This window comes from Panicum virgatum, chromosome 4N (assembly GCF_016808335.1).
Source record: "Panicum virgatum strain AP13 chromosome 4N, P.virgatum_v5, whole genome shotgun sequence".
NCBI classification, from domain to species: Eukaryota; Viridiplantae; Streptophyta; class Magnoliopsida; order Poales; family Poaceae; genus Panicum; species Panicum virgatum.
Window position 1 is genome coordinate 48370961 of NC_053148.1, and position 67260 is coordinate 48438220.

The window sequence follows — 67260 nt, forward strand, 5'->3', positions numbered from 1 at the left end:
CATAAATGAGAAGAATCGTCATTATTGTATCCCCCAAAAGAAAAAAATAAGAATATGTTCCAAATCATGCTTGTAGGAAGGCAACAAGGAGTGTTTATTTTAGTATACTTCGAGGACTCATAACTTTATATTTTTGACCAACACTAATTTCTCCCATGCAAGTTCTTGGTTATTGTTATTGCGTATAGCAGGGGCAACTAGGGGAGCATTCGTGGCCTGAGAAGAAAATGCCTGACCACTCGGTGCTCAATCCTTAACCAGTGGATTGGTCGTGGATTGGTGACTTTGTGCTGCAGAGTCACGCCCGTTCGCGTAAGCAAACTAGCAAAGTCCCCACGGTTGATTTTGCAGGCATAATCAGCCAATGCGCATCATTACTGATCCCCCGCGTCTTCTTGTCCTTCTTCTACCTGCCATCGACATCTCTTCAACGTACGAGACACCGGCCGGCACAAGTCAAGGTCGTATCTGCAGGCGAGAGAGGGCATAGGCAATTGTCCTGACGTGACTCGTCTTGTCTCAGACAGACCCGGTCTTCTCCGGTCGTCGCTACCATAGTCACCGAAATTACCGGAACGACCCTCCTCCTCCGACGTCTATAAGGCTTCCCCCACTGATCGAGCTCAGCTGTGAGCTATTGGAGTGGAGAGTGATCTCGATCAGTAGTGGCGGTTCAGTGCCATGGAGTTCACCAAGGAGGTTGTCGTTCCCGCGGCGCTGTCCGAGGTCCTCAGCCGCATCTTCTCCTTCCTGTTTGACGCCTTCGGCTGGCCGGCGCCCGGCGCCCCGGACGCGCACCGGCGCCGCCTGGAGCAGCTGCTGAGCAACATCGGCAGCATGGTCGAGGAGGCCGAGGGCCGCCACATCACCAACCAGCAGCTGCTCGCCCACCTCAAGGCGCTCACCGTGGGCATGTACCGCGGCCGCTTCGCGCTCGAGGTGGCCGACCTCGACGACGTCACCAACGCCGACGGCGAGGGCGACGACGATGACGACGCTACTGATGGCGCCGCCGCCGCCGCGGGCAAGCGATCGTTCGCGCTGCGCTCGTCGTTCAACAAGGCGAAGCGTTCCCGCGTCACGAGGTTGATCTTGGGCGGCGGCGCTGGTGACGACGGCGCGGAGAGGCTGGCCGCCGTCGTCGAGGATCTGGAGGGCCTGACGCGCGACTACATGCGGGAGTTCATCATGCTGGTGCAGGGCTACCCCCGGAAGGTGGACCGGCCGGTGCGGACGACGCTGTACATGGACCGGTGCGTGTTCGGCCGCCACGTCGAGACGGAGCGCATCGTCGACTTCCTGCTGCAGCGCGCGCCCAGCGGCCGCGCGCCGTACCTGAGCGTGCTCGCCGTCGTGGGCGCCAAGAAGGTCGGTAAGACCACGCTCGTGAAGCACGCCTGCGACGACGAGCGCGTGCGCGGCCACTTCGCGCGCGTCGAGTGGTTCGAGACGCCCGACGTCGTGCGCCGGGGCGGCCGCCCGGACCAGACCATGTGGGAGAGCGACGGGCCGGAGTACCTCGCCGGCGTGCGCCGCATCCTCGGCGAGCCCCGGTTCGCGGCGGGGCTGTCGCTGCTCGTGTTCGAGGACGCCTGGCCCATGGACGAGTCGGCGTGGAGCGCGCTGGCGGCGTCCCCGAGCGCGCTCCCCGACGGCAGCAAGCTCCTCCTGACGTGCCGCGACGCCGACCTCGCCCGGCTGGGCACGGTGGAGCCGGTGGTGCTCCACGCCCTGCGGCAGGAGGAGTACTGGTACTACTTCAAGGCGTTCGCGTTCGGCGGCGCCGACCCGCGGGAGCACCCGCGGATCGCGGCGGTGGCGCGGGAGATCTCCGGGCACCTGGAGCGCACGTTCCTGGACGCGCGGGTGCTGGGCACGCTGCTGAGGGCCAACTTCGACGCCCGGTTCTGGCGGAGGGTGCTCGCCGCCATCGTCCGGTGCGAGCGCCGGCCGATGCACGTCGGCGTGCTGCTGGAGCTCCTGCCCGTGCGCGGCAGGCTGCAGTCGTACGGGTACTGCCGGAGCCCGCCCAAGTTCACAGTGCAGGACGTGCTCAGCGCGCGAGCGGGCGGCGGCGGCGACGCGGAGGACGGCTTCACCATCCACCTCTGCAGGGAGACCCTGTACATGGATCACTGGTACAGCATCACCTTCAAGAACGACGGGGCGCCGCCGCCGCCCGTGCTGACGACCTAGCTTGGATAGCTGCGGCGAGTTTGTAGCTGCCTTGCATTATTGTTAACGTAGCAGACACATCAGACGAGTAACGTAGAAGGAACAATACTATAGACTATAGTGGTGGATCATCCATGGATGCAAGTCGTCAAACATTAAGGTTTCTTCCATATGAAGATTACGAACAAATTCGATGCCTGAAAGCTCAAACTATTTATGTTGGGCTTTGCAATTGAACTTCAATTTGATCCATGGGCGGCGCAAGCCGTTGTCAGGAGCCCAGGAATATCCAACTATTTATTGGGCCGGGAAAATGTGGGCCGCAACATCGAAACTTTTGTACTAGCTTCTTCATCATATGTTTCTAAAAAAAAAATTCTTCATCATATGTTAACAGTTTAATCCCTGCGGTGGGGCGCTACTCGGGTCACTATGTGATCCTGAGTGGATCCATCAGACAAAGCTACGATGGGCTGCTTTTTTTTAAGGAGAAAACTCTGCTTTCTAGCGAATAGGAGTTCAGAACTAGCAATCCGATTACAAAGAAAAGGTAAAACTAGAGCTCAAAAATATCTATAACAATAGTGTTGCTTGGAGCAAAGGCGTGTGCTCAGGCCTTCAGACGTTCAACCACCTCCCGCATCTTGTCTTATCAGTAGCCTTCAGAAGCTGGCACCACTTCTGCACAAAACTGATGCCATGGTGAAACACTTGTAACGGAGATCTTGAAGTAATATGTTCAATAGCCATCTTGTTACGAGTGTTCCATAAAGCCCAGGTGATTCCTGCAAATAGAAGCATACTGAACCTAATGGGCATGTTGTGCTTTCTATGGATCCAGCGCCCTCGCCAGTCCTCCCAAGAGAAAGAAAAATCCGATCGGACCAAGGCATCCCTGATGCCACACCAAAGGAAACAAGCTAGAGAACAACCAAAGAAGATGTGATTGGAGTCTTCTGTATTTCCGCACAGACAACAGAGGGAGCTCCCCTTCCAGCCCCTCTGTCTGAGGGAAAGGGCTGTCGGTAGTCTGTTATTATCAATCGGCCACAAGAACACCTTGATCTTGAGCGGCACTTTCACATTCCACATAGAATCAAAACTTCTAATCCTAACACCTCGATCAGTTAGGCAGGAGTATAGAGATTTAGTCGAATAAGATTTGTTTCTCTCCAAGGCCCAATCGATGGCGTCGTCCAGGGGAGTCAAGTGGCAAGATTGTAGCAAGGACAGAAAAGCCAAGAGATCATCATATTATATTGGCGTCAGGCTTCTTCTAAACTCCACCGGCCACTCATCTTCCATCCAGTTATCAGCCACCAAGGCATTAGTGAATCTGCTCATGCTGTACAGATTAGGAAATTGTGTTTTCAGGAGAGTATCATTGAGCCAGATATCAGACCAGATAAAAGTGTTTAGGCCATTTCCCACCTTGTGAATTGCCCCCCATTTGAAGAGGTGTTTAACTTTATATAGGCCCTGCCAAAATTGGGAAGAGCCTCTAACTTTAGAGCAGAAAAAATTCCCACTAGGCATATATTTTGCCTTCAAGAGTTTATACCAGGTTGTATTGGGAGCTTTCAGGATTTTCCAAATCCATTTTACCAGAAGGCTATCACTCATGTGCTTGGTATTAATCATGCCCAACCCCCCTTGATTTTTAGTCCTACAGATTGTGTCCATTTTTGCCATGTGGTATTTAAAGTCATCACTGGCTCCTTTCCAGAAAAAATTCCCTCTAATCTGGTCCAAATTCTTATGAGTGGATTTTGGGAGGAGGTAAAAGCCCATGGTAAAATTGGGCAAATTCGAGAGACACGAGTTGGTTAGGATCAATCTCCCCCCCCCCCCCCCCCGAGGATAGGCTTTTGCCCTTCCATGGGTCTAGCTTGTTCCTCATCTTGTCAACAATTCCACTGAAAGCTTGTATGCCTAGTCTGTTGGTAGAGATAGGTATACCTAAATATTTCATTGGCCACTCCCCTAATCTGCAATTCAGTATGTTGGCTAAGGTTTCTTGTGAACTCTGATCAATCCCAAACACAAAAACATAACTTTTATGAAAGTTGATCTTGAGGCCAGATAACCACTCAAGACAATAGAGAATCAGTTTAAGTTTCAAGACTGACTTTCTGAGCAATCAATCATAATAACAGTGTTGTCAGCATATTGGATGTGTGATATCCCCCTCGAGATCAGATCCGCCAAAACCCCCATAATTAGACCTTTGTTCACAGCTTTATCTAGAAGGGAGCTAAGAGCATCGGCCACCAGATTGAAAAGGAGGGGGGAGAGTGGCCCCCCCTACCACAGGCCCTGAAAGGTTCTGAAATAGTCAATTCTATGACCATTAACATTTACACACACTCTACTCCCATGTACAGTGTGCATAACCTAGTTTATCCAGGTGTCAGGGAAGCCTTTTCCAGTAATAACTTCTTCCAAAAAGGCCCATCTCACCTTGTCGTAGGCCTTTTCAAAGTCAATCTTCAGAATAATCTCTTTTTTCCTAGAGCTTTTTAGCTCACGCACCACTTCATGAAGGATAACCACTCCCTCCAAAATATTTCTTCCTTTCATGAACCTAGTCTGGTTATCTCCAATTACCTTGTGTGCCAGAGGGGAGAATCTATTAGTAAGAACCTTAGTAATGTCTTTGTAGTCCACGTTTAAGAGACATATAGGTCTGTATTATTTGATAGTGTTGGCATTCTGCACTGTTGGAACTAGAGTGATTACCCTATAGTTAAGTCTTCTAACATCTAACACCCTTTTATGAAGGTCTTCAAACAAAGTCATGTAATCCCCCTTGATTATTGGCCAGAAAGATTTGAAGAATTGTACTCCAAAACCATTGGGGCCAGGAGCTGAAGCACTCTTCATTTCAAAGAGAGCAGATTTCACTTCCTCCTCCTCGAAAGGTTTGATAAGATTATCACAATCCTTAGCAGAAAGTAGTTTTCTGTCTGCCTAGAAGGTTGGAGAGAGGCTGAGCCCTCCATGTGCTCTATCTCCAAAAAGTTCTTTGTAGAAATCAATAATATGCTCATCTAGTCCAGCCTGATTAGAAATTTCCCCACTTGCCCCTTCTAAGGACCTGATAATATTTTTTCTCCTTCTTCCATTAGCAAACAAATGGAAGAAACTTGTGTTTGAGTCTCCTTTAAGTAACCAGGAGAGATCCCCTCTCTGTTGCCAATACAGTTCCTCCCTTTGATATATCTGTTCAAGCTCTTCTTCAACTTCTTCAATTAAGTATCTGCAATTCCATTCCTCAGGAGAAAGATCTCTTAGTGCAGAGTGCTTATCTAAATTCTCAAATTGTAAGAGTAGAGCTTCCTTCTCTTTTTTCTCCTCACCACTCATCCTGATGTTCCATCCTTTTAGGTACCGTCTGAGGAAGCATAGGCTGCCATGCCAAGCATCCAGAGAAGAACTGGAACTGGGCCTTCTCAAGGAAGATTCAGCCCATTTTTGTGAAATTAGAGAATGAAAATCAGGGTGTAAAATCCACTTGTTTTCGAAGAAAAAGTGTCTTGGCCTGGGAGCTCCTTGCTCCCCAGAATCCAGAATAATAGGGCAGTGGTCAGAACCAACTCTAGTCAAGCTCCATGCTGAACAGAGAGGAAACTGATTTTCCCAAGAGCAAGTCATAAGAAATCTGTCCAAGGTCACCTGTATAGGGCAGTCTTGCTTATTGGTCCAGGTGAACTTCATACCACTTCTTTTCACCTTTCTAAGGTGATGTCTGCCAGTAAAATTGTTGAACTCAGCCACCAAAGTATGATTGAAATTATCAGAGTTATTTTCCTCCATATTCCTTATAAGGTTGAAGTCTCCACCAATGACTAAAGGCAAAAGATTTGAGTTGCAGAAAGATTGTGATGTGTAGGGCCATAAACCACTACAAAGGCCCACCTAAAATTGGAGATTCTATTTCTGATAGTCACTCTATGCTGAAATCTCTGATTGTACAATCCTCTAATTCCAACAAATCAACCTTAACCCCAAAGAGAATCCCCCCAGATTTTCCTTGACAGGGAGCCAGTTCCAAATAAAGTTTTGATCACCAGCTAGTCTAGCCAAATCCTTCCTAGAGAAATCTATTTTAGTAGTTTCTTGTAAGCCTACAATGTCAATCCTCTCCTTGAGGATATAGTCTCTGAGTTGACCTCTCCTGGCAGGCTTGCCAAGGCCCCTAACATTCCAAATGAAAATTCTCATTGATTACAATTGGAGTGGGTCGACCTCCCTCCATCAGGGGAAGTAAGACCAAGGACAGGGTCAATATCTCTTGCTTTATTATCAAAAACTTCCATAGACAAATCCCTAATTTCCTCATGTCCTTGAGGGGAATTCTCGCTACTTCTTTTATCTATATAGATTTTGTAATTAGCGCGGGCCAAATCTGCCCGAACTAATTCCTCAGCTTTGAAAGTAGAAATTTGAAGATCTAAATTATTAGAGATAATGCCTAATTGGTCAAGCGAAGTCTTTAATTCATGACCAGGAGCATTGTTAAGAATAGTAAAGGGGTTAGTGTTCTTACCTGCTATCGGCTCATCCCTTTCCTTCGCCCTCTTGATTGCCTTCTTCGCGATCGGCACACCATCCCTTGGAATTCTGGTACTTGCTTTGGAAGCAATCCCTATCTTTTTTTTGTTTATCTGACTTGGGCCTCTTCTTCCTTGCAGGAGGCTCCTCCCAAACAGGCTCCTGGGATAGAGAAGAAAGAAGTTCCTGGGAATCATTCTCTTTTTCAGCTGGTAGTTCCAAATTGGGCCATTTGTTTGCATCCATCAGATAAGGGCCTTCCCTATCATGGACCAGAATTTGTGTCACTGATTTCATAACAGAACTCTCCTGTTGTTTTGCAAAAATTTCCTCTTCTTCCTGGGAGATAATCAGAGATTGTTGACTGTTCACCTCTAATTCTTGGGAACCCTCATTAGTTGGGACAGATTCTTGCAGGGTTTGAAGCTTTTTGGTGTTGGAGTTCAGCTGAACCAAGCCAATCATGGGGTGAAAAGCAGCAAGTGGAGTATGTTGTTGAGTAACTTCCCTGTCCTCAGAAGAACTATCTCTTATCAGGTCTTCTTTCATGTTGTCATCTTGTGAATCTCCTTGGCTATTATCTTGATCTTTCCCCATCTGGTATATGTTGTTACTATTTTTGTCATTTTTCGGCTACTATTGCCATTACCATCGCCCTAGTCATTGTCCTTCCTATCTTGCTTGTCATCATATTTTCCATGGCCAGGGGGACCTCCTCTCCCAATTGAGCTGCTGCCCTGAGCATTCTCTGCCAAGAACTTGATGTTATAGCCAACCCCATTGAAGAAAATCTCAACAATCCCTTTCAATTTAGCTGGATCTCTACAATTGACACGAACTCTCACCGGCTCGTCTCTTAGGAGGCTGAAAGAGTCCACCTTAATGGTTTCTGCAACTAATCCAGTGATTTCTTTGATAATATCTTCTTTTCTGGCAAAGCTTGGCACTCCAAAGATCTTGATCCAAGTTGGGAGAAGGATGGCTGAAGCAGAAGGATCAATTGATGACTTAGAAATCTTGACCTTCAGACCATATAAAGCCAATTCTACCCTTGTGAACTTAGAAAAAGTATCCAAGGAATTTTGATCAGGGAAAGACACTCCAAACTCTTGACTAGATAATTCTTTGATTTGGAAGTCCCATTTTGGATTCACCAAGTTTTTTAGTTCCTTGTCCAGTTTGTCTTCTGAAGCTTCTCCATCCAACATAGTGATTAGCCCCCCAAATTTATTCACCTTCTCAGCATCTGGAATGTCAATCGAGTAGAAGCCCAAATCGGGAACTCCAAAACCGTACATCTTAAGCTTCCTGCTGAGCAAGGTAGAGCACTCAACGGCCATGTGTCCAGGTTGTTTGCATTTGTAACAAATTGGATCATTGGTACAGTCCAGTTGATGGTGGCCCATCTCTGTGCATCGAAAACAACGGGCAAGTTCAGGTGGTTTTTGATTACCTTTTGGCTTGTCGTTCTTCAGCTTCTGGGCATCCTTGCGTCCATCTAGCTGTTGTTTCCTATCATCATCGTGACCCCTCTCCCCTCGATCGTGTCCCCCCTTGGGATCACTCTGAGGTCGAGGCTGGTACACGTATCTGGGTCCTCCTTGGCCTCGAGCAGGGGCATGATGAGCAGAAGGTGGATGAGGAGGGCGGTGCTCATCATACCTGCCTGAGGGGGAATAGCGTGAGCGATCCGAGGGGTAGTATTGGCGATCTCACTCCTGAATCCTGGGATTCCCGCCCTCACGCGCTCCCTTCTGCAGTTTGAATCTCAGGTCAGCGGGTTACATCTCTGGCCCCAGTAGGTCGTCTTCCTCCATCCAGTCTTCATCTGCCCTGCGCTTGCTGAACCTCTGTTGGAGAGGCACCCTTGCCATGGATTCCCCTCTCAGTGCTGCCGTGAAGGATTTGGTTAAGGGAGGCGGTGTGACACCCTAGGTGTCTGCACATTAGTGTTGCATACCTTTTATACATCATGTGCTTGTATTGCTTGAAAAAGGACCTTTTTGTAATTATAAAAGGTTATATGTGTAATATTGATTTTATGCAAGGTCCTTTCTGCAGTTATAATTGAGTTGGGTGTGCAATTATAGCTTTTGGGGAGGGTGTTTTTGCAAAATATGGTGTAATCATTACATGGCAGGAAACTTTTCAAATCAGCCCAAGTTTGAAATGAAATTTCATTGAAAAAGTCAAGTTCCTTTGAATTCAAATTCCTTTCTTTGTTTTCAAAATTAGCTCTCTATCCTTTGATCAAATAAATTTTTGCACAACATCAAAGTTGTAGATCTTGAAAAGTTGAACAACTTTCATGTTGGGCACTTTTTCATTTGAGCTTTAGTTTAAAAGTTATCCTTATTTTACATTCTGGTCCCTAGAATTTTTGGAAATTGCAAAACAACCCTTTTCTTCCACCTCCAGCTCCTTTTCTCTGTTTTCTCTGCCGCCGCCGCTGTGCAGTGTCGCCGGCGCCGTGGAGAGCCCGCCCGGCCGCGTTTTGCTTCGCGCTGGCGCCCACGCGTCGCCCCGGAGCCTCTCCACCGCCCTTGCCATCGCGCTGTGCCCCTCCCTGCCGTGCCACGCGCCCCCGCCGAGCTCAGAGCTGCCCCCGCGGCCGCCACCGCGACGCCGCCGTGGAGCGCCCACTGCAGAGCCCGCCGCCCCCGCCTAGCGCGCGCCCGAGCACTACAAATACCCCAGAAACCGAACCCCCTCGCTCTTTTGCTCTCTCCTCGCTCCCACGCCACAGAACGCCGCCGCCGTCACCCACAGAACCCCGGCGAGCTCACCCCCACCGCGGAGCCTCCATTCCAGAGCAGCTCCACCCCTACAGCCCCCACCAATAGCTTTGCCTCATCCTAGCGCCGCTCCTCGACCGCTTCTCCTTGCCCAAACCCCACGGGAACCACCCCGCCGCCGTGCTCCGAGCACCGCAAGCCGCCGCTCACCGTCGACACCCCATCTTCGACCACCCTAGCCTCGATTCCAAGCACCAAGAGGTGCGCATCGACCTCTACTCCGTTTCCCCCAACCCATCCCTCGTCGCCGGTGAGCCTAGGAGCCGGTAACATCCGATCAAACCCCGCCTTCCCCTCTGACCCGGCCAAGGACGTCGGTGTTTGAATTTGAAAAACCCCAGGGGGCTATCTGCGTTGTCAGTGACTCAGTGGAATAGTGCTATAGGGACTTCTTTGCTATGATTTGCTGTGAACTTTGAAATTCAATATCAATTCGTAGAAAATTCGTAAAATATTAAATCTGGATGTTTTGAAATCCTCTTGAAGATATCTATGCAGTAGAATCATAATATGTTAGGCATTAGTTGAAATTTTTTGCTGTAGAATTTGATTTGTGTTACTAGTGCATAAATATTGGTTGATTTTATCTTTTTCTTAACTACTGTTTGAAGACATGTCTTGTAGTGAAACTTTTATGGTACTTTGCTCTTATAACACTAGTATTTCTATAAAAATTTCATGATCAGTTCTTTGGTGTAGCTATTTATTTGATTTAATCCTTGTTTAGTAGACTTTATTTATGGTAAATGGTTTCTGTTCGTAATAAATAATGAAAATATTTCTGCATGTTCTTATTGAGTATCTTAGCTTTTCTAGGAAGTTTGAGTTTCAGTTCATGACTAGAACAAGAGCTAAAAATGAATCTTGCTAATCTGATGTCTGTATTGTTTATTTTCTCAGAATTAATTATGTGTAGATAAAATCATGAAAATTTTACAGTAGCTAGTTCTTTTCTGTGTCAACCTTCTGTTAAATTTGAGCTTCTTCTTTGCTCTAGTTTGACCTGTATAATTCAAGCTTGTTCTAGGTGTTGTCTGACTGAATGAATTATTGTGATTAAATGGCTACATGTATTGGCATGATTTTTACAGGGTAGCTTAATATGTTTATTTTATATTTAGGGTAATTTTTTTAAAATTTATTTCTGTTTGTGCTTTGAGTTGTTTATTTATTAGCAAACCATGACTTATTTGTTATAGGAAATCACCCCCGCTTGTTTATGAAGTTAGTAAACTTCATTTGTGCTGTTGATCATGATGCCTTGTGTAGTTAGATTTGTTATTTAACTACTCTATAAATGATTGCCCATGTGTGTTTATAATGTTGTTCTTGTATTACATATAGATACGACTACTTTGTCGGACGGGATGTACGAGCTGATCCCGGAGTCTGACGGAGGTGATCTCGAAGCTCAAGTGAACACTGCGGTACTAACTGAAACCCCGGACCAAAGTTCGGAAGAGCCTAGGGCTGAAATAGTTAGTGACTACCGAGAAGGCAAGCCCCGGACATAACCTATATTTCAAATCATTATCATTTACTGTTATTATTTACTTGTGCATTTACAGTTCTTAGGATTTGAATTGAAACCCTAGGTGCATGATCCTAGGAACCTATGTACTGAACACTAGACTTGAGTTCGATTACTTGCTAAGCTTATAGGACCGGTAAAAGTCGAGTGATTGCCTGTCACTCGCGAGTTCTATAGGAATTGATCGTTTACCTTTCTGTTATCAATATAAGGACGACAGACGGGGTTGTATTCGATATCAAGACCTTATGTGAGACCCCGTCTGTGTTGATGAACTTGCTAAGGTTGCGGTGTGTGGTAGCAGTGGTTAAGTTTTTGAAAGTACTAGCCACATGCCGTAAATATGGTACGCGGCAAGCCTAGTAGCCAATTGGACCGGGGAGTGGATATACCTCCCACTCTCTCTTAGGGATAGGTTTTATTTTTATGTTGCGCAACACTACGACTTCGAGGGACAAGGTTCGGCCTTGGAGCCCTGTAGTCGGGGAGAGTGGCACCACAAGCCGGAAAGAAAGGTCAACGGTTGTTTGGGAACGACCCGACGGTGTTCCAGACGTGTGTGTTAGGTTTGCCTGGCCAGGTTAAGAAATTCAATTCGAATCGTCTGCTTCTCACAGTTTGGGACTGCTTGATCCCTTTGCCACACAGAGTAATAAGAGCAATAATATTATTTATCAATCTTGATGTTTGCTTAGTTTTCTACCATGATTGGATAGTAGTTGCTTACATAGAATGGTTAATCAACTAGAATCTTGAAAACTAAAACTTGAAAGTAAGGACCTACTCTTTATTGCTTTTCAGCAAAAAGGAAAAACCAGAGCCTCACAAACCTTGCATAGTCTAGCTATAGTGGGCTACTTATACCCGTTGACGGTTAAGTCTTGCTGAGTATTAGAATACTAGCCTTGCTGTTGAAAACCTTTTCAGGTATGAGTTTTGAGGAGCAAATCGCTAGCTTGACCTATCCTTGCTCGTTGCCTCCTGGCTGGTCCGTAGAGTGGGATACGTCTTCGGCCGGCAATGACTATGACGAGTGATACCATGCTTGGGCTAGCCTGGTATCCTTTTGCGACGTGTTGTAGCCGTCGTGTTTTATCTTCCGCAGTCTAAACTCTGAACTTATAGTTATGGCTTGTATAACTGCTTTACTTAAGTTGGTTTTGTAATAATGGTTTGAACTGGTTTGTAATCACTAATGAACTTGCCTGTGTTATAAAATTTGTGGTTGTAATATCTCTGGACTCGCCTTCGTGCGGGGTATGCTTGTTCGATCCGAGAACCGGTAGTTGTATCGGGACGTTACCCGACAGACCAAGAATTGTTCCGTTTGAAGTGCGTTTGAGCTGTTGTTGCCTTTATGGTGATGACCTGCGCACTTGAGCCGGGATAATTCAGGTGGTTCTGGCACAGGCGGCACTCCCAGTCGACGAACTCGTCGAGCAGAATGGCCAAATCTGAGGACCTCCTTAGGCCGGGCTGGATATCCAACCCCATCGAGAGCACTGGATTTAGAGATCCAAACCCATTGTGGGCTCACAGGGAGCCACGAGTGGTCATGGATCTCAGCATGGGACGACCCAGTACTGTTGCGTGGCAGCCTGTTGTCAACCTCTAGAAGCAGGGTCCCCAATCCCCCACCCAGCGCACCTCCATGGCCGTCACCTGGAGGGGTTGGTTTCCTAGAACTTGGGATTCTCTCCAACGCTTCCTCGAGTTGTAGAGCAACTGATTCTAAATCAACCAGGTCCCTAGGAGTCGAATATCTAAATAGATGGAATTTGATGTCCCGCGCCAGAGCTTCGCGCTCCATGTGCCGATCCCAAGCCGAGGGCGCGCGGGGGGGAGCAGAGTTCCTCTCAATCCCCGTATGATTCCCCACCAGGCCATCCCTCTCCTTGAAGGGGCGGTTGGGAACGCTGCAGTAGGGCAGCGGAGGAAATTCATCAGCGCGATCGATGCCTCTCGTACTTGGAGCCGAGAGCTCACGTCAAACTCTGCCTCGTAGATTGTCCGTCCAAATTTCTGGAGTTACCTCCCCCTTGGAAGAAGCAGCTCTAGCCGAGGGAGTTCCCGTCGTCGTCGGCACCGTCCCCCCTACTGCTTGGGAGTCCATGGATCCCCCCTCAGCCCCCCTCTAATTTTTAGGCTCCATGGATGAACAATGGAGGTCTGCTGGAGGTAGAAAAAGACCCTGTTCGTGACGTGGGCCAAGCGAACATCCAAGTATAGCAGCAAGTTTGCTTAACGGCCCAAATACCACCCCCAAGCCTATTCAGGCTACCTACAATCCAAAAGAGCCCAAGTCCAGTTCCCAATCGGCAGAGCAAACAAAATCCCTAGCAGGCGTCCTCGCGAGCGGACAGGCGTACGGCGCACGACGGTCCACGAGCGGGCGGGCGTACGGCGCACGGCGGCGGTGGCCGGTGACAGAGCTGCGGCCGGGGGCTGCACCGCAGCAGCCGGCAGGGGCTCGGACGCGTACCGCGCATGGCGCATCTGCGCCCTGCCCGGGCCGCCGCCCGGACCCGCGGTTCCGGTCGTCCACGGAGGAGGCGGCGTGGCAGCGAGGCCATGCGTGCAGCGGGCCGGCGTGGCCGCAGGCTGCCGAGCGCGCCGGAGTCCGCCCTTCTCGCGCCGCCCAGACCCACGGTCCGGCAAAAGTGTATTGTGATCAGCCCCCTCTATATTTTTTCCTGGATCCGCCCCTGCATCTCACATTCACGATGGGCTGCTTCAGATGGATCGTAAATAAGAAATTAGATTAGCCTAATATATCAGTTCACGATAAATTTTAAAAAGTTTGAAATATTGTCTTGAACCTAAAACAATTTGATAGAATAATTGTTCTAACAACAAGAAATTGTTCCGGCACAAAAATGATTGTTCCGCCATATATGATAATTTGATTGCCAGTCAGACTCGTAATATTTGCCCTACACGGTAACCAAACAGTGGGCGCTGCATGTTTCACTACACCTACCACCAGTGTGCACGGGATTATTGCGGCGGCATGAGATTAGATGACCTCGCAATTACCGGGTCCACTCGGTTGCCTTGCCGTCCATTTGCAATGAGAAATAACTAGAGTCCGTTGCCCGCCACAACCACAAGCGCGCAGCAGTCAGCAGCAGTCAGCAAAGAGATATGATGGCCCCCCCGGTGGGTGAATGGCGACGGTAGACCTGGGCATCCACTGGGCCGGGTCGGGTTCGGGTCGGGCCAAAAAAAGCCCGGTGTTTTTTCTAGCGGCCCGTGCCCGACCCGACCCGGTGGCCGGGCCGTAAAATTGAGCCCGCACCCGACCCGACAGCCAGTCGGGTCGGGTCGGGTTCGGGTCGGGCCGGGCCGGGCCTATGTAAAATGTCGGGTTCTTTCGGGTTTTTCGGGTTTCGGGTCAAAATTTTTAGCCCGTGCCCGGCCCGTCAGTCATACCGGGTCAAAAAATTTGACCCGAGCCCGCCCATCAAACTCTTCGGGTCGGGTCGGGTCGGGCTATTTTCGGGCGGGTTGGGTCGGGTCCGTCGGGTCGGGCAGCCCATGCCCAGGTCTAGGCGACGGACGGGGACCTCCGCCTGGGCCGTGTTTGGTTGCAGGCTGTAAAAATTTTGAAAAAGCATCTTTTTATATTTGAAGTACTAAATATAGACTAATCACAAAAATAATTACAGAACTCGTTTGTAAATCACGAGACGAATCTAATGAATTTAATTAATCTGTCATTAGAGGTTATTTACTGTAGCATTAATGTAGCAATTTGGCATCTAATTACAGCCTAATTAGGTTCATTAGATTCGTCTCGCCATTTACAGACAGCAGTCGCAATGCTTTTTTTATTTCGTCTAGATTTAAGTCTCCATGCAGGTGCCGGAAATTTTTTTTGGAATTTGGAATTTGGGAACCAAACACGGCCCTGATCTCATGGGTCGCACGAGGCTACGCGTGCACGCACGCCCTATAAGATTCAGAGAATCCAGTAGGCCAGCATGCTTCCGCTATGCTGGCATGAGGTGTGTTTAGTTGCGCTCTGTAAAATTTTTGAAAAGACATATTTCTACATTGGAAGTATTAAATATGGACTAATCACAAAAATAATTACAGAACTCGTCTGTAAATCGCGAGACGAATCTAATGAGCCTAATTAATTTGTCATTAAAGGTTGTTTACTGTAACATTACTGTAGCAATTTAGCGTCTGATTACATCCTACTTATATTCATTAGATTCGTCTCGCCATTTACAGACAGCAGTTGCAATGCGTGTTTTATTTCGTCTAGATTTAAGTCTCCATGCAAGGGTTCATGGAACAAAAATCAGGCCTGCAGGGAGGTGGGTTGGGGTTGGGCAGGAGGCACGTGTCGCCGCGGCGGCTAGGGGCCGGGCGAGAGGAACCGAGGAAGTGGATCGCGGAGAAGAAAAAGGTGCGGAACCTGCGTGCAGCTTGGCCGCTGCGGAAAGGAAGCGGCCGAGACCCGCACATGCCCCACGCCTGGCCGTGGGCTGCGCGGGTGGTGGAAGAAGCCTGCGCCAGCCAGCCCCACCACGCACGCCACGCATCGATGCGGCCCGGCCGTCACCCACCCCCAGGCGGCGCTCCGTCAGGCCGGTGCCGGTGGTGCCGGTGCGCGGCGCACGGGAACGAACAAAACTTAGAGCAATCTCAATGGGGAAGTGTTTTAATGTGGTGTTTTAGTAAGAAAATTGGTAATTTAGGCACCATCTTTCCAATACATAGTTTCTTGAGTAGTGCCTTGAGAGCTGAGAATTAATGGCTATTTGCACTTAGTTAGTCCATTCCCAATGGGAAGTTTCATGGGTTTTTATTTTCATTAAATAGTATGCCACATAGGATTTTTCTAATGACATGGCATCAAATTTAATAAGAGAGAGGAAATCAGTTTCTTCTAGATGAAACCATGTCTACACAGATACCAACTCTTGTTGAGTCATAAAATTAAATACTACTTGGAGCCTATGAAACCGTGCTATGAAATTATGCATTGTAGAGTTGGTTTCAAATATCATTTCATTTCTTAGTTGCTTATGTGGCTATCTTAGAAACATCAATATGAATCACTCCAATGAGATTAGCCTTAGAGATTGAGAGCATCGGATTCGGAAGACACCAGTCTGCTCTCCCAACGGGATGTGCTAGCCGGTATGCTGGACCTCAATGAGATTAGCCTTAGAGATTGAGAGCATCGGATTCGGAAGACACCAGTCTGCTCTCCCAACGGGGTGTGCTAGCCGGATTGAGATTCAGTGACGTACTGCACGTGCAGTTACTGCCGCTGACGTGTGGGCCCATGTGCCGTGGGGCCCACATGTCAGCGGCACGTGCAGTACTGCACCGGATCCGTGTCCGTGCTAGCCGGTATGCTGGACCTCGATGTGGGTAAAATACTGCACACCATGTCCATCGGGAGCAGCAATAATTCTCTTCTTAACCACTATTATCCCCTCATTAAGGGTATAAGACACGCGTTGGGAGTGCTCTTAGGAAAGCCGGCGGCCGGGCCAGTCGTCGCGGGGGTCAAAACCGGATGAGATACTGAATCTGAGATGGATGGGCGGCCGGTGGGCGGCGTGGTGGGGTGGGGACGAAAGGCAAAGGAGTGCCGCCGCCGCCGTCTCGTTGGGGCAGCAGTGCGGCGCGGCGCGGAGCGCAGGTGCGCTGCTCCTGCAGTCCTGCTCCGGCCCGTTGCTCGCTGACTGACAAATAACCGCCCGCCCCCGCTGGCCGCTGCCGCGTGTAGCCTTCCCTCCCACCCTCCCGCAATAAAAATAGCAAGCCGCGGCCACTGCCCTCGGGCTCTCGGCTCTCGGCTCTCGCCCGCACCCATCCGCCTGCGAGCCCTCTCCTCCCCCCGCGCCCGCCCGCCCGCCCGCTGCCTTCCGCTCCCCGCTTCCTCCCGCCGGCCCGCGCCCCAGATCTGCGGCGGCGCCGCCGCGCGTGCCGGTGGGTGCTGCTGCTGCTCTTCCGATGCATTCAGCCGCGGCTCACGCTCCTGTCTTCCTCCTCTTCTCTTCTGTGCGTGCAGTGGGGGGCGGCAGGCGGATCCTGCTCGGTTGCTGCTGATGAGCGCCTAGGCGGCCGCCGCACGACCGCACGCGCCCCGCTCCCGAGGTACGGGTCGCCAATTCCGTCCATGCCTTGCCGGGGCTCGGCCGATCTGCCGCCGCCGCGCCGCGCGCTTGCTCCGGTACTGAATTCCGCTCGGCGCGGTTGATGAGGCGGTTGCTGGAACAAGGGGACAGCTTCGCGTTGCTTGCTTTGCCGCTCCACCCGGACGATCTTAGCTGCGCTTGCTGCCGCGCTCTTGTTTGCTGGCGAATCGGTTATTGAATTGGGTTGGCTTGGGATTATTCTGCTTGGGCTCCCGAGTTCGCGCTCCAGCAACGTTGGAAATGGGTTGGGGGTGTCTCAATTTTATGGTCAAATGCTTGCTCCAACATGTGCCCCCAAGCAGAAACTGAACTAGATACGTTACAAGCTGCTTTTGTTTTCGTTTTGAGGTATTCTAAGGGGGTCGAGGAGGTCTAGTGTGGGATCGAATTCCAAGCTTGCCTTTGGGCTGCCAAATTTGCCTGACATGGTCAAATTCTTGAGTTCAAAAGTCAATGAGTCATCTGACTTGAATAAAAAAAAAAGCTTTGTGATAAGCCCAGTGAAATTCGTGACTGTATCAATGTTGAATTTGGTCATGATTCACACTATCTGTATATAATAAACTTACTGAACTTCACTTGAGTGATCACTTGGGGTTTGCCTTATGTATAGTACGAAGTTGGTTGCTGATACTTTGTCCATAGTCTGATTTCTCATAAGTTCATCTTTCCCTAGGTTACTGACTTGCGTTCCTTGCTAGAAAATGGCGATGATGGTGGATCCCCCCAATGGCATGGGGAACCAAGGGAAGCATTACTACACCATGTGGCAAACCCTATTTGAGATTGACACCAAGTACGTGCCAATCAAGCCCATCGGCAGAGGAGCTTATGGAATAGTTTGCTCGTCTATAAATCGCGAGACCAATGAGAAGGTTGCGATAAAAAAGATAAATAATGTCTTTGACAACCGCGTGGATGCACTAAGGACACTGCGGGAGCTGAAACTCCTTCGGCACTTAAGGCACGAGAATGTTATTGCTCTGAAGGATATAATGATGCCGGTGCATAGAAGGAGCTTCAAGGATGTTTACTTGGTTTATGAGCTCATGGACACTGATCTGCACCAAATAATTAAGTCATCTCAACCACTTTCCAATGACCACTGCCAGTATTTCCTTTTTCACGTAAGTTTTGGATCTGTTGCCAAGCCTCTCTTGTTCGTTTTTTTTATGATTCCAGCATAACACACAGCAATGATTTGCCACCTTGTTCGTTTGCACCTTATGCTCTGCTCTTTTTGGGGATGCCATGGTTAGGAATTGCTGGCATATCCTATCAGCATATAAGATGCTTGCCCTCATGTGGATCAGAATAGGACTGGGAATTTTTCTGTCCTGCCATAAGCCATGCTTGTCATGCTTGCTTTACACAATCCACCTATTGTTGTGGTTGGCAAGATCATGTTTAATTAATTATGCTGTTTGACTAGTTTAGCAAAAAGCAATTGGTGGTGGTACAGTATTGGTTTTTGTTAGTTTGATACAAGTCTTCAACCACTTCATGGATCAATGTATTTTGGCTGATATAGTGTTATTCTTGTTGGGCTCAACTTGTTAGGTTGGCACATCTGGGCAAACTTAATCTGGTCATGGGAATCTGTTACATCCTCCATGTCTCTTTCTGGTTAAGTGGGATTAGCCACGTTGGCTTTTCAGCACAAGTTTTTTTTTTAATGGTCCTTGGAAAGGTACCAAGAGATACTTATAATTGGTGGTATCTTTTAGTACCTCTCCAAGGATGGTAAAAAGGCACTTTCAACTCTGTTGTTACTCATTTGGTTGATTAGCTTTTCTGGGTTCAGATAAAGGCATGAGTGGGCCCATGTCCATTTGAAAGCACAACTTTTGGAACATTTTTTACTTTTGAGATATGGTATCCTGTTGGCTTGTTACTGCATCAGCCATACTCTAATGTAAATCATACTGGTTTCCAAAGTTCTGATATTTCTTAGTAGCTTATCTTCCTTACACATAAAACTGCATATCATTTAAAGTTTGGACCCAAAACTTAGCATTCATGTATATTTTCTGAAAATCTCAAGTCAACATCTATTTACATTTCATGAACACAAATCATCTCGGGAGATCGTCTCAAGTTGGACAGGCAGCATCACTGTCAGAAAATGATAAATGGACGATACTGCTCCAAACATGATAGATCATATGGGGAAATACAGGATAAGTTCCATGCTTCAAACTGAACACAGATCTTAGGGGAGAGTGGTTAAAGGAAGAAATGATTTCTTAAAAATCCAAACAAGTTGTTATCCGGGACAAGGGCAAAGTGGACCACACATATCACAAGAGATTTGGAAATAATGTTAGTTGTGTTGGTTGGGAATGTGTTTGGCAAGCTATTGTTTTTCCTTTGAAGTAGCATGTTTGCTATTCAAAATGTAAACTTTAGCGTGGCTAGTGGAATTACTGCTCCTAAATATCGTGTTTGCTTAGGAATTGCTTTTATTGGAAACGATTCAGTACATGACAAATAGACTTCAATGAGCCTATAGTTTGAGCTCCTCAATGTTAAATCATTTCAAGGTAAGCTTCTATAGGACCAAAGCTTACTTTTCACTATATTTTTCCAGATTTTTAAATTTGTTGCTGTGAGGTCTTCTTTTTTTTCCCCTGAAGTATTGAATTGTATTTTAGTTTCTGGATTATTTTTTTATCAATCAACTAATATCGAAAGGCCACCTTTCTTCTTCGTTGTAGCTGCTCCGAGGCCTGAAATACCTTCATTCAGCTGGGATACTCCACAGAGACCTGAAGCCAGGGAACCTCCTAGTTAATGCAAACTGTGATCTGAAGATATGTGATTTTGGACTTGCCCGCACCAACAACACTAAGGGTCAATTTATGACAGAATATGTCGTCACCCGTTGGTACAGAGCACCTGAGCTGCTGCTCTGCTGTGACAACTATGGAACATCAATAGATGTCTGGTCTGTTGGATGCATATTTGCAGAGCTACTTGGTCGCAAGCCAATTTTTCCAGGAACTGAGTGCCTCAATCAGCTTAAGCTCATAGTCAATGTTCTTGGCACCATGAGTGAGGCTGACCTTGAGTTCATTGACAACCCAAAAGCTCGCAAGTACATCAAGTCCCTTCCATACACCCCAGGCATTCCCCTGACTAGCATGTACCCGCAAGCACATCCTCTTGCCATCGATCTGTTGCAGAAGATGCTAGTCTTTGATCCCTCCAAAAGAATTAGTGTCACCGAGGCTCTGGAGCACCCTTACATGTCTCCACTGTATGATCCGAGCGCAAACCCTCCTGCTCAGGTGCCCATCGATCTTGACATTGATGAAAATCTTGGCGTAGACATGATTCGGGAAATGATGTGGCAGGAGATGATCCACTACCACCCCGAGGTCGTCACAGGGATGAGCATGTGACAGGCAGCAATGAACATGTGGCAGAGATATGCTATATTAGGATAGTCACATGTTAGCCTTTTGTATGAGCTTACTGCAATTACAGCACCTATCAAGTTATGACTATATGTATCAGACTGCTGTCAGGTGACCTCTTGTGTAAATACGTGCTCAATAAGATGTGTGGAGTTTTCTTGTTTCTGTAGTACATGGACTACATTGCTGTATGAGTATGCCTGTATGTGAAGCGGAACTCGGTATTTAAGACTTTGTAATTTTAGACTCTGATCTGCTGTATGGAAATCTGAAGGCCTTGGTTCCAGCTTTTTGGTTTCTGAGGTGTGCATGAGTACAATTTCTTGTGTGTTTTTTTTTCCACATTTTTAGGGCGGTAGAATTACATTTTCGGTATTATTTGCCTGTCTCCTTTTGATTGGCTCTGTGGTGATGTATGCTGTGAAAGTAAGTCCCTTATGTTTGGGTGAAGCATTTTTTTTTCCTTTGATAAGGCAAAGTTAGTTTGAAGCTCAAATGCTAGAAAGAGTTCATCGATTCTACTGAAGAACAAAGTATCATGAAATGAGGAATGAGGTACATGGTGGCATGCTGTGCTGCATTCAGTTGAAATAAAGCATATAATTTAGTGCTGTCTCAAACATGAGCGGAATATCCATTGGAGGTATAGGAGATACAAATGAAGCACTTGACCATCCCCATTTATTGATGAAGAACTGATGGTGGTATGTGTGGGCAGGTTGAGGTGATCGCTTGGACGCAGCGATCATCATTCTCTGATGGAGTTTTCTTTAGAATGTCGATCCATTGAAGCCAAAGTTGAATCTCTGCAGCATATATGAATTTAGGGCTTAGTAATACAGATCATACGATAGGAGTAACTGAACGAGTTATCCATGGACACCGCATGATTCACAAAGAAATTAAGTGCAGTGAAAGCAAAAATTAATAAAAGATGAGTAGCAAAAATTGATATAAGGTGACAAACAATGGTGACCCCTAGATGCTGCATGTTGATGTAGCATGAACGAAGCAGAAAGATTACGTTCTGGAAACTGTATGCCTAAGGAAACATGGCCGAAGCTCTTTTTTTTTCCACCTGACAGGAGGCTCACCCCATTTCCATTACCAAAGAACGGAATTATGGCCGAAGGCTAGTGGATGGAGCACAGAACATAAATCTTCAGGCATACTGTTTTTGTTCCACCTGATTAATGATTATCTATGGAAGGGTAACACTCTCATCGAGTATCATAGACAAATTGGAAGCGAGCAAACACAGTTGAACTCATCAGCTGAAGCACATGATTGCGCGTCGTACCTGCACATCATCGAATTTGATGTAGAATCTGGACCTGCTGACCGGGAGCTTGGTCTCGAGGATCTCAGCCACGGCCGCGCTCAGCTTCCCGTTGACGCCGGGGCCGATCCCGCCAATGGAGACGAGCTCACCGTACGCCGTCGGTTCTTCGCTCGCCGCGAACGACATGGGCACCGAGCCGTTTATCGACACCATGACGTACTGCAGCGCAGGTGAGAAAAAAGTGAACAATCGAACCCTAGGTCCATCGGTAGCAGCTGACTCAGAAGCATCTTCAAAGGCCGGAGCTAAGTAAGATGCCGTGCAAGCGCAGGCTAAGGAGGCATTGCGTCGAACGGGTAGGGTGCATTACGGATTCGGGCTTGCCGATGATCCTGGCGACTGCCTTGGAGCAGTCCTTGAGGATGTCGGCAGCGACGACGGCGTCCACTGGCACGTTGGTGCTCAGGATCAGCGTCGGCATCCTGCTTGTGCTCCGTGCTCGGCCTCGGCTCCCCTCTCCCTGCGCCTGCGCTGCCGGTTCGCTCGTGGATAGGAGAAGAGCGGAGCGGGTGGAGGACGAGGACTAGAAAATCACCGAGAGGGGGAGCCCACGCGTACGGCCGGAGGAAAGGATGGTTGGGCGGCCCATAGGATAGCTACGATTGGGCCGCAATTCCGGTACTCTTCCTGGTGGGCTTGAGCGGCCCAGGGCGCAGTAACAGTTTTTTTTAATAAGATAGCACAGTAACAGTTCGAACTACCGTAACCTAGCCACCTAGGCATCATGTTGTCCACAAGTAATAATAAAAATACAGGAGCTTACATGCAGTCCCACACATGGCTTATCTCAACTGCAAATGAAGAATCCTTTACGAGTTGAAATTAACCCAACGATGCATTGTCACATATACTTGTAACACCAAGGCTGTGTGCTAACTCCTGTACACCTTTGTAGCCTTCTAGCTTTCCTTCTTATTAATATAAGAGGCAGCTCCTATCGGTTCCGTTTCAAAAAAAACAAAAACAAAAACCACCAAGGCATCCCTGATCCCTCCCAAGGATCTTAACTAACTTATCCTTTTATACATACATCTCTTGTACCACATTATAAAATCTTATCATGTACATTTGAATGCAAGATTAGTGCTTGAACGGAAAAGGAAGAAGACATCTCACATACCCTTGCAGTGCTAACTAAACTCCCACTAACAGTATAGAATCAGACTAGATTCATGCCCGTGCGTTGCTACGGGTGATAAAAATATTTGCAATAATACATTGATCATAAGCAATAAAAAATATTACTAAGTCTATTGATATCAATATGTAAGCAAATTAATCAACAACGCCAAAATACATACAAGTGTATATAGGTCTTTGCCCCGTGCGTTGCCACAGGAGCCAAAACACAATAGGAGTAACATAAAAACAAGGTGCTTTTAAAATCAATATGCACTGCAACATGTTTTTTGAGAGATCAAGAGCATCAATAATTTACGTAGCATTGCCAAGCCAACACACACATAATATAAACAGTGATGTAGCGTGTAGGTAAAATTTCTTCACTATGCATATATTGATATATGGAACCATACAATGTATAATGCACACATAATTTGTAAAGAAGGAAGCTTAATGGAAACACCAAATTATACAATTGAATTGACTACAGTGTATGCAAGCAACACATGTTCAATCCTTACTCTTGAGTATGCACAATGTGATCACGATTTGCATCAATTATACTGTTATACCAGGAGCTTTTTTATACTGGCAGTGGATCATTGACCATTATAAGAGAGCCTTGTGACATGCCTACAAAGACATCAGCGAACCAAGCTAGGAGGCCAGCACTCAAGTTTTTCGTTGTGGCTGATGGCACCACCAAATACTAATTCTCAACAGCTCTTGCAAAAATAGCTTCACATAGTTTTTCTTTTCTTTCCAGAAAAAATAGCCAATATATTCAGAGAGCACATCTGCAATAGGAAGTAAAATGATAGTGCCATTTGAATGTGAGGTTAACAACAAAATTTGGCTTGGGCATAACTTCATGCTTTGACGACATTGAGGAGCCCAAGATGATGACAGCATCAATCCTTCACTACCAGGCAAAGCAAACATCCTAACTATCCCTAGGTTTGAGTTATGGAAAAATAATTCAGAGCAGCAACAATATGAAATATAGTTGAGCTCATAACATTGTTGAGAACTACTGAAGAGTGTTTTGTCTAGTTTACCTATTGACTGAGCTTATTATTGCTGCAACTCCCAGTGTCATTGCTTAGTTCTGCTTTCCAAAATTCTTCACAAGATGAAGCAGATAAGCTGTAGCAATGAAAAAGGTTCATCAATTTCATAGCAGGGGGTAACTTCTGAAGTATGGTCACAAGAATATGGAGACCCTGGATGCACCTGACTGGCTGACTGCAGTGATACCCCTTCCTAAATTCCTGAGTTCAGGACATACCATGTAATTGGACGGATGCAATGTTGATGCACAGGCATATGAAAACAAACATCAATTCAATCTTCTACACAGATCACAAATATCTATCATCTGGATAAACAAAGAGAAGTGTAAAACTAATAGAAGCTGGAAGCATGAACAATTTGCGAACTAATATCATGGCACAACTTGCGAACTAAAATCCTTGGTATGGTATGTGCAAGCCTTCAATCCTGACATGTATGTCACCACAATTCCCAAGCAGCTATTCTGAAAGCAACAAGCCATTTACTCATCTACTCGTAGAAAAAAAAAAGATTCCAAGATCAAAACAACCTGCCTAATGAAAATACCACTGTCAAAGGGCTTCTCATAGGAAACTGAGATAAAACATTCATAGCCAAACCATGCCACAGATTGTAAACTATGCTTTCAAAGTTTATAAGATTAACAAAATCACTCGACATAGTCACATGTAGCATCAGAAATCCACTACACAGAGCAGCAAAGGAATTTCTTACCTTTGTGTAGCTGCAACATGGACCTCCTGAATCGCCTCCCTCCCCTAAACCACGAGTACTCAGACGGTCAGACCCATGTGTTGGCTGATCCTTTGCAGTTCGCAGCACATGAACTCAATGTTCAGGTACATAGGAGCAGAAAATTCTTTCACCCTCGAAATCCATAAGCAAGCAAATCTACCAATGTAACCTACACGAACCCATGAAAGTAGCAATCCATTAGGGGGAAAAGAAATGAATAGACGACATGGATGGACAAGACACTGATGGTGTGTCAGAACCAACATGCAAGCAGATTAAACTTTATACTCAACCATTGCTGGGCAACAATTTACATACCTTATGGAAACACATGAAAGGCCATGGGCTTTGTCTGTACATTAGTTTGTTTTCTTAGTAAATTCAATATGATGCTTTGGTTTTAGGAATCCCACAAGTGCTGACGTCAACTGTATTATCAAGTTAATAGGAACTCACAAGTGCTTTGTGTCAAAGGCAAAGATTTCTTCTTCAGGTCATTCTGCCAGGAGAGAGCAGCTTGACGCTTCATTCTGTGTGCCCAAAGCGCATCATCTGTTGCCCATTTTTGAATTCCAGAAAGAGAAAATGTCTGTTTCCCTTCTTCATTTCCTCTGACTTGAGCGAAGAAAGCAGGCCTTGCACCAGCTAAAGCTATCCTCGGTAAGCTCAATGATGCACCAGAGTTCACAGATGGAATATCTCCATTGCCCAGAGCAGAGTACACTGCAGAAGAAGCTTCCTTTCCTTTATACTCTCTGTCAGACGATGTTGCAAGGGAAAACCGACAGGAGACATCTGCCGTGGTAGATTCTAGGGTTTGGGACTTGACACTGGGCTCTTGTGGAATCCTGTGGCCACGGAAGTGTACCCCTTGGACCCATCGCACCAGAGCAATGCTAGAGGAGCGATTCGGGTCATACTCGATCTGTTCGACAATGCCCATGGAGGAGGTCCCCCGCTTGACATCGACTTTCCTCTGCAACCTCTTGGCCCCTCCGCCGCGGTGGAAAGAGGTGATGCGCCCCGCTGAGTTCCTTCCAGCCATCTTCGACGAGCTCAGAGTAAGACGCTTCAGCGCCCCCACCTTCGCCCGATCTCTCACTAGCGAGATAGCAGATTGGCGTGACATCTTGCTGACACGGACGGAGTTGTATCAGGGAGTGGAGAATCTCCAGAATGTGCAACGATGCTCCAGGCTCTGCAACATTAAAAAAAAATCAAAAGACTAATTACAGATACGTATAGATAAAGCACTATATCCCTCACTAGCTTGAATACATTGCCCATCTGGCATGACTACAATGATTCTATCGTGGCATAGCAAAATACCCTGCATGGGGGGAAAATTACCAAATATCACAGTCAAAACCACATAAAACTGCATGCACTGAGCAGTTTGTAGCCAGATCGTGGCAAATCAGCCGAGCAAAACCTAACCCCCATCCTTGCCCCAGCACAGCCACGCCAAGCCCTAACCGAGCTGATCCCCGACCCACGAACTAATACTAATTATCCACATTCGCCGCTCGGCAGACTATCCTCATCAAAGAATTCTTGGAACTAGAGCGGCCTAACTCAACAATTCCAGTTACGTCGATCCAAGAATGTCCTAACCAGACCATCCAAGCACAATTCGACTCCGGAATCCAGCGCGCATCCGACCTAAAAATCAGATTTTTTTTACACAAACTCAGCCTGGCTTCAAGAAGAAGCACCAGCCATCTCGAACGAATCCATCGAGCCCAGTAGAAATGCAACGCAAACGGGGAGGATTCAAGAGGAACCACTAACCAGGCAGCGGTGTGGACGGGGAGGTGTTCTGTTCAGTCCCCCACCCCCAGGTGACGGAGGGGAGGTCCGGCTGACAGTCACGGCTGGCCTCGAGCGCTGACGCGAGAGGACACGAGGAGCCGGCAGCGCGCGGCGGCGGCAGGGACGAGCAGGAGGTTAGGTCAGAGCCGACGGAAGGAAGATGGATTTCGAGAGAGGGGTGGCCCGCACGCTGGTGGGCCGTTCTGGGCCTGAGATGGAGCTTTTCTTCCTTCGCCCACCACACGACCACAATACCGGCCCACATAACCAGAAGGCCCCTTCCCACCCGCACCACAACTTTAAGCCCACGACATGCCTCCATCATAGACGGCCCAGCACTGTTGGTTGGATGCTTCGCCGCCGAGTCCTGACGCCCCGACCGTTGGTTGGTCACCGGCTCACCGCCGGCGACGGCGACGGGGAGGAAGCCAGGTTAATTTAACCAGGACGGGATTGATTAGACTTAGGAGGAGGGGGGCGCTAGCCAACGACCACCCACCAACCGGGGCACGGTGGCCGCCGTACGCCGTCGCCTTCCGTTACAGTATAATAATAGCAACGAGGAAATCGCCGTCACGGCACTCCGGCGACATCTCCCCTGTCCTCCTCCACGTGCCCGGGGAGTCCGTCTAGCGGGTTAGGAAAATTTTGCAGTAGTTGATGCTGCACTTGACTTAATGACGTGTGAGTGTGAGTTCGGATTCACATAGCAGTGATTCAACTGCAGAGAAGTATTGTAAAGCATCTATTTCCCATCTGGCGACCTCAGCGATGGTCTTGTTTGGCTCGCTGGAAACGGCTGGCTGTGGCTGGGGCTGCGGCTGAACCAGCCAGCAAGCCAGCTTCAGCCGCCCACCACCACACGCAGAGTCACCCAGACAAGCGCGACGGGTGGGGTACTACCGGCGACGCCCAGCCCAGCCAGCCAGTTCAGCCGTTTCCAGCAAACGAAACAACCGTTTCTTTTGATGCCAAGCCTCGGCTCATTCATCATTATGTAATGTGACTGAGGTGCCAGAACTTTCTGACTGGGGGTGTTTTTTTTTACCCAAATCTGTAATTTGTCTGGGATCTAAGACCGTCTTTAGATCATTTTGTCAAAAATCTTTAAAAGAGAATCTTGCTAATTTGAAATATTAAATAAAATCTATTTGTAATTTTTTTGCGATTGTAAATTGTGAAACGAATCTAATGAGCCTAATTAATTCATGATTAATTTATAATTAGCGGATGACTACTGTAGTATCACTGTTGCAAATTATAGATTAAGTAGATTCATTAGATTCATCCAATTTACAATCTATCCGTACAAAAAAAATTCGTAAATAAATTTTATTTAATATTCTATGTATGTATCCAAATATTAGATGTGATGTTTTTAAGTGTAAAATTTTGAGATCTAAACACAGCCTAAATGATACTACTAACTACTGTTATATTGCAGATGGTAAGCGCAAAGTTGCAGATGCAGATGCAAGATGGACGTCGACGCCCGTGATCTGGTGCTAGTGGGGCCCGCACTGTCAGAGCAAAGCAAAGCAACGCAGATCCTCCCGGGTCGCGCGTGAGCTGGAGCGGTAGGCCCAGGGTTTACCTTTTCGTTTTTTTTCCGAATCCCGCCGTTTGCCGGAAACGAAATTTCGGCCGAAATTTCACCGAATTTCGCTAATTCCGAACGGAAAGAGAATTCAAATTCAAAAAACGAAATTTCGGTGAATTCCGACCGAAATTTCGGTGATTTCGACCGGAAAATGATGTCCGTTGTGATTTTCGTACTGTTCCCGAGGTCAAATGAAAAACTTTTGAATACCAACTTTGTTCAGTTTTTCGAGATCTACAACTTTTGTTTCAGGAACTTTTTCATTTGAGCAATGGTTTGAAAGTTATTTAATTATTTCAAAAACTACCAATTAAAAGTCTTGTCATTTCATGTGACAACTTTCATTTTCTCTCTTAGGCCTCAACTGGACTTTTATTATTCTTGTTATGGCGGATATTCCTATAAATTTTTAGGGACATTAGTTGATCCAATTGAAAGTTGTTTTAAATCCAGGACAAACATGATTTGAATTGGTTATCAATTCATGTGACAGTGTTTGAATTTTTTGTTTGATTCAATTTGTATAGAGAATTGTTAAAGCATTCTGAAAGGTGTGTTTTCCGGCAGTTTTCCAACGGAAAGTTTTTCCCTGCTCTATAGATGGTGACAATTCTCTTGTGGCCTAAGATTTTGGTCACATGCATGCTGTGGATGCAAGAATTTGACCTTCTCTTCTTATCCTCGGGACTGGAATGGCGTCGGAGGAAATTCACTGGAATCAAGGTTACAGTCACCGACCTACTATTGCAATGCAAAGCTTTCTTCCACGAAGTGGGAGCAGATCAAAGGCCACAACTGACTTAATCTGCAGTTGCCAATGGAGAAGAATTGCCAATGGAATTTAACACGTATCAGCAATGGCCACAACTTCAAAAAAAAAACTCCCAAGTCTCCACAGTTACCGGCTACAAAGCTAGAAGAAGAGCCAGATCGAGGGCCTGGTTAAGAATAATAGACTACAGCAGACAGAGGGCTTTAGCTGCCATCTCATTCGATCTCACCGCTACATACAAAAGAAAAGAGATGCTAGATGATAATATAAAAGCAGATGCAAAAGGCAAAAGCGAAGCAAGATTGACGACGAGCCTAATTGGACAGCACGAGGAAACCAGATCTACTAGTCTACTGATGAGAGTATAGTCCACCCGGGCCGGCCGATGGATCATCATCCTAGTTGTAGGTATGCATATGAAATTGAATAGGTACCTCACCAATATCATGATAAACCAAAGTCTAGTTGAAGTCGAGGGGAGAAAACAAATTTTTGCACATGAAATGACGAGTCATTCAAATTACGGTTTCAAATGTTAATTTTAGCCTAGCAAATGATCTTAGATTTGAGTGTGTTCTAGTCCTATTTGCTTAGAAAAACACCTAGTTTTTTATCATATTTTTTACATATTTTTTTACAAATTTTTTTGAATTTTTGAATTTTGAAACGAAATTTACCGAAATTTACCGAAATTCCACTTCCCGGTAACTACCGAAAACGAAAAAAATATCGAAATTTCGCCGAAATTTCACCGAAATTTTGAACCCTGGGTAGGCCACACGGCCGTGGGGCTCCTCCGCTCCTAACACGTGTACCTCGAGGAGGAGGTCGCGCGCGCAACGTGACAAGGCGCGCCCGCGGTCAAGACACGCGCAACGACTCGAGACACTCTGCCACTCTGGTGTGAGTTGAGAGAGAGAAGGAAGCAAGCCATGGCGCTGCGCGCGGGGCCCACTGGAAGAGCGAGGAGCCGAGGAGCGTGTCACAGACTCACAGTGACGGGCTGAGAGCGAGGCTCGGCCAAACCCTTCCTGTTCCTTCGTAATTCTCCATCATTCGTCGTCGTCGACGGATCCAAGCAGAAAGATTTTTTTTTCTTTCAGGAAACAAGCAGAAAGATCTTACTCCTGCCGGCCGCGAATTCAGCCAGCCGTTTTACCAGCTAGCTACCCGTGCCCTGTTTCCTCCGCCCAGTCCAACCGTCCGTCCCTGCCCTGTGCTGTTCTTGGTTCCTTTGCCCAAATCGCCACAGCACGAGCACCTCCGGACCCAAGCGTGGGCAACTCGATTACTTTCCGAGTTGGCCCGTTCTTCGAGGTTGGTGCGGTGGCGGTGGCGGTGGTGCTGGTGAGGAGGATGCCCCTTTGGCCGTGTTTAGTTTCACCCGCAAAATTTTTTGCGTTAGAATCTTGTTAATTTGAAGTACTAAATGAAGTCTATTTTATATAAAAAAAAAATTCATAGATGAGTTGTAAATCGCGAGACGAATCTAATAATGTTAATTAATCCATGATTAATTAATAATTAGCTGATGGTACTATAGCATCACTGTTACAAATCATAGATTAAGTATGCTCATTAGATTCGTCTCGCGATTTACAACTCATCCATGCAAAAAGTTTTATAAATAGACTTCATTTAGTACTCTATACATGTGTCGAAATATTTGATGTGATGTTTTTTTGTTTACGGGTTTATGTGTGTGGTCTAGACGGGACCTTTGATTAGCAACAACAACCTGCTGTTTGTTTGCTCTCGGAATCCTTAATCATTCTCCACCCTTTTTCTTTCTCGGCGATCGCCTTTTCCCGAGGTTTGCATTTTTAATTGTCGGCGACCTTTGGCTCCGTCTCCGAGGGGCAGCAGCCGGGCAGCCAGATGCAGCGGCGGCAGCAGGCGCTGCTGCTGGCGGTGGCGTTGTGAACAAGAAATTCCTCGGGTTCCACGCGGCCCCTCGGCCCCTTCCTTTCCACCCTTTTCCGCTGGTTTTCAGGTGGGAGTCCGGCTGGTGGGGGTTTTTGCGTGGCGTGGGTTGGGTTTAGGAGGGAGGGACGACGGCATCTCTCGCAGTCTCGCTCGCCCCTGATTTCGCTCCACTCCCCCTTGTTCCATTCGCGGCCTCTGATTGATTGGGTTCCCTTCCCGATTTGTTTCCGCCGAGCTGAAGCCTCCGATCGGGTTTTCTGGGACAAAAGTTGCGATTTTTGGGTGAAGTTCTTTCTCCTTGTTTGTTGGATCGATCCCCGGCGGGGCGATGGCGTCGTCCTGCATCCCGGCCGGCCTCCGGCTGGACTTGGAGATGGTCAAGGCGGCGGGCGCAGCGGCGCCACCGCGCCCGGCGCACTCGGCGGCGGCGTCCTCCACGCTCTCGGAGGCGTCCAACGCCGCCTCCTCGTCGGCGACGTCGTCGGTCGCTTCGCTGTCTCTCAAGCGCCCGCGCACGCCGCGGAAGCGGCCCAACCAGACGTACAACGAGGCGGCGGCGCTGCTCGCGTCCATGTACCCCTCCGTCTTCCCCGCCGCCAGGGGGCCCGAGGCGGCGCCGCCCCGCCTGCTCGGCCTCGCCTCCGCCCTCGCCGACGACCCGGACTGCTCCGACCTCCTCCCGCCGTTCCCCGTGCTCGACCAGGCCGCCTTCCTCCTCCGTGACCTGCCGCCGCAGTCGCCGGCGGCGCCGATGCCCATGAGCCCAGCCCCAGCCAAGAGCTGCCCGTCGCCGGCGGCCGTGACCAGCGTCTTCAGCGAGTTCCGCGACCCGGCGCCGTCCCCGGTGACCCCTGACGCCGCGGCGGCGGACGAGCCCGGGGAGCTCGACTTCGACGATGATGATGGCTTCGACGCCGACTCTATTCTGTGCGGCGTCGACGAGAGCGCCGCGGAGGGCATTGACGGCATCATGGGCAAGCTATCCATGGAAAGCAATGCGGCGGCTGTTTCAAGCGTTAGCTCCAACCTGCCCAGATCCAAGATAGACCCTTACCTCAGGAGCCTCATGGTGCTCGGGCTCAGCTTCCGGCACCACGATCAGCGCAACATCAACCAAGCCCTAAAGCGGCATAATGTTGATCCTGAATGGTGGATGTGCTCTGCCATACCAGTGAAAGACATTGCCCCGCGGCCACTACCATTGGTGGCAAAACCAATGGTGTTGGAGAAGAAGAAGAGTAAGAAGAAGTTATTGGATACCTTATATAAGGATGTAACCACTGAGCATTGCAAGAAAGAAAAGGAACGGGTTCCTGACTTTGCCAATTGGGACACTGGAGTTTTGGCATTGCCAGAGACAGGATTGGGGTTGAGGTTGAACACTGAGCGGGTGCTCAAGGCGTGGTGTGGCAGAGGCTCGGTGTTTGCTGACCGCAATGCATCCAACTTACCGTTGTCATCTGCTGATGTGGTAGTAAGTATTTCCAGCTTCTTTAGATAATATGATTTCTATTGCTGTATCGCAGTTAAAAGACAATATTGGCTAGAGTTGTTTGGAACCCGAATTATGTTTGCTAGTCCATATCCTCTGATAAAGCGAATTTTCTTCTGTCAGTAGAAGCATAGATCATCCATGGTTTCCATGGTTGAAAATCTAACCTGTATTAGTTATTTCATCTTAGTCCATCTACATTTCTAGTCAGTAGCAACGCTCTTACAAGAGAATTTTTCTGGCTGTGAATACTCCAACATCACAAGTAGAATACAATTGATTATACCTGGTGTATGAAGCAAGTCATAGAAATTCCAAATGGACCGTTTGTTCCAGTTTATTCTTTATACCAGATTCAACCCTTGTTATCTCTCATTTACAGTTTCCAATTTATAATGTAAGTAGAAGAAAGTTTAAGCCCGGTCCTATTTGTTGTAAAAATTTTAGATGTAACTATTGAAATGAATGTAATTCACAGGTCCAGTGCTTCATATGAGACCTCTTATAGTATTTTCACTCATCAATATGAAATTCTGAAGTAATTGCTTTATTTCTGTATTTCTGGATTCTAAAGCTTGCCTTGAGAAACAGGAAACTGAATAAAGGATGATTGAACCAATGAGGAAAAAGAAAAACCAGAGCCAAAGAAGGAAGCATCTTTTCTTTAGCATCAAAACCTAAGAAAGGCTCCTTATAATCCCTAGCCAGGAAAGTGCTCATCTAACAACTAACTTCCAGACATTTATGTGTCATTTGTGGAAATGTTCCTAATTTAAGCAACCTCTCATGTGAGTGAATGAGATTTCCAAACAGTTGATGTTTATCTGAAGCATTTTAATGAGGCATAGATGGCTGGACCTACTTCTGCAACAATGTATGAGTAGGTACCTTAAGGCTTGTATGCATGTCCAGTTTCGATGTAGTAGAGTGGTCTAGCTCAAATTCTTAGCCTTGCGATCATATAAAGAGGTAGCACGCTCTAACGAACATGACCTTTCTGCAAATGACCCTTTTAAAGTGGTATAAATATTAGAGTGGTTGTGCTTTTAAGAAAATACGAATTCAGGCTTTCTTGAGTATCCTTCTAGTTTCTAGGAGCATCAAATGTATCAGGTTAATGATAAAACTGTCCAATTGTACTGCCAGGTGGTATATGACTCTATCCTATCCCATCTTGCTGTTGTAAATGATATATGAACCTAGTATCGTTCCATTTAAGATTATTCTTATCAGCCTATTATCGTTCCATTTAAGATTATTCTTATTGGCAATGTATCGTTCCACTTACATTACAATACTGCAAACATTCCATTTGTCTCTCATGTTCACTTTTACCTGAAAAGCTTTCTTCTTATTGACAAGTGTGTGATTTCCATCACAGGTTAAACATGAAGAAAGTGATATGTTTCCACAGAATGGTACCAGCGCTGTTATCAGGGAAGGCAACATTCTTAAGATGCAGCGCAAGCAGAAGCCATGCGCTCCCCTCCCCTCAAATAAGAATAGCCGGTACTACCGGCCTCGGGTCAATGTAAGCAACAAAAACCTGACTTCTTGAGGCAATGACGGTTCTCTTCTGGCAAAACCAACAAATTCTCATATTTTCGACAGTTTCTGAAGGTTTTCGTGCTTTGGTTTGGCAGGGAAGGTTTGTCAGCAAGGCATATCTTCTCCAGCAACAGCAACAGCAAGCAGCAGAGAAGGAGAGCTAGAGAAGATGAATCCAGCATCTAGGGGCATTTCCGGGGTTTCACTGACTCCCCGAGAGAAGCAAAAAAAAAAAAAAAAGCTTCTCCATTTTCATTTCTGCAGTGTTATAGTGCTGCAGATGGTAGAGATGCCTGTAGAGTGGACTGATTCCATGGGGATGAGTTGGTGGTTTGCTTGCCACTTCTCCAGCTTCAGATGCTATTGTAAAGAAGGCCAGAAGGGCCGTGGAGTAATACTCTATATCATATACGCCGTAGGGTGCAAAGCTTGGGAGCGCTCGGCTGTCCACCGAGCGATACGCGTCGACGCTGGCCGTGGAATCGTCGCGCGCGTACCGCGTCCGCGCCGCCTCGACTGCGCCATGGGCCCTCTGGGTCCACCCCCTCCCCTCGAGAGAGACTCGCGACGCCGCCTGTGGTTTTGCCGCAACGCCTTCCCTCGCCGTCTGGTGGGGCCTAGTGCCGCCGGGGAGGAGGAAGGCCGCCTTCACGCGCCGTCGGGGAGGAGGAAAGCCAGCGCGGGAGGGCTGCCGGGAGGACTCCATGGCCCGCACGGACCTCGTCTGCCGCCGCCGCTGCCGCTGCATGCCCCGCGCGGGCCTCGACCGCCGCCAACATGGCCCCAGGCAGATCCGGCGGCCCACCATGGCCGCGAGGGAGAGGAGGGAGGGGGTGCCGGCGTGGACCCGCCATGGCCGCGGAGGGAACTTGCTGTCTCCATGGCCGGGGAGGGAGACCCGCCTTCAAGCTCGGAGCCTCCGCTGCCGCCGAGCTCCGAGCTCTCGACCGCCGCCAACATGGCCCCGGGCGGATCCGGCGGCCCGCCATGTCCGCGAGGGAGAGGAGGGAGGGGGGCGCCGGTGCGGACCCGCCATGGCCGTGGAGGGAGCTCGCCGTCGCCGTGGCCGTTTAGGGAGGCCCGCCGCCAAGCTCGGAGCCTCCTCCGCCGCCGAGCTCGGAGCTCCCAGCACGGCCACTGAGGGGAGGGATGGCGCGGGAGCTCGGCCACCGGGGAGGGCCGCTGGTGGGGAGGACGAGGGCCGCCGGCCCGCGGCCAGCGCAGCTCGGCTCCTCCCTGCCGGCCGCGCCGCCACGTGCGTCGGCCATGGGCGCGGCTGCGCGGGCCAAATCTGTCGGTTATGCGCCCTCTCCTGTGCTTCGTGCTCGCCTCTGCAGCTTGCGGCCCATGGATTCCGCGATTCGAACTGGGCGCGGCGGAGCGCGTTGTTGTCCTAGTATGCCAACCAGTTAATGGAACCGTGTTGTTGGAGAGCTTATGCAATTCCTGTTGTTTCCCATTTTGGGGTAATTTTGCCACACGAAGCTCACAAGGCATCGAAAACGCGATCTTTGCAGGGGATACTACAAAAACGTGTAACTTTGCTGCTAGACACGGTTTAGTGTTCAGCAAATACACACGATATTGCAGTGTCAAACAAGGACGGTTTTTCCCATTTCTTTCAGCAGAAGTGAGCATTTTTCGGCGTCCTCGAGCGAAGTGGGCATGGTTTGGAAGTCCGTGGCAAAACTCACCCCATTTTTTCAGAGCTGTTTGTCTGCTGAGGTGTGTGGGATGATCTGCATGCGCTTGTAGGGTTGAAAACGAAAACGAAAATTTTCGGTTACCGGAAACCGTTTTCGAGATTTTACCGAGATTTTGGTGTAAAAGAAAATGAAAACGGCTATCGAAAATACGGAAACGAAAATGATATTTTTATCCGAAACTGAAAGCGAAAACGATTTCAGTCTCTATCGACCGTTTTCGAAAATTACCATATTTATCCGGTAATTTACCGCCGGTATTACCATATTTGAAGCCCAGCCCAACACATGCTTTCCCGACCTAACATCTCGCGGGCTTCCCGGCTGGCCCAGCCTTTCAGGCTAACCCTAACCTCTCTCTTTGAATTTAGTTAATGATCATGTATGACTATGTCACGTATGATGTGTGCAACTTTGTGTCATATTATCGTACATGCTAATATGTGTCAGTTATCATGGATTTGTTCGATATTTGGATTAATATATCTTAATCGAATCTTCACTACTTGCATATGAGATGTGTCAATAGTTAATATTATTCTCTATTGTTTGATATATTTATTGTTTTTTTAATATCGTTTTGATGGGTTTCGATCGTTATTGATGTGTTCTCGACTGTATATTTTCGTTTTCGAAATTACCGGAATACCGGCGTCGTTTTCGTTTCCGAAAATACTGTACCGCTTTGGTTTTCGATGAAAAAATATAAAAGTGAAAATGGTGGAGTCTTTCGCCGATGTTTCCGACGTTTTCATCCCTATGGGCTTGTTTGGTTGGAGACCTCAGCCAGGCAGCTGCTCCCAGGCAGCAATCTAAAGCCCCAGGCTGACGAAATCGACGGCATGGAGATGTTGCCTGGCCCAGGCAGCAAATGACAGGCTCAAAACCAAACAGGCCTGTGAATTCTGATTTAGGGTAACAGGTAGAACAGTCGACTGGGAAGTTCCTGTTCAGGCCGCCGTATCGGACAGCGATCGAGGAGAAGCTGATGTCACTGCAGAATCTAACCACTCATCATGGAAATGCTTTTTCTGGTCTACTAGGGAATCAAGTTGTGGAGGGTTGGTGTATTGTCCTGAAAGCACATGGCAACAAACCAGGGCTGTTGCAGTTGCTGCTTGTACAAGCTATTAGCAGGTTGGAATCGATCGCCAAATAAATCTTCCATTCGCTTATAAGTCGACAGAACCACTACTGGTCTGGTCCACTCTGATTTTAGGCCTTAGTCAAAACACATCGTGAGTAACATCTGACAGCACTACTACTGGTCTGGTCCATGCTGAAACTACACTTGAGAATAAATTTCACTGAACTAAAGAACTAAAAGAATTTCAACATGTTAACAGAACTAAAATTATCTGGTATGGCAGATGGTTTTTAGTGGTGCGCGTATTTGACTGTTCCGAATCTTTTTTTATGATTGCAGTATGGTATGCAGATTCTACTGAATAAAGAAATGTAGATTCCTGAGAATTGATAAATGTAGATTCTACTGAATAAAGAAATGCTTCCCACCCATTCAAATTCAACACTCACCACCGCATCTCCTGCTCTCCTCGTATGGGCAGTATATTTGACCGGTGATGAATCGACTCTCAAATATATTTGAGTCGACTACTTTCTCTCTTCTGCCGAGTTCTTATTCTCCAGTTTTTACATCGATTTCTTCAGCTGCCGTATCAGATGATGAAGGGTCAGGAGTGGAGTTTGTACATTCAAAACATGCCTACTGAAAAATTAAACCGGAGTATATAAAAATTTGATGTTGTTAAAGTTAACCATAACTTAGTACTTAGTTTTATAAACAACTTTCATTCCACACCACCGCTCATCTCATCTGCACTCTTACACGATATCATCCGTGTACTTACATTTTTTTGAGGCGAATCATCAGTTATATTTGGACACGGAGTTAGGAGTAACGGCCGTCGTCATCGACTCGTGGTTGGTTGCTGCGACCAGCCGAGCTCGCCGGCGTGGGCACTGGGCAGTTGGTGGAGACGGCGACGGCACTTGGGCACGGCACACCCGCCGAGACGATGACAATTGAGATACTACTACTGTAGGAGGAGGGGAAGGTCGGCAGAAAAGCCAACTCCGATAAATGAAACTGTTAGAATCGAATACGACACAAAGTAGATCAATCACAGAGGGGACACAGATTTAACGTGGAAAACCCCTTCAAAGTGAAGGGGAAAAACCACGGGCGCCGGCCAGCAACAATCTCACTATTTTCGGGTGTTTTTTTTTAGATCGCAGGAGACTTACAACTTGATTTTTATCTCCTGCGGCTTACAAAGATACTTATAGAGGTGGAACCCTAAACCGAGTAGGAAACGATCCGTACCGCGGGGGGCTTCGCCCCCCGCAACCCCCCAGGCGTCCCTGGGACACGGGCTGATGGGCCGGTTGGCGTCGCTTCGCTCCGGCCCAAGCCTCCCGGCGACGGGCCTCCGCTTCGCTCGCCAACCCGGCCGCCTTCTTTTGAATTTGGATCACAAACTCAACAGAAACATCAGAAATGGAGACGGAGCGCGCACTCGGACGCCAGACGAACCACCACCCCAAAAAAAGGAGGCGCCTTTTTCTTTCCTTCTCCCTCCCGGATCCTCCGCGCGCGCCGCCACGATGGCCACCGCCCTCCGCCTCCCCACGCCGCCGGCGGCGAGGTGGGCCCCGCTGCCTCCCCAAGTGCCGGCCTCCGCCGCGCGTCGGGTCCGTCCCCCTCGCCGCCTCGCGGCGCGGCGGGCGACGGGAGAGGAGGCGCCGGAACCGGTCGAGGCGCAGATGCCGGTGAGGACGCTGCTGATCGACAACTACGACAGCTACACCTACAACATCTTCCAGGAGCTGTCGGTCGTCAACGGCGGTGAGTAGAACAAGAGCTCCCTCCTCGGGCGTGCTCATTGCGCCTTCTCGGGCTGGCGGTGTTCAACTGACCGAAGCTCATGACGCTCCAACGCAGTGCCGCCGGTGGTTGTGCGCAACGACGAGTGGACGTGGAGGGACGTCTTCAACCGGGTGTACAAGAACAGGGCCTTCGACAACATCGTCATCTCCCCTGGACCTGGATCTCCGGCGTGCCCCTCCGACATAGGTGAGCTTACACCATCTTCAGTGAAGCTTGTTCGTTCATATTAAGCGCAACTTACTTATCTGGTGAATGCTTTATTTTCTAAGGTGTATGTCTGCGGATACTTTTGGAGTGTGGAGACATACCCATCCTGGGTGTCTGCCTTGGCCACCAGGTGATATCTGCCTTTCCATTATAGTGATCCCCATGCGAACTTACTTTTTTTTATCAGTCTTGATAAAGAAACTATGCAAGGATCATGTGGTGTTAACTTTACCTGAAATGTCTGTTGTTGTGTTTGATCATTGCAGGCCCTGGGATTCATACATGGCGCTAAGATTGTTCACGCTCCGGAGGCTATACATGGAAGACTCAGGCAAGGCCTTGAATTCTGTAACATGAAAAATAAACCTACAAGGAGTGGTGATTCTCTGCTCAATTCTAGCTATTCCAACAGCTGACACGTGATTTTGACTCCCCTCAGTGAAATTGAGCATGATGGGTGCTACCTCTTTAATTGTATTCCATCTGGTAGAAACTCTGGATTCAAGGTTAGTGTACCCCTTGTGCCTTGTGCTAATAGCCCCTATGCTGTGCCATTTAGGTTCAGAGTTCAGACTACAATTTATGTATGCACTGTGAAGGGTCTTCTACTTACTGGTTCTATTTTCAGGTAGTTAGGTATCATTCTCTTGTAATAGAACCAGGTTCTCTACCTGATGATCTTATATCAATAGCATGGACTGCTTCTCCAAATTTGCTCTCTTACCTTGAAAGTGATCGAACAAATGTTAGTACCTTCCTTGGGTCGTTGGACAACAACTTTATGGCAGTCTCTCTAGAACACAGTATCAGTGGTAGGGAACTATCCAACATAAGCAATGTCAATGCTAGTGAGTCAGATGGTTCCAGGGTTATAATGGCCATCAAGCAGTCTAGCAGGCCTCACTATGGAGTGCAGGTATCCTAATTTCTCCTGTGCAATAATTTCTCTAACTTGTATCCAACTGTTCTTATCATGATTGCCTTTTTTTTCAGTTTCATCCAGAGAGCATTGCCACTCATTATGGAAGACAAATTTTTCAAAACTTTAAGAAGATGACAAGAGATTTTGGATTGCGCTCATCATGGCTTCAGGAAAGAAAGGTTCACAGTATTGGTAAACTGGAAAAATCTCTAGTACTATCTGTGATGAAATTGTTTGACATAAATCTCCTTTATGCGTCATTTAAGTAGACATTCCTGTTGTTCCGCAGGTCAAATCTGCTGGCCAATGTGGTTCTGTCTCCAAGGATTTGTTGCATACTGAAAGACTGGAACTCTTGGAGCCTAACATGGTTCGCACGCTTGCAAAGAGAGCCCTTGGGAAGAAATGTTTACGATTGCTATGGAAGAAGATTGATAACTTCCTCTGTCCTGCTGTTGGATCTGAAGACATTTTTGCTGTGCTCTTTGGCCATCAAAGCGGTGAAGACACATTTTGGCTGGATAGCTCATCAGTTGATCAGGTACCTTACTCTTAGCATGCGAAATGAAGCTTGACAGGGCTATAGATTTCATCAGTTGATCAGGTACACAGTCACATTTGATGCTATGAACAAGCCTTTGAACGGATGAATTGTAGTAAACGCTTAAATGTGTTTTATCCTAGCTGGTAAACTGATAAAAAAGGTCAGTAAGACAAAAAAGAAGAAGCTGATGATATGTTTGTCTTCAACTCTTCATCTTTATGAATCGAGCTACAGTCAATGTCTAGTTGAGTGATTAAGCTTGTAACTTGTTTGTATTTCTTCTTTTCTTCCCTTATGGATATAGTGTATTTGCTTTATGTGTTAATAGTCTTTTGTCTTTGTTGTGATCTTCTTCTGCTTGCAGAATAGGGCACGCTTTTCATTCATGGGTGGTAAAGGTGGGTCCCTATGGAAGCAAATGACATTCCACCTCTCTGGTCAAAGGTAAAAAATTGCTTTCACAAACCAGAAGGAAACATACTTCAATGCATTATCCATGCCAGCATGTGATATAGACTTTTGCATTTCACATATTCTCTTCCAGAGTCAATTGTGGAGGAACCCTTACTACCCGAGATGCTCATGGATCTACTGCCAACAACTTCATCAAAGAGGGTTTTTTGGAGTTCCTTAACAAGGTACATGTTGAAAGATTGCTGATGATTATGCTAATTATGTAATCTCACTAATTTTATGTGTTGAATTGATCATAACCTTACGGTTGCCAGTAACGACTATCCAAGTTTTGTAGTCTGAGTAATTTTCTCAGCCAGAAATAATTTTATATATTCATTAAGGTACAATGAACTCAACTGTTATTTTGTCCAAAATAAGAGCCCAATTGTTTTGTTGAAAATTGGCATAGATCACTTACCGCTATATGAACTTTCATAGTCTCCACATCACAGAGTAACAAACTAAGAGCGTTACTAGGTTATGTACTCGATGGGCAGCAAGCCATCAGAAAACAATATATGTTGATCAAACTCAGCATGTCACATTCATGACGAACATCTCATGACCAGCCCAACCTTGGGCAAATTGTTGCATGCATTTGTCTTAGTTTTGATTTTCACTGTTTCACAATTTGCAGGAGCTTCAATCCATTCAATACAATGAAAAGGATTACGAAGGACTGCCCTTTGACTTCCATGGTGGCTTTGTTGGATATCTTGGGTATGTTGATTTGCTATCATGACTGATGCTTTTCTTTTTCTTGAAATATACACTTGTAATTGCAGATTTGATATCATATATGCATGATTTTTTCCTGCAGCTGGACTAGTTTCATGGTACAAACATTTTTATAAACCATACTACAAATAAAAATTTTCAATCTTGTCCTCCCCTCTCCCTTAATTGTCTTGCATGGACATTTTGTACTTTAATTAATTCTCGTTGTGTTATCTATGTTTTTGGAGTCCTTTAAGCTCCCTTTGAACCTCTTTAGTTTGCATCTGAAACCAGGTATGGTCTTAAAGTTGAGTGTGATGCATCATCTAACATGGCCAAATCAAGTACTCCCGATGCATGCTTCTTCTTTGCGGACAACACCGTGGTGGTTGATCACAGTAATGGTGATGTGTATATTTTATCATTGCATGATGAATGTTCTTCAAGTAATGGAGATGGGATATGTGGAAATTCAAAACATAATTCATGGTTGTTGGAGACTGAGAAGAAGCTTCTTAGACTGGGTGCTATGCCTCCAGGGTTGCTGATTAATGGAAAGGCGTATGCTATATCATCCAATGTCGCTAAACAAAGTTTTGTTGTAGAGAAATCAAAGGATCAATATATTAGAGATGTTCAGAGTTGCCTGGACTATATCAGAGATGGTGAAAGTTACGAGTTATGCTTAACTACTCAGATGAAGAGAAGAGTAGACTATATAAATGCGCTCCAGCTCTACTTTAAATTGAGAAAACAAAATCCAGCACCTTATGCAGCCTGGCTTAACTTCTCCTCAGAAAACTTGAGCATATGTTGCTCTTCTCCTGAAAGGTTTCTGCGACTAGATCGAGATAAAATTCTAGAAGCAAAACCGATCAAGGGCACTATAGCACGTGGCAGAACACCAGAGGAAGATGAATGCCTGCGCTTGCAGTTGAAATACAGGCAAGTGTTAATATACTCTTTTCTGTTGAGATGTCCTTGGCTCAATTTTTCAGTAAATGTTGAACTTGGGTTTTCGTTGTTTTTCATGATTTATTTTATTTGATATTCCCTTTTGAATTAAAGTGTCTTTTGAAGTGATCTTCCTAAAGAAGTTAGTATACATAATTGCATTCTTTGTTCATATTAAGCTTGGTTCAGTAGCCCGGTATTGCCTGCTCAAGCTCATTTAGTTTTCACCATCACAGATCTATGATAGAAAATGTCACGGTTGTATAACATTTACTGTGAGCATCAGGATTGTCTCTTTTCTTTTGTTTCATTGGACGTTTCTACAGTCAAAATTGCATTTATGTCTTCCTTTCCTGGCAGTGCATTTTATTTTATCTAGATATTATAACTGCCAATGCCATAGGGTTATGATTTTATGTCACAGACTCATGCTGGTAGTTTCTTTTTATTTTGCATGTGCTCAACTTCAACAGTGAAAAAGATCAAGCTGAGAACTTGATGATTGTTGACCTCCTAAGAAACGATCTGGGCAAGGTTTGTGAACCTGGGAGTGTTCATGTTCCTCGTCTGATGGATGTAGAGTCATACAAAGCTGTTCACACCATGGTGAGTACCATCCGTGGAACAAAGAAGTCGAATCTGAACCCTGTTGATTGTGTCAAAGCAGCCTTTCCGGGTGGTTCTATGACTGGGGCCCCAAAAGTTCGATCAATGGAGATTCTTGATTCACTTGAATCTAGTCCAAGAGGTATCTACTCAGGATCCATTGGGTTCTTTTCATATAACCACACGTTCGATCTGAATATTGTGATCCGGACGGTCATCCTGCACAATGGAGAAGCTACAGTAGGGGCAGGTGGGGCAATTGTAGCATTGTCAAACCCAGAGGCAGAATATGACGAAATGATGCTTAAAGCAAGAGCCCCTACCAAGGTGGTTGAAGATTGCAGTCAAACAATTTACAGTTCAGATCGATTGGATTCAATGCAGGCAACGACAAGTTAGATCAGATAGCAGGACTTAGGATTACAAATGTTCAGATTCAATAGTTAACCAAAGGATCATTCTGACAAATTTGATCTCAGCGATTGGTGTGCATGCTAATGGACATTGGTAGTGGAATGGGTCAACTGGGGACGGCAAGGGCAGGTCTTTTTTATTTGATGATGTTGATGCCAGATTCATGGTGGCATATACAGTGTGTTATGAACTACAGGCTGCAGCTACAAAAACATCATACAAGATTTGTACCCAAATAGATCATCCAAGAAACAATACGTTTTGTGTATTTATTTGTTCATCAGTTTATGTAATATCCCTGTCTAGGGAGTTGCATTCTGTAACAAAGTTCACGTTCAAATTGTCTGACAAGTAAAAGAAATCGACATGGTTTTGCTGCACCAATGTACTATTCAGGGTATATTCATTGATCTTATAAGGGGAATTTTACGTTTCATCGCCATTCTGATCACTGTGTACACCTGCTCTCTCATAATCCCATTTTACTGAATATTCTGTTGAGAGGGACCTCAGTTCAGAATTCAAAAATCAGGGTGCCGCCTGCATGAATTGGAGCTATTGCTTCAGACAGGCAGATGCATACCTCTATTTAGGATCCTGCGACGGAAACTCCATTGGGGGCCTGCTGACCGGCGGCAAGAACACGTCAAAAGAGATGGCGTCTCTCGGCCGCCCCCGGTCGCCGGCCGGCAGGAGCCCCCCGTCGTTTTGATTTGATTGGTTCGAAAGCGCTCTGCTTGGAACACAGGAACAGCCGCGCACGTCGCGACACTTCGAGCTCCTAGCATTTTTTAGGAGGAGACCGGCCCCGCGCGAGCCACGACCCGCGGCGACATCGACGACTTGTGCCGCGAACGAACAGCAGGGGGCGGCGCCGATGGGCACGGCGTCGGTGCACAAGAGCTGGCGCAAGGCGTGCGGCGCCATCAAGGACTCCGCCACCGTGGGGCTCGCCAAGGTGAACGGCGGCGGCCGCGAGCGCAAGGACCTCGACGTGGCCGTGGTCAAGGCCACCACCCACGTCGAGCGACCGCCCAAGGAGCGCCACCTCGCCGGTGAGATTGAGATTGCCACTCCCTGTTCTGATCATCGACCACTTCCCGATCATCGACCTCCCTTGTTCTGATCAGTTGCTCCCTGCTGCTTCAGCGATCTTCGCCGCCACGTCCGCCTCCCGCCCGCTCGCCGACGTCTCCTACTGCGTCCACGCGCTCGCCAGGCGCCTCGCCAAGACCCACAACTGGGTGGTACGTCGCCATTGCCATGGCCCTGCATCCACCTGCATTGCTTCTTCCGTGTTCTGGGCGGGAGCTCGCAGATACACACGCATCTAATGCGTAACAAAATTCCTACAAAAACTGGGCAGGTCGCTCTGAAGACGCTGATCGTGATCCACCGGACGCTGCGCGATGGAGACGCCGCGTTCAGGGAGGAGCTGCTCAGCTACCGGCGCAAGGGCCACGCCCTGCAGATGTCCAACTTCAAGGACGACTCCAGCCCACTAGGTCACCTCTCTCAGACCTGTTTCCATTTCTGCCTGTTGAATTGAATCTTGTTTGACTCTCTTGCCTGAGCTTGAACTTTTGCAGCATGGGACTGCTCGGCATGGGTGCGAACGTACGCGCTGTATCTAGAGGAGCGGCTTGAGTGCTTCAGAGTTCTGAGATACGACATCGAGTCGGAGCGGCTGAGACCTGCAGAGGGAAACCCCGAGGTTTGTGTAACTGGTCGTGTTGGTGGTGTGCCATTCTTGCAGTTGCAGGGTTTCAGTGATTCAGTTTCTTACTAGTAGCATCCCCTTGGTGACATCCTTTTAACTTCCAGGGCCAAAGTAGAACAAGGACCGTAGGCAAGGATGGCCTCTTAGAACACCTCCCTGCATTGCAGCAGCTGCTCTTCCGGCTTGTCGGCTGTCAGGTAGAAGAACACACGGCTTTCCTCTATTTCCAGTAATGTTCCAAACTGAAAACAGGCTCATCTTGCAAACATGCTGCAATGGTGGTTGCAGCCTGAAGGGGCAGCTTTTGGGAACTACCTCATACAGTATGCCTTGGCTCTGGTACGTGTAATGTAAACTCTGGCAGTACTGTTTACCAGCGTTGATCAAGAAGCTCTTAGTGACGAAAAAAGATTCGCGACTCAGGTGTTGAAGGAAAGCTTCAAGATATATTGTGCAGTAAATGATGGGATCATTAACCTTGTGGATGTGGTATACGTCTATGATCTTCCTCTTGCGATTGCTTTAATTTGCTGCCAGATCACGACCAATCTTAGTGGATTTGTTTTCCTGATGATAGTAATTTCTGACGTTTTGCAGTTCTTTGATATGACAAAACTTGATGCTGTCAAAGCCCTGGACATCTATAGAAGAACAGGGAATCTGGTGCGTATGACTGTAGCATGATGCCTCTTATCCTGTCTGTGGAATTTTACAACCGTGCATGTGAAACTAACGTTGATCAGAATAACAGGCAAAATCTCTTTCTGACTTCTACGAGCTCTGCAGAGGTTTGGAGCTAGCAAGAAACTTTCAATTTCCAATTCTGAGAGAGGTCTCTTGCACCAGTAATTTATAGATCCTATCTTCTTCCTCCAATGTCAGATACTACACTTGCCTATACTAGTATGCAAGTTCTGAATTCTGATGCCAAATATATATTTTTCTTCTGAATTTTCTTCAGCCACCAGCATCATTTCTTGGAACAATGGAAGAGTACATCAGAGAAGCCCCTAGAACTGCTCCTATTCCAAATGAGACTATAGTAAGTTTCATTTTAGTTTCCTTTTGTTCTTTGAATATTTTTTGCGATATGGGACCATGACATGCCATTCAGCTAACCTAAACTCTATGCATATTTAGTGGGCCTGTTTTCTGCAATTAAACTCTAATACTGCTCCTGTTATCAATAGGAGTACCGACAGCTAGATTTCGTTCCTTACCAGGAGGAGGAAGAACAAACCCCTGAACCTATGCTCGAGGTGTTTGCCGAACCTGTTGCGGAGGAAGTTCCTCCTGAACCAGAAGAACCTCAGTTTGCTGATGACTATGACGAAGATGAGCCTGAAACTCCGACAACTGCCGATTTACTGGTAATTCTCGTCAGTGCAAATTGCTTCAATATTCACTGCTGCAACAAGATAACCATTCACACCGTATCCGTTGGCTTGGTGATGATCAGGGCCTGCATGAAGTAAACTCTGCCGCTGCTGCACTTGAAGAGAGCAATGCGCTGGCTCTGGCCATAGTACCACCAGGTAAAGGCGTAAAGCTGCGTGTAGGTAGCTCCTCTTTTTCGCCCACGAATTTAACGGCGAGTCACTAGCTGTGACAACAATTTTGCACGAAACCGTGTTGGTCTTTGGTGCGCAGGCGGTTCATCAAACCACACACCTGCTATCAGCTTTGACGAGATGACTGCAGGATCATCAGGCTGGGAGCTAGCTCTGGTCACAGCCCAGCCCAGCACCAGCGCTAGCAGCCAACTGACAGAGAGCAAGCTGGTAAAGAACAGCATCTCATTTCTTGGTCGCAACAGACTAATAGCATCTCGATCCAGTCCTTGAAGCATGCATGAGTGGTGGGTGACTCCATCTGCGCCGTCGATTCTTGCAGGCCGGGGGCTTCGACAAGCTGCTGCTGGACAGCTTGTACGAGGACGCCGCGAGGAGGCAGCAGGAGCAGCAGGCGAGTACGGGCGCCTATGGCTATGGAAGCGGGCAGAAGGACCCGTTCGCCATGTCCATCGGCGTCGCGCCGCCGACCGGCGTGCAGATGTCGGTGATGGCGCAGCAGCAGCAGGCCATGTTCGGGATTGCGCAGCAGCTCCAGCCACCTCCGTACGGTTCTGCTTCAGCCGCGTCCCAGTTCAACCCCTTCGTCGTCGATGCCTACTCTACTGCTTCGGCGTTGGCGGCGTCCCAGGGCGCCCCTTTCCATGGAAGTGGAAGCTTCAGCTTGATCTGAATTGTTCGAGCTTGACCCAGTTCAGTCCGCGTAGACGTCGACGACTCTTGAGTTGTATGCAGATTAGTGGCCGTGTTTGGTTACCTTGAAAATTTTCCGCGCACGTTTTTCGAAAAGAGAATCTCGTATGCATGATATGTATGGAGTACTAAATGAAGTCTATTTGCAAAACCTTTTCAGGGATGAGTGTAATTTTTCGAGACGAATCTAATAGCGGTAACCATCCTCTAATCGTGCGGTCAAATGCCTCATTAGATTCGTCTTGCGATTTACACGGAGGTTGTGGAGATGGTTTTGTAATTAGACTTCATTTAATACTCTAAATTAGTGGTCAAAGATGGAAAAAATTTCATGAAATCTAACCAAACACGGCCAGTATTTGCTTCTATTTGTTTGGAAGAGGAATGTAGTCAACTCGGATCGTCGGACTCTGGTGGGCCTAATTTGTCGAGCCATTTCCGATTGTTTGCTTATTTGTCTTGCCATATCACTTGTTATTATTATTATTATTATTATTATTATTATTATTATTATTATTATTGTTGTTATTATTATTGTTATTATTATTGTTATTATTATTGTTATTATTATTATTATTATTATTATTACTACTACTATTATTACTATTATCATCATCATCATCATTTTTTGAAGACATTGACAATTCACGCCCCGCTACACGTACACGCATACAACAACTAAATCGCAGGCAAACGCTATAGTGCCAGATTTCTTAGTTGGCGCGCGTGCGTCGCTACTCGTAGCGGCGCACGCGCCGTCGCCGCCTCCGCCGTCGAGGAGCTCACCTAGGGTTTGGGGGGATGGGGGAGGGGGCGGCCAAGGATGGTGGGAGGTGGGCGGAGCGGGCCTCCGCCGTCGAGGACCATTTTGGGTTGCTGGGGGTGGGGGCGGCTCGCCGGCTCCCATGGCCACCGGCCATAGAGGAGGGGGGCCGGGGGTGGCGGCGGCCCGGCGGTGGAGGTGGGTTGTCCGGCGGAGGGCGCGGCGGCGCGGGAGCGCCGCCGGCCGGGCCGGACAACCGGTGGGCGGTGGCCGGCGGGGGCGACGGGACGGCGCGACGGCGGCGCGGTGGCGTGCTCGGTTAGTGCGGTGGCGGAGGCCGCCGGAGCCGGGGGAAGCGGTCAGCGGCGGGGGCGACGTAAGAAGAAAGGAAGGAGGAGGGGATGAGGAAGAAGAACAGTAGAGGAGTGTTCGCTCGCGACGCTTGCGCGTCCAGTAGCGTCCCCCCTACAGTGCACGTGCCGATACACACAGCAAGCACCAAGCAGCACGAGCTCAGTGCTGGTCGTACGCCGGTTGCACTCGCCACAGTGTCCTTTTTTGAAAAAAAAACTCACCACAATCACTCTGTTCATTTGATTGTGACTGGTAACTGATGCTGATTTATTATGAGAGAAAAATACTGCTGACTGATTAGGAGCGGATGGCTGGTGCTGATTTAGTATGAGAAAAAATATTAATCATTGATTGCCTAAAGCCAAACAAACATAGTGAATATCGCCTGAACGACCAGCATTGCTCCCACATCCCATTTCCACCCGTTCGGAGTTTGAAACCTGCGAGCTGCGACGCTGGAGCGTGGCATGTCGGGACGGGCTGCCCAGGCTCAGATCAAGAAAATCAAAGGGACGCCCCGGCCTGCCCTGAGCCTGACACACGCAACGTCTCTAATCCCCCTGCGTATCTCGTGATCCCGCCACGGCAATCCTGCTCCAGCTCTGCTCCATTGCTTGCTCCTCTCAACTCAAAAAACCCGGCCGCACGTGCGCCGCCTGCTCGCGCCACCGTCTTGCCACGCCGGCGGCGTCCGGTGGACCGGCTCCACGGAGGGCCGGGCGCGGCGCCGCCGCCGACCGACACTTGTTCCGAGCCAGGGCCAGCGCTCGATCGGCGCGCCAGCCAGCACCGAGGCGCCGCTCCCCCTGGCTCAGTGGGTGGGCGCGGTGCATGGACGAGAGTTCGCTGCAGCCCGGGCCCCACGCTCATCGGAAGGCGCGGACCAGGTGCACGCCCGGGACCCGCGGCCGCGGCTGGTCATAGTCAGTCACGCGCGCGCACGAGGAGAGCCCCCCGACCTCACCTGCAGGCGGAGACCCACTGCTAACTAGCCCCGGTTCGTGGACCAACACCCACTTGCAGGTGGGTCCCGTCTTGAGAACCGACGAGAACCTGGCGCACGCAGCGTGCAGCTACTGGTCTCCCCGCCCGGTACCCATGCCCCCCATGGACGGAGATGGAGGAGGACGCGTCACCATCGATAAAAAGACCGCGCCGTACACCGCCGGCCGTCGCGTTACTCTCACTGACACCTCCGGGCCCGCCGTACCGGTCTTGGTGGACGGCGACGTGGCGAGAGCGGGCGGAGTGAAAAAAAAGGAAAAGGATTCGAGATGCTTGCCTCTCCCTCCGTTAAAGACAAACAAGGGAGGCAGCCAAAAGGCCAGCAAGCACGCAGCTTTGCCTCCCTCCTTCCACTCCACTCCGCTCACTGCCGCGCCCGCGCGGCCACTCGCTCCACACTCCCCAAACCCTAGCCCCGCGCGACCCACTAGCGCTGGCCGGTGCCGGCTCGCCCGGGCATGCTGCCGCCGTCGCCGCCATTGGGTAGCGCTGTCCAGGCGGAGTGAGTGGTCCCGTCCGCCGGAGCGCCGCCACCGCTCCTCCCTCGGTGTCCAGTGTGGTTGGCTGGGGATCCACCTGGAAGCGGAGGAAACAGTTCTTCTGTGGCAGAGTGAGTAATCCTAGGTTTGCTTGGATTGATTCTTTCAGGCGTTCTGTTTGTTCGGTTCCCGTGGGCGAAAAAAAAGATTCCATTTTGTTCTTACCTCCTTGGGATGGGATGCATTCCCATCGAAACATTTCCTCTCTGCATCCCCAAATAAAAACGACAAAGGGTTTCTGTTCAATGTTCATCTAAAGATCAGTCAGTTCTCTTTCTCTAGAGGGAGAACTCAGAAAATGCGTGCATTCAAGGTGGCCGTTCGTATTACTGTACTAATTTGCTACTAGTGTGGCTTGAGCCATTTAATACCACCGGGCACCCCAATTTAAGAGCTTCCGATCCTTCCATAAATGCGCGCTCCATGGGAGGCCTGTGACTGTGAGGTGGGCAAGCTCTGGCACCGTGTGGTACGGGCAGGACCAGTGGGGCGGTGCCATGCCACCTTCACCGTTGGACTAATGCTGGGCCTGCGAAGCTTTTGACCGCGAATGTTTTTTTTCCGTGTTGGTGTTGCGTGGGTGACCTGATAGTTTCTCACTTCCTGTCTTTGGAAGGTTCTGCTGTGCCGCGTTCCGGACGCTGGCGAACGAAGATGAGGAGGATCAAGCTTGCCTGTCTGCTTCTTGCCTTTGTGCAACAAGTGGTCCTTGGAACACATGATGTGTATATTGTTACCATGGAGGGGGATCCAGTTATCAGCTACCAAGGTGGCATTGAAGGGTTTCCAGCAACTGCTGTGGATTTGGATGAGGAGATGGATGTTACCAGGTAAGAACTCCTGCTGTTGCTCTTCTACATCTCAGAAAGTCTATATATGACTGGCTATCATCGAATTTCATTTCTCAAGCTACGTCTCAGTCAGTTAGCTCTGTATCAAAGTCATTCCTGGAAATGGCTACTCTTTTGCACACCACTTATTTGTCTGTTATCATAGATGTAGTGGACATAGTCTGAGCTCTATGCTCATTGTAACTGAATAATACACTAATTGAATATTTACAATTTGAAAACCTTAGAAGATAGGCGCTTGCTTGTTGTTATTTACCTGTTGGCTCCTTGTTATCAAACTTGAAATTTCCTGATTAAGTCTTGTATTGCATTCTTCTTGTGCTTATCATGCAAACATAATAGTTTTGTCTTCACTCCAAATTTGCTGATTTGCAGTGAGGCTGTCACATCGTACTCGCTTCATCTTCGAAGGAACCATGACAATCTCCTAGACTCACTTTTTATAGAAGGGACTTACGAGAAGCTTTATAGTTACCACCATCTTGTCAATGGCTTTGCAGTTCACATGTCATCTCTGCAGGTATCTGACATCCCAATTCTGCTGAGAGGCACATATCCTTTTCTCTGTTCATCTTCCTGGTTGTTATCTTGTTTTAACATATTGTTTCCCTGTCCTAGGCTGAGTTCTTGAGGAAAGCCCCAGGAGTTAAGCATGTTGAGAGAGACATGAAGATACAGAAATTGACTACACACACTCCGCAGTTTCTTGGATTGCCCACAGGGGTGTGGCCAACAGGAGGTGGATTTGATAGAGCTGGTGAAGATGTTGTAATTGGATTTGTGGATTCTGGAATTTATCCTCAACATCCGAGCTTCTCTTCCCACAAAACTGATCCGTATGGACCTGTCCCTCGTTATAAAGGAAAATGTGAGATGGATCCAGTAACACGTAGAAGCTTCTGTAATGGGAAGATAGTTGGGGCCCAGCATTTTGCGAAAGCTGCAATTGCTGCTGGAGCGTTTAATCCTGATATTGAATTTGCATCTCCATTAGACGGTGATGGCCATGGAAGGTGATGCGCCCCTGATGATTTTCTCTTAGCTGTTGTATGTGTTGCTCTGGTTTGGAGCAGCCATATGTAAAAATTGCATTCGTCCTTGTAACTTCAGAAATGCACTGTTCATATTCATATTATGATGCTTGGCCTGCAGGGGAAACCTCTCAGCTTGGAGCATATCTTTCTTGAAAATTAGTTATCCTGCTCCTTTTAATCTTTTCGGAAATTGACAGGACTAATCTAATACATGTATGGTATTTTCCTTCAACAGTCATACGGCTGCAATTGCTGCTGGAAACAATGGGATTCCGGTGCGAATGCATGGTCATGAATTTGGCAAGGCAAGTGGCATGGCTCCACGTGCTAGGTGAGCTTTGATTTCTTCACCATTTCTGAAGTTACAAGCAGTTTTATTTAGAAATAGTATAGAAGCACTTTGTATCATTATGATGATGATTAGTTACCTTGAGAAAGCCATTTATCTATTGCATACTTGCCAATGACTTACCTCTTTGAGATTGTGCCTGTTAGGATAGCTGTCTACAAGGTTCTTTACAGACTCTTTGGTGGTTATGTAGCTGATGTTGTGGCTGCTATCGATCAGGTATGATATGTGATCCTTAACCTCTTTGTGTGCAATCTTTAACTGGACTCTGTGTTATGTAAGATTTGGTTTGTAACGTGACATTTCATAAAAGTCCTTGGCAGTATTTCCTTCAGGTTGATTTAATAGAAAAACATGGTAGAAAAGGCATGGTCGTATAAACAATTTAAATGAGTTGGTTGTTGATGTAGCTTCCAGTTTCCAAATAACAAATGTTACACATTGACAAGTATGAAGTAGAATATAAGTTTCATTTTCTTTCTAGATATAGAAACAAATATCTGATAACGCTGACTTAAGCACTTATTTCTGTTCTCTTCTTCATAAATCATGTCGTGCACTGAATAAATGATTACAGGCTAGATAGCAATAACACATGTCATTATTGCATGCCTTCAATATGTGGGAACTAATGCTTGGATGGCTATTTGCAGGCTGTTCAGGATGGTGTTGACATTCTCAACCTTTCAGTTGGACCAAATAGCCCACCAACAGCTACGCGGACTACATTTTTGAACCCTTTTGATGCAACTCTTCTCTCTGCTGTGAAAGCTGGGGTTTTTGTTGCCCAAGCTGCTGGAAATGGAGGACCATTTCCAAAAACACTGGTGTCCTTCAGCCCATGGATAACCACCGTTGCTGCTGGGGTTGATGACCGTAGATACAAAAATCATTTAACACTCGGAAATGGGAAACTACTTTCTGGCCTTGGAGTATCACGTAAGTCCTTTTGGTGTGTATTTTCATCAAAGTACATTCAGTTATTATCAGTACAAATGTTCAATGTTCAGACCATGGATTACGGCCCATTGTAAAAATTGTGCAAAATGAAATAGAACAAGCGAATCTAAAACACCCTCTTCATTTTTCACCCCAACCACTCTTTTATCTCATTGTGATGCCATTCTATATTTCTATTTTTTTGTATATTCGTACTTCTCATCTTGTATTGTTGTATTGAGCTATCGGCAGATGCCATATAGTTATAATTTGAGGTGATATGAGATGTTTTAGTGGTCCTGGTATTCTGACAATTACTTTTGAAGTTCCTGCTTATGGTCCTGGTATTCTAACAATTTTCACATCTGAATACAGCTGCAACGCATGGGAATAAGTCATTCAGCTTGATTTCTGCAGCCGATGCTCTGCTAGGTTCATCTGCAACCAAGTATAGTGCATTAGACTGTCAGAGGCCAGAACTCTTGAATAAGAGGAAAGTGCAAGGAAAGATTCTCTTGTGCGGCTATTCATTCAATTACATTTCTGGGACAGCTTCAATAAAGAAAGTATCTCAGACTGCCAAGAGTCTCGGTGCAGCTGGCTTTATTGTTGCTGTGGAGAATAGTTACCCAGGAACAAAATTTGATCCTGTACCAGTCAGCATCCCTGGAATTCTCATCACAGATGTCAGCAAAACAACGGTACTATACTTCTGTCTGAGTTCTTATAGAGCCTTATTGCATATGAATGCCGCTAAAAAATGTGACTCTGCAAGCATGGAATACATCTGTAAATATACACTAAAAAACACTGAATTTGGGCTGGAAAACATGATTCGCAGGAGATACAGCTTTTAGGGTAGTGGGATGAATTGTATACGACTGCTGCTATTGTGGGATGACATCGAAAAAAAGTGGTGGTACTAGGTGAAGTACCTATGCGTGTTTGGCTGTTATATTAAATTTCTAGTATAGTTAGATGCAATCCACGTGCCCAAACCATGACTTATGCAAACTACAGTATTTACTATTAGTACTGTTAGTTTTACCTTTTTTGCTTTTCATATCCTCTTTGTTTGTGACTCTTGTTGGCTTTCATCTATAGTGTACCCCAAGTTGCTCTGTTATTTATTGTTGTTCCTCTAGTTAAATACTTAAATGACATCAATCTTGTTTTTGTAGGATCTTATAGACTACTACAACTCTTCCACCGTAAGAGATTGGGCTGGAAGGGCTACAGGCTTTAAAGCATTAGTGGGTATTGCAGATGGTTTGGCACCAACATTATACAATTCAGCTCCCCAGGTTGCGCTGTTCTCTTCTCGAGGACCCAATGTAAAAGATTTTAGCTTTCAAGATGCTGATGTTCTTAAGCCAGACATACTTGCTCCTGGCAATCTTATATGGGCTGCATGGGCACCTAATGGAACAGATGAATCAAACTATGCTGGTAAGCATTGTCTGTATATCAGCATTTGAATGCAACACTTACAAGTTATGACATCCTTGTGTATTTCTTGTGGATCAGTAATTCATAAGGGCAATTGTTTGTGCTTGATCTAACTAAAAACTCTCGTGGTGGTAACATTTTAAAGGTGAAGGATTTGCAATGGTTTCTGGAACTAGCATGGCTGCACCGCATATTGCTGGTATTGCAGCACTGATAAAACAGAAGAACCCAAAGTGGAGCCCCTCAGCAATAAAATCTGCCTTGATGACTACAGCCAATACACTGGACAAAGGGAGCCATCCTCTTAGAGCGCAGCAATACACAGCGTCAGAAATGATGACACTTTCGCGGGCCACACCATTTGATTGTGGTAGTGGTGCAGTTGACCCAAAAGCTGCCCTTGATCCTGGCCTTGTTCTAGATGCAAGTAAGTTCAATTACTGTCAATTTTTCTGGTAGATAGCAATGTCACATCCCTTGTCTAATTTTGCTTTACTCATGCCGGCAGCCCATGAAGACTACATCACATTTTTGTGCTCGATCCCAGACGTCAATCATAGTGAAGTGTCAAACATAGCTGGTTCATCGTGCAACTCCAGCTCCAAGGGACAGCGTCCTTATGATCTGAACATCCCCTCAATCACCATCTCTCAGCTTCGAGGCACGGAGACAGTGAAGCGGACTGTCACAAGCGTGTCCAAGGAGACCGAGACGTACACCATCATGACGAGAATGCCACCGGAGATTGCACTAGATGTGACGCCTCCAGCCCTTACAGTGCTCCCAGGAGCATCAAGGGAGATAACGGCAACACTGACAGCAAGGTCCGTGACTGGCACCTACAGTTTTGGCGAGATCACCATGAAAGGCGACCAAGGTCACCTCGTCAGAATCCCAGTGGTAGCTATGGGATTCAAATAGATAGAAGACGACTGTGACAGGCGCTAGAGAGTAGAGAGTAGGAAGAGCGGAGTTGTGCCTCTGAAGTCCGAGGTCTTGAGCTGCAGACGAATGCTGTAATTTTTTCATAGCTTGTGTAGAGAATAAGAGATTGCAAAATGCTGTACTTGTTATGCATATCCTCCAGGTTGTAAAATATACGAGGGTGTTTAAAGCCTATGCGACATGACCAGGGGATCTGTTGTAGGGTATCCACAGCCTTGTTCTACTTCTAATGCATGGAAATTTGAATCTCATCTCAGAGTCAGTTTGCTCCTAAATTTTTTCCAGAACCTTGTTAAAATTTTCAAATCTAAGCATTGAAAATACAACGCGTAGAAGTTCTTTTCTAGATGGGCTGATGGCACCAAATTTAGGGAGGATGCATAGCCGCATTGGTGCATTATAATGGCCATGTTTGTTCGCAAACCCATCGAAATTCAAAACTACCAGCTAAAGGCCTTGCTTTAAAGTGGCCCTCTAAACAAGCGAGGCTTCAAAGTGGCCCTCGTTCGGATCCAACACGACCTTTAACGACGTTTTACACTAGTAGCAATTTATATGATGACTTGCTCTATTTTCTGTAGCAACCTATATATATATTATTAATACTATAGTAACAACTTATGTTTATAGCGACTATTATTTTTTGATCAACTCATTTATACGAGTGTATGATCGATTTTATTTATAGTAACTCATATCTTATATGTAAGGCAACTCATGACTTTGTTTTACACTTGTGAAAAAATTATTTTTATAGCGGTTTGTATATAAACTTATGTATACGATAACTTATTTTTTACTACTCATGTGTAATACAGATTATGTTTGTGACAATTTATGTATATTTTGATGATGTTTGTAAACTGGTAGTAACTTATGTGATGATTTGCTCTCGAACTACATCAACTTATGCGTAAATCGGATTAGTTTAGTAACAACTTATGCACATGACAACTTTTATTTTGTGTCAAACTTATATGTACAAGTCTGATAGATTTTATTTGCAGTAACTTATATTTTATACGTGTGGTAACTAATGTACATAATAGATTTTATTTTTGGCAACTTTTGTTTAAATATGTGACAACTTTATTTTTATGATAATTTGTATATAAACTTTATGTATATGATAATTTACTCTTTTTTTTACTAATTATGTGTATATTTTATGTTTGTGACAACTTATATATACATCAAATTCTATTTTGTGACAACTTATACTTATAACAGATTATGCTTTTGTAGTAATATTTATCTTATATGTGTGGCAACTTATATATGTATATTGTAGCAACTCCTTCAATAAGATCAAACTTAAATTTACATTTAACTTGCTACTCTACAAAACGCCTTTAAAATATATGCAAGTGGGGTTTAGTTTTGTTCGTCTCATCACGTATGTGGCAGCCCCGCCTAAATTAATCCGGCTTAAGTGCGCTATCCATCACCGAAACGACAACCAGGATTAACACGCACTTGCATATATAGTTTTGGGGTGTGCTATATAACGTACCTGTGCGGTACAAATATAGTTTCAAGGAGTTTGGAGTTGGGTAACCAGTCTTGCTATGTGGAGTTGGGCATCTTACAGGCTTGTGCATATTGCTGGAGGAGCTTGCAAGGCCGTCGCCAACCAGGATTAACACGCACTTAAAACGGAGTAATCCGACAGTGCTGTCGGGTAAAATCCCGATTAAACCACTTGAAACAGGATCGACAATGCAGTTCAGAGCGTGCAACAATCCACAAATTTTACAGCACAGAGTATGAAATTAAATTATTCTTACAAACCAAGTTTGAATTTATAAAAGTACAACAGAGTTTAAGTTTGACGGAAAACGAACGATAGTCTAGCGACGAAACAAGACGTCATGATGAAGCCCGTACATGACGTCAATCGTAACCTTCGATGCACCACCTGAAAAACAAAGCCACAAGCAAGGCTGAGTATACTGATACTCAACAAGGCTTACCCGACTAAGGATATACTGAGCCCTTTATCTAGACATGCAAGACTTTTGAGTTGAGGGGTTTGTTTTGCCGAAAATCAGTAACGAGTAGATCCTTAATTTCAGATTTTAGCTTTCAGGTTCTAGTTCAATTAACCATTCTAAACGAGCATCTATCCAATACATGGTGAGAAAACAATTATCTTTCCTCATTCAACCATATTCATCATCATCATATTCCACTTTTTACTCTATGTGGCAAAAGGGTTAAGTAGTCCCAAACCGTGAGAAGCGGACGATTCGAATCGAATTTGTTAACCTGGCCAGGCAGACCTAACACACATGCATGGGGATCGACATCTCGCTTCGTCCACGCGACTTTTCCCTTCAATTCCCGCTGCACGGAACAGGCCCACCGCCCTCGACTACAAAAATCCACACCATGGTACGACACCGGGTCGTGAGCCTTCTTGCACCCGTATGTGGCCGCATGAGAACAACATTCAAAGACAGTGGGGAGTATATTCCGGCCTCGGTGCAATCCAGTACTTAAACTTACTGATTACCATATTTCTCGGCATGTGGTTAGTACGTTCAAAAGCTTAACCACCACTACCACACACTGCGGCCTTATCATCTTTCACTGAACAGACGGGGTATCACAAGTTCCACAACCCCGCCCGTGAGCCTTATAGTTGCAGTATGTAGTAGGCATTCAACTCCTATAGTTCTCGCGAGTGACAGAAAATCACTCGACTTTTACCGAACCATTAGCCTAGCCATCTAGCGACCTACACATACTAGTGTTCAAGCATAGGTACCTAGAATTATGCAGCTAAGATTCCAAGCAACTCCTGTAAACTTAAATACGCAAGTAGATAGAAACAATAATAAGTTGCATAAATTTAAAATAGATAGGACATGCTCCGGGGCTTGCCTGGAATTAACACTAGGTTAGTGTTAGTTAGAGGCTTCTGGAGTCGGGTTCGGATTCTCAACGGCATCTGCGAAGTTCACTTGAGCTTCTCCGGGACCTGCTTCGGCTTCAGACACCAACTTGTACGTTCCGTCTGGTAGGTTCCTCGGCTCTATATAAATGCATATGTATGAGACGAATATAATGCATTTATTTCTTGACATAGATGGAGATCAACCAAACTCAAGTTGGAGGGTGCTACTACTTTCTTTTTCATCCTGTTGGGCAGTCATTTATAGAGTAGGAATTTTATCGATACTAACCCATAAAGAGCTGGGTGTGTTGCTTTTCTTTTATATTAGTACAGAAAAAGCATTTCTACACAAAAATAGTTCTCCAGGCTAGGGAATGTAAGTGCTGGTAATGATCTTTTAACTGAAGATTGTATTCCTTAATATGAGCTTGCTATAAAATTTTCAGAACTAAAAGAGCTATATAACATGCATGAAAAATAAGATACTAATTCATTGCATGGACCAAGATGAATTTCCACAGGATAAACTACTGATTTACCGAGGCTAAAATTCTTCTAGCATGTTTCTAACCTCAAGTGGAAACTCCAACAAAAATATGAGATTTTTCCAGGCATAAAAACTATTTTTCATTATTTATTATATTTCTCCCTACCATAAATTGGCGAGGTCAGTTAGTCCTGCCTAAAAAATTCTCTAAATTTTTCTATGGCATCTATAACACAAAATAGGGTCACTGTAAAAATTTCAGTCCAAAATACATAGTGTAGAATCTGTATTAAATAAATCACTTTATCCTAGACATAAATCATGATTTAATTAAACCTATAGCTAAACATGTCTAATGATCATGAAATTTTTACACTAACACTAGAATCACAGTTAAAATCTACCATAAAAATTTAATGGCATGACATGGCTCCAAACATTAGTAATTAAAAAGATATGAACAACTAGCATATATGCACTATTAAACATAAATCTATTTTTCCAGCAAAAATTTCCAACTAAACCTTGTCATGTTATGGGTCTAGATTGTAGATATTTTTATAAGGATTCCAAAAAGTATTTATTTGCTATTTTAGGATTTTCTACGATTTTTAATTGAATTTGCAAACTCACTGTAAAAATTTGAAAACAAATCTAATATTATGTTTAGGCCCCTGGATTTTGCAGAAAGGGGCTCAGAAAGATTTGGAACTCGCGAATAGGCCCCTGGCCGGAGAACAGAGTAGGGGCGGCGGTTCTCGGCCGGAATCCGGCGGATTCGCTCGCCGGCGGCGAGGGGAAACAGGGGGAGGGGCACGAGGAGATCGGGGCGAACCTTCTAGTGGCTTTGGAGCTAGAGGGGGTGGTCGGACGGGGGCCGGCCATGGATCTCTGCTCCAGGCGGCGGCGGCGGGCGGCGGCGATAGTACGCCGGCGGCGCTAGGAGGCGGAGACCGGACTAGGGAGCTTCCCTGGGGCTAGGGGAACCCGTTCCCCATGTATGTTGGAGCCGAGACGGCCGGTGGTGGTGCGCCGGCGTGAGCAGGGAGGAGGCGGCGGCGATGGGTGTCGGAGGCGGCGCTCCGCTGGGTCTGGGTGGCGATGGCCGGGCCGAGGAGCTGCGGGACGTCGAGAAGAAGCTCGCTAGGGGTTTGTTTGGGGGCGAGGAAGAGCGGAGGAGGGGGCTCCGCGTGGAGGTGGCTCGACGGCGAGAAACAGCGGGCGGCGGCGTTGCTGAGCGACGGGGAGAAGGGGAGCTCAGCTCTGAGGTGCGATGTTGGAGAGGCGAAAACGAAATCGGCCTCGACGGATGGCTTAAGCCGCGATGAGAGCAGCGGCACGGCGACGCGTGGATGCGGATGCCGTGAAGCTGCGGCGGTGCGAGCAGAGGAGATGGAGGTGATAGTGAGGGCAATTTGGTAATTAAACTGAAGTTCAAAAATACAGTTTGCCATTTCAGTTTTTCTCCTACTTCTTGGCCTCAAATGAAAAACTTGTGAATACCAAACTTGCTTAAAATTTCGAGATCTAAAACTTTCGTTTTAGGCACAAATTCATTTGAGGCTTCGTTTGAAAGATAAAATTTGAAACTTGAGTGCATTTGAAAATATCCTATATACTTTGAAATTCAATTTTTTCTCCCATTTTTGCGTGGCAACTCGAAAAACTTTGAACACGAAAGTTGTTCGCCATTTGAAAACCTATAACATTGGTCTTGGGCAAAAGTTTATTTGAACAGCGGTTTAAAATTTATTTTGAAATCCTGTTTGTTACAATTTGAAAGATAATTTAAACATTTCGAAACTGTAATTTGAAGAACTCATCATTTCATGTACAAAATTTTACTTTCTCACTTAGACTTCAACTAGACTTTGGTTTAATTTCTTCTCCTTAACATTTTAAAACCTGGGCTGTCACAGCCTACCCCCCTTAAAAAGAATCTCGTCCCGAGATTCCAATGAAGGGGTACCTTAAAATTGGCATAAGTGAGGTCTGTTCTACTAATATTTCCGTTTGTTCAACGATCTCGGTGGGAATCATCAATGTGAGGTACTCAAACGAATAGTTACACCGGCACATGCATAGCATGGAAAATGGTAGGATCAATTTTACTACAACAGGAGGTTTTTCTTTTCTAGGCTTGAGATCTTATTCTTTGGCACAACAAAGTTTTCTCAAGATATTCTTGCTCAAGATTGCTTTTATTTGAAGAAGTTGGTATTTGAAAGATGCACACTTGTTCAATGCCATGATGTATTATGGAAATGCATTCGTGCCACGAGACTGATGATGTAATGTAACGACTTATGGTGCAGATGTGTTGTTGCGTTTAGTTAATGCACCAATTGGATGTATATCTGCGATGATGCAATACGCGGATGAGATGACCCATGCATTGATAAATGATGCATATGGCGTGATGCATTTGTCATGATGCCCGTTGAATAATGATAATGCACATGGTTATGTGTTTGGTGTGCATATGGGCATATGGTGCACATGTTGCAATGCAGGTTAGTGACCCAGAAGGATATACCAAAAACTCACGGTTTTTGTTGGCCGAATCAGAACCCCAAGTCAACACAATATTCAGGTTGCGAAAAATGGATTGTCGTGGTATTGCTTACACGTACCAAGATACCAGCGCGCTCCTAGTGGCACAAACGTATGGCTGCAGCACACACGAGGCCCTAGGTCCCGTCGCGGCACCATTGGTCAGTGATAGACACCACGACAAGGTAAAAATATAGCAACCTAAATAATGTGCATGGCTAGAAAGAAAGACGGAGGGCTAGGTGATAAACGCAAAACCCTTCCCAGATGCATATGATGTTAATTGTAATTGAGCCCCATGATGCACATGTTTAAGTAATGGCCATGCAACAACCATGCAAGTAATGATCCTGCGTGCTATTCTAGTATTCTTGATTGCCGCTCTTTTTAGTTTTCAAGGAGAGTTATACGAGCAAGGAGGGTAATGAGATTTCCCTTTGATATGCAAAGTATGGGCTAGACGGTTTGGGAATAGATAATATACCCGTCATATCCAGTGCACCTTCAGGAAGATCGGCAAGTGGGGTGCCTCCAACCCTTCCTTGTAAACTAGCCTGTCTATTGCCCTTATTTTTGTTGTTCTGTATAGAATCTTAACCCTGTTTTGGTTGTCTAGGCTGGGAGCAGTCTCGAGCGAAGTGGTTAGGATTCCCACAATTGAAGCAACGTTTTATTTTGCCTGAACCACCGGGCGGTTTGATAACTAAGGGTGCAACGACTGGCACACCTACTGAACCTTTCGTGGGTGTAGTGCATCTACTAGGGTTCATCGTTTCCCGAACAGGCGAGCGAGTTCTTGCTCGTAAGACTGTATTGGCATTGATAGTATTGCTAGTCTGCCCTCTATCACGTGGGACGAATTCCGTGCAGGTAATTTCCCATCCAGTCAAGTCTATGTCGCTTGGGCCATGCTTGAGAGTCCGACGCTTTGCTTGGTGAGCCTTAAGTTTCATCGGAGGTCATGATGGTGGCGTTAGGGAGTCTAAGTAAACATCCCTCGTCTCCTTTATTTCTTCATTGAGCTCTTGATATTCCGCAACTAGAGGTTGGGGGACATTATACCCATCCCCTAGCTGGTGTTGTTGCTGTAGGAGTTGATAAATCTCTTGCTGTCTCTGAGCAAGTTGCTGGAGTAGTTCGGTCTGGGCAGCCATGAATTCAGCCAGGTTGGACAGTAGTGGCTGTCCGCTATCACTAGCACTTCCCAACCCTGCAGGAGCATTGTGTGTCCCTTGCACCATCTGCAATGTGTAATTCTTTCATTAACTAGGGAAATTTAATAGCAGCTAGAGAACACGTTTTGGAACAAAACTTTCCACAGGATCAACTATAGATCAGGTCACATACTAGGCCAATTAATTTTGTTTTTCCTAGATACAACAGAAAGGCAGATTTCTAGATAGATCTTAGGCGATCGAATAGACAATGCTCTTGTGCAACCCTAGAATTTCCAACTATCCGTACTCAATTTTTGGTTTAGTTTCAGTTTATGATCATGATGCATGCACGTCCTATTCGTCCTCACAAACAAAATAATTGCCAAATAGCTTTGGACTTACGGGGTTAGCACCGGTGGTATGGCACAAATTACGTCTCTCCCTATATATAACTAGCCGAATGCTACTCGTTCTTAACCTATCGCAATCGGAGTTAGCGTACCTGCAGGAAATTGACAACATATAGATATATAAATATTCACGACTGGACCCTTCATGCCAGCACTCACGAACGGCTCCCATGTGTCCTACGCCACATGGATAACGCATATGCAATTGCCCACATATTCACCCATACATTACCGTTCACTATAGAAATGACAACCATACAATTTTCGTCATATAGCCAACGTTAACATACGCCACCGAGATAGCGTATTCACGAGTTCCTTTACTTCCAATATAATTGACTGATGGTCGGTATATTGGCAGCAGCTCAAGTAGGCCACTGCTGGAGCACAACGTTCGGTTCGTATCACCGACGGGAAGGTCAGACTCCCTCACCTGACTGAGTATACTTTACTCCCAATATAGTCAACCAATAGTTGGTATATTGGCAGCACCTCAAGTAAGCCACTGCTTGAGGGTAGCATTCGGCTCACTTCACCGACAGGAAGGTCAAACTCCCTCAGCTATAGGTGTGTTGTTACAGAATTTAAAAGTTGATTGTGCACAAAAGTAAGGTTTGACATAAATGTAAAGTGCTGGAAGTCAGAACCCATATAAATAACCATAAATAGATAGCCACCTAACAAAACTCCCATAATTTCTCCTAAGGCTTTACAAACTATGCACAATCCTTAACGGACCAACGTATTTGCAAACACAATTTTTGTGGTCAATTTTTTTAAGAAAACAAGTTTTTAAGGTTTGTTGCCCCCTCTGAAGTATGCTTTGCAGCTCTGATACTAGCTGTGATAGCCATGCCTAAATTAATTCGGCTTAAGTGCGCTAACCATCACCGAAACGGCAACCAGGGTTAACACGCACTTAAAACGGAGTAATCCGGCAGTGCTGTCGGGTAAAATCCCGATTAAACCACTTGAAACAGGATCGACAAAGCAGTTCAGAGCGTGCAACAATCCACAAATTTTACAGCACAGAGTATGAAATTAAATTATTCTTACAAACCAAGTTTGAATTTATAAAAGTATAACAGAGTTTAAGTTTGACGGAAAACGAACGATAGTCTAAAGACGAAACAAGACGTCATGATAAAGTCCGTACATGACGTCAATCGTAATCTTCGATGCACCACCTGAAAACAAAGCCACAAGCAAGGCTGAGTATACTAATACTCAGCAAGACTTACCCTACTAAGGATATACTTAGCCCTTTATCTAGACATGCAAGGCTTTTGGCTTGAGGGGTTTGTTTTGCCGAAAAGCAGTAACGAGTAGATCCTTAATTTCAGATTTTAGCTTTCAGGTTCTAGTTCAATTAACCATTCTAAATGAGCATCTATCCAATAGCATACATGGTGAGAAAACAATTATCTTTCCTCATTCAACCATATTCATCATCATCATATTCTACTTTTTACTCTATGTGGCAAAAGGGTTAAGCAGTCCCAAACCGTGAAAAGCAGACGATTCGAATCGAATTTGTTAACCTGGCCAGGCAGACCTAACACACACGCATGGGGATCGACGTCTCGCTTCGCCCACGCGACTTTTCCCTTCAATTCCCGCTGCACGGAACAGGCCCACCGCCCTCGACTACAAGAATCCACGCCACGATACGATGCCGGGTCATGAGCCTTCTTGCACCCGCATGTGGCCGCATGAGAACAACGTTCAAAGACGGTGGGGAGTATGTTCCGGCCTCGGTGCAATCCAGTACTTAAGCTTACCGATTACCATATTTCTCGGCATGTGTTTAGTATGTTCAAAAGCTTAACCACCATCTCGGCATGCGCAAGTAGATAGAAACAATAATAAGTTGCATAAATTTAAAATAGATAGGACATGCTCCGGGGCTTGCTTGGAATTAACACTAGGTTAGTGTTAGTTAGAGGCTTCTGGAGTCGGGTTCGGATTCTCAACGGCGTCTGCGAAGTTCACTTGAGCTTCTCTGGGACCTGCTTCGGCTTCAGACACCAACTTGTATGTTCCGTCTAGTAGGTTCGTCGGCTCTATATGAATGCATATGTATGAGACGAATATAATGCATTTATTTCTTGACATAGATGGAGATCAACCAAACTCAAGTTGGAGGGTGCTACTACTTTCTTTTTCATCCTGTTGGGCTATTGACGCTTCTTAAAGCGCCAATTTACGTACCGTAAGCGCACGGATCGTGGTAGCTTTTCCCTTAGAGTACTCCCCCAAGGTTTATCATCCGTGGATCGGAAGCGAACCGACTAGGGTTTACCATCTAATCTATCAAACCTATCCTAAACATAAAGCGAAGATTGCATATAAATTGAATACTTGATAGATATGAATGAAGCATAAGTGTTCATCACACCCACAACCGTAGATGAGATAACACAACCAAGGAGCTAGGGCCTATCGTCTCTAGGTACGGTTCTAGTGAAAAAGGTGATCAAAGCATAGGTTGCATCTCAACTAAAGGTACACGAAATCATCTCTCAGAAAGGCAGGTCGCAAGCGGCCTACTTTCCCAAGGTCACCGGTGCGAGGTGCGTGTCGACGCCTAAGGTTTCCCAAAGCTTTACCCCAGACTCCCATGGTACTCGCCATCGATCCTATTCCACATCATGTCGTCGCTAGAACTTTTCCCTTCACCATGCTGTCACCACACCAGGGTAATCAACCACTAGCTAAAACATGCTACCTCAACGTATCCGCAAGATGTAGACTAATTACCACGAATAGATCTAATCTTACTATGAACATATGGATGCATTACATATGAGAAAGAAAGCATGCATTGAAGTAGACCAAAGTCGAGACAACTAGAATAAAGAGTAGATTGATATCACCATCGTGTGTGTACATACCCCGACGAATGTTGGGGATGACTCTCGAACCCCACCGTGGTACAACCTCGCAGGGAGGCCATGGCGGCTAGGGGTGGCCTAAGCCATCTCCAAGGTACCCTCGAAGACTTGCGGCGGCCGTCGTCTCCCTCCGGTCTTAGCCCTAGGTTTTCGTCGAGTTCTTGGTGGATTGGATTCCCCCTTGGGCGCCTAGGGGGTTGTATTTATGCCCTTGGGGAGCCTTGGGGCGTGTTCCACCTTGCCTTGCACGAGATCTTCCTTGGGAGAGAAGCAACCTTGGTTTCCATAAAATCAGCCTCGTCCAGATTTTCCTGTTTCGCAGCCCTTCCTTGCTGATGTCATATCTCCTATGTACGGACTCTAAATAATGCAAATTCGGTGTCCAGATTGTGTGACACGAAATTATCTCCAACTTTGGTATTCATTGCTTTCCTTGGAAACGAAGATAAGATCCCCAAAACAGCCTCGGAAGAAAATCTGTCTGATTTCGGATTTGTCTGCGCAGCAGGTATTTCGGGGGCCATATCTCCTAGCTCCTTGACCCGAATTGGGCCTTCCATATGTCCAAATTGAATCTCTCATCGAGGCCCACAACTTTGGTATTCGACCTTTTTCCATTAGAGGCCGTTTAAGTCTCTGAATCTGCACCGAAAGATCATGCTGTTTGCGCGAATATCTCTCGGGCTGAGTTGATCTCATGGGTAAACCTCCAAATCTCAAGTCCATCTTCCTCCATGTGGCTTTTCTCGACATTTTGACTTTCTTCACCTTTACATGTGGGCTTTAGATGTCATTATCTCCGCGATTTAGATAGGGGTGCTTGTCGTCCAAGCTCCAGCATCTTCTGTTTAAGTCCCCAGAGTTTTACGGATTCGTGTTTTGGTCCTTGGGCTCTCTTGGAAGGTGGATGTGCATGAATGGGCTTCGAATCAACATGGGGTTTGGTCCTTCCTTTGGGCTTTGGCCTTCGTCTTTCTCCGTGTTAGCGCTCGATCACGGGCCTCATCATTTCATGCTCCAAAATAGGCCAAAAACCTGCAAAAATGAAGTTTCTCCAAAATATATGTGCAAATGTGAAAATGACCAATAATTAGGCCGGGGTTAGAACGGTTAGTGATTTTGATATTTAATTCATGCCATTATCAAGGATAAA

The 67260-nt window shown here is 46.5% G+C and overlaps 8 protein-coding genes across 23 annotated transcripts; 6 read left to right on the forward strand and 2 right to left on the reverse strand.

The window, feature by feature from the left end:
* The first annotated feature begins 595 nt into the window (after positions 1–595).
* On the forward strand, positions 596–2561 carry LOC120668727 (disease resistance protein RGA2-like). The gene has a single exon (XM_039948484.1). It carries the CDS (start codon positions 682–684, stop codon positions 2194–2196), a length of 1515 nt encoding a protein of 504 aa, XP_039804418.1. The 5' UTR covers positions 596–681; the 3' UTR covers positions 2197–2561.
* A 14307-nt stretch (positions 2562–16868) lies between these two features.
* Positions 16869–20935, forward strand: LOC120668675 (mitogen-activated protein kinase 4). Of its 5 annotated transcripts, none has more exons than XM_039948419.1 (4): positions 16869–17010; positions 17093–17178; positions 17921–18346; positions 19937–20935. In XM_039948419.1, exons 3-4 carry the CDS (start codon positions 17924–17926, stop codon positions 20621–20623), a joined length of 1110 nt encoding a protein of 369 aa, XP_039804353.1. In that variant the 5' UTR covers positions 16869–17010; positions 17093–17178; positions 17921–17923; the 3' UTR covers positions 20624–20935. The 5 variants fall into 5 exon arrangements, with proteins under 5 accessions (XP_039804353.1, XP_039804351.1, XP_039804354.1 ...); XM_039948420.1 differs by having other exon boundaries at positions 16885–17010; positions 17896–18346; positions 19937–20623; XM_039948417.1 differs by having other exon boundaries at positions 16879–17178.
* Positions 19935–22530, reverse strand: LOC120668677 (macrophage migration inhibitory factor homolog). Its single transcript, XM_039948426.1, has 3 exons — positions 22291–22530; positions 21939–22139; positions 19935–21444 (listed from the first exon to the last, which is right to left on the reverse strand). The coding sequence occupies exons 1-3, from the start codon at positions 22399–22401 to the stop codon at positions 21409–21411; spliced, it is 348 nt and encodes a 115-aa protein (XP_039804360.1). The 5' UTR covers positions 22402–22530; the 3' UTR covers positions 19935–21408.
* A 931-nt stretch (positions 22531–23461) lies between these two features.
* On the reverse strand, positions 23462–26861 carry LOC120668676 (60S ribosomal protein L2, mitochondrial). 10 transcript variants are annotated; one of them, XR_005672528.1, is made up of 5 exons: positions 26703–26861; positions 25230–26109; positions 24336–25080; positions 24161–24248; positions 23462–23899 (listed from the first exon to the last, which is right to left on the reverse strand). XR_005672528.1 is itself a non-coding variant. In XM_039948425.1 (4 exons), the coding sequence occupies exons 2-4, from the start codon at positions 26038–26040 to the stop codon at positions 25068–25070; spliced, it is 720 nt and encodes a 239-aa protein (XP_039804359.1). In that variant the 5' UTR covers positions 26041–26109; positions 26703–26861; the 3' UTR covers positions 23462–25067. The 10 variants fall into 10 exon arrangements, 3 of the variants coding, with proteins under 3 accessions (XP_039804359.1, XP_039804357.1, XP_039804358.1); XR_005672526.1 differs by having other exon boundaries at positions 23462–24055; XR_005672530.1 differs by having other exon boundaries at positions 23462–24480; positions 24891–25080; positions 25368–26109.
* A 3927-nt stretch (positions 26862–30788) lies between these two features.
* On the forward strand, positions 30789–34472 carry LOC120668679 (protein CHLOROPLAST IMPORT APPARATUS 2-like). 2 transcript variants are annotated; one of them, XR_005672531.1, is made up of 4 exons: positions 30789–32495; positions 33088–33393; positions 33895–34044; positions 34157–34472. XR_005672531.1 is itself a non-coding variant. In XM_039948427.1 (3 exons), the coding sequence occupies exons 1-3, from the start codon at positions 31350–31352 to the stop codon at positions 34223–34225; spliced, it is 1365 nt and encodes a 454-aa protein (XP_039804361.1). In that variant the 5' UTR covers positions 30796–31349; the 3' UTR covers positions 34226–34472. The 2 variants fall into 2 exon arrangements, 1 of the variants encoding a protein (XP_039804361.1); XM_039948427.1 differs by lacking the exon at positions 33088–33393 and having other exon boundaries at positions 30796–32495.
* Positions 34473–38295: 3823 nt separating this feature from the next.
* Positions 38296–43935, forward strand: LOC120668680 (probable aminodeoxychorismate synthase, chloroplastic). Of its 2 annotated transcripts, none has more exons than XM_039948428.1 (13): positions 38296–38633; positions 38730–38861; positions 38945–39012; positions 39149–39213; positions 39322–39388; positions 39511–39798; positions 39876–39996; positions 40074–40345; positions 40713–40792; positions 40893–40986; positions 41442–41524; positions 41816–42466; positions 42949–43935. In XM_039948428.1, exons 1-13 carry the CDS (start codon positions 38393–38395, stop codon positions 43478–43480), a joined length of 2694 nt encoding a protein of 897 aa, XP_039804362.1. In that variant the 5' UTR covers positions 38296–38392; the 3' UTR covers positions 43481–43935. The 2 variants fall into 2 exon arrangements, with proteins under 2 accessions (XP_039804362.1, XP_039804363.1); XM_039948429.1 differs by having other exon boundaries at positions 39876–39983; positions 40094–40345.
* A 406-nt stretch (positions 43936–44341) lies between these two features.
* LOC120670201 (putative clathrin assembly protein At5g57200) lies at positions 44342–47521 on the forward strand. Its single transcript, XM_039950264.1, has 14 exons — positions 44342–44574; positions 44645–44742; positions 44862–45000; positions 45085–45209; positions 45320–45412; positions 45504–45554; positions 45639–45704; positions 45813–45878; positions 45967–46047; positions 46177–46257; positions 46406–46585; positions 46675–46750; positions 46866–46996; positions 47109–47521. The coding sequence occupies exons 1-14, from the start codon at positions 44373–44375 to the stop codon at positions 47457–47459; spliced, it is 1740 nt and encodes a 579-aa protein (XP_039806198.1). The 5' UTR covers positions 44342–44372; the 3' UTR covers positions 47460–47521.
* A 2406-nt stretch (positions 47522–49927) lies between these two features.
* On the forward strand, positions 49928–55958 carry LOC120668681 (subtilisin-like protease SBT2.6). The gene is made up of 11 exons (XM_039948431.1): positions 49928–50211; positions 50757–50970; positions 51367–51511; positions 51610–52004; positions 52261–52356; positions 52521–52593; positions 53028–53313; positions 53689–54014; positions 54495–54762; positions 54908–55189; positions 55271–55958. Exons 2-11 carry the CDS (start codon positions 50795–50797, stop codon positions 55681–55683), a joined length of 2460 nt encoding a protein of 819 aa, XP_039804365.1. The 5' UTR covers positions 49928–50211; positions 50757–50794; the 3' UTR covers positions 55684–55958.
* The last annotated feature ends 11302 nt before the right edge of the window (positions 55959–67260 follow it).

Coding starts and splice junctions, on each gene's coding strand:
- LOC120668677 (XM_039948426.1), bottom strand. CDS start 22,401: ATGCCGACGCTGATCCTGAGCACCAACGTGCCAGTGGACGCCGTCGTC. Junction 22,140..22,290: donor TCATCGGCAAGCCCGAATCC/GTAATGCACCCT, acceptor CCTGCGCTGCAG/TACGTCATGGTGTCGATAAA. Junction 21,445..21,938: donor TCAAATTCGATGATGTGCAG/GTACGACGCGCA, acceptor TATATGCTGCAG/AGATTCAACTTTGGCTTCAA.
- LOC120668727 (XM_039948484.1), top strand. CDS start 682: ATGGAGTTCACCAAGGAGGTTGTCGTTCCCGCGGCGCTGTCCGAGGTC.
- LOC120670201 (XM_039950264.1), top strand. CDS start 44,373: ATGGGCACGGCGTCGGTGCACAAGAGCTGGCGCAAGGCGTGCGGCGCC. Junction 46,258..46,405: donor CTATTCCAAATGAGACTATA/GTAAGTTTCATT, acceptor TGTTATCAATAG/GAGTACCGACAGCTAGATTT. Junction 46,997..47,108: donor AACTGACAGAGAGCAAGCTG/GTAAAGAACAGC, acceptor CGATTCTTGCAG/GCCGGGGGCTTCGACAAGCT.
- LOC120668679 (XM_039948427.1), top strand. CDS start 31,350: ATGGCGTCGTCCTGCATCCCGGCCGGCCTCCGGCTGGACTTGGAGATG. Junction 32,496..33,894: donor TGTCATCTGCTGATGTGGTA/GTAAGTATTTCC, acceptor TTTCCATCACAG/GTTAAACATGAAGAAAGTGA. Junction 34,045..34,156: donor ACTACCGGCCTCGGGTCAAT/GTAAGCAACAAA, acceptor TTGGTTTGGCAG/GGAAGGTTTGTCAGCAAGGC.
- LOC120668676 (XM_039948423.1), bottom strand. CDS start 26,040: ATGTCACGCCAATCTGCTATCTCGCTAGTGAGAGATCGGGCGAAGGTG. Junction 25,081..25,367: donor GCCTTTGACACAAAGCACTT/GTGAGTTCCTAT, acceptor GGGTTCGTGTAG/GTTACATTGGTAGATTTGCT.
- LOC120668680 (XM_039948428.1), top strand. CDS start 38,393: ATGGCCACCGCCCTCCGCCTCCCCACGCCGCCGGCGGCGAGGTGGGCC. Junction 39,389..39,510: donor GTAGAAACTCTGGATTCAAG/GTTAGTGTACCC, acceptor TTCTATTTTCAG/GTAGTTAGGTATCATTCTCT. Junction 40,346..40,712: donor ATAGCTCATCAGTTGATCAG/GTACCTTACTCT, acceptor TTCTGCTTGCAG/AATAGGGCACGCTTTTCATT.
- LOC120668681 (XM_039948431.1), top strand. CDS start 50,795: ATGAGGAGGATCAAGCTTGCCTGTCTGCTTCTTGCCTTTGTGCAACAA. Junction 52,357..52,520: donor GGCATGGCTCCACGTGCTAG/GTGAGCTTTGAT, acceptor TGTGCCTGTTAG/GATAGCTGTCTACAAGGTTC. Junction 53,314..53,688: donor TTCTGGCCTTGGAGTATCAC/GTAAGTCCTTTT, acceptor ATCTGAATACAG/CTGCAACGCATGGGAATAAG.
- LOC120668675 (XM_039948419.1), top strand. CDS start 17,924: ATGGCGATGATGGTGGATCCCCCCAATGGCATGGGGAACCAAGGGAAG. Junction 18,347..19,936: donor GCCAGTATTTCCTTTTTCAC/GTAAGTTTTGGA, acceptor TCTTCGTTGTAG/CTGCTCCGAGGCCTGAAATA.